The following is a 72089-nucleotide window of genomic DNA, read 5'->3' on the forward strand; positions in this document are numbered from 1 at the left end:
GACTCAGCAGTGAGAATGTGGGTGAGGACCCCTGGATAATAGAGCTTATATTCCAGGATATGCTTGTAAAAGACTGGATTGCAGTGGATTTTTAGTAAATGTCCACTCCATTCCTAATCCCCATTGATTGTGTATATATCTTTATACTAATATATGAACAATTTTTTATTGCAATTTAAGTCTCTGTAGTATTTAAAGTATGTAGCTATAACAAAAATACGTGAAATAAAATTATCTGACTTTTATTTTCTTTTCAATAAGCAAAACAAAATAAAATAGAAAAGAAAAGAAAAAGTTTTGAAGGAGTAGAAATAATTTTATTTCCGTGGAATCAACTCCCTATGTTAGGTTTTTCGGTTGTGTTCTTAAACAGCATATAAAATTGACAGGTTTTGTGTTCAGTGTTGATAGCTGGGTGAGTATAGTTTCTTTTTGTGGTTGTCTTTGATGAATTATTTGCACTAGATCATAAGTAATGTGCATGTTACATATTGGAAACGAGGAAACAGTGGAGACATACTACCTCCAATGCAGTCATTTTGTTACCGAGTCCAAACTCATTCTGCTCACCAAATGACAGGCCAATAAACCGGGAGATGAGGTGTTGGAGCAAGGAATAGTGACTTTATTTGCAAAGCTGGCAGTTCCAGAAGATGGCAGACTGATGTCCTGGAGAATCATCATCCACAAGTCAGAATTGAGTCTTCTTTTATACTAAAAAGGGGCGGGGTTTTGATTGGTTGTTGGAAACTTCTTGCTGTATGAATTGCTTGTCCTTTGAATCCGCTGTTCTTGCAGCTGTCCATGCGGATCAAATCATGTTGCCCCTGTGAAAACTCCAAAAAAAAATAACAAAGGTTATTCTCTATTTTGCAACTTGCCATCTCTACATAAGTGCAGATGAATTAGCATCCTTCAAGATCACGGCCAGGAGAAGAGGCTGTCCTGGATATTTCAGTCTAAAGGCAACTTTCTTTTACAAATGGTGCAGAGCTAGGAAGTCTGAGCCTAGAAAACAGGGCACAGGGTTAAAGCCAAAGGAACAGACCTAACATGGGGTCAAAATTGTTCTTTTCTATTACAATTCCCTTTTCTGTTTCATAGATAATTTTAGTAAGAAACATGAGCAATTTTGTATTTTTGCTTCTTAATAACCGATAAGTGGGCCAACTATATTTTTGTGAGCAGAGATGCTGTGCGGGCATAGGGGTCACAGCACACTCTTGTTGGGGGTGGCCGACCCTGAAACATGTCTGATGCCACGTGAGTGTTGGTGAGGGTCCCCCTAGCCAGCGGCACTCTTCAGGAAGTAGCATATGTGCTTTGACTTCTTGAGACCTCATTTTCGGCTGCAGGAAATTTTTTCAGATACTGCGAATGAAAAATCACTCCAGCTGGGGATAATTAGGGAAAAAAGGAAAAGGAAAAGGGTTTGGAGTAGAGTAGAAGAGAAGGACATAAGATCACGGAGCCTGAGTGCTTGGCAGCGGGGCCTCGGGAGAGAGGGGAGCAGAGGTGGGGAGGGGCCTGACCCCGGAACCAGCTCCTGCACCTGTCCCCGTGCCCAAGCCACGTAGCTTCCAATGGGCCTGGGACACCTCTCTGGGCTGGATGTCACCCTGTGCAGAACCTTGAAAATCGAATGTAAGGGGTGGGCAGCACTCACCCAGGGGGTCACTGTGGATTTCAGTCAAGTCCACAGTGCCTTTTCTGGTCATGTGCCTTCACTTGTCCTTTATCTCAGGATCTGAGGAGGAGGAGAAAGGAACTCAGGTAGAGATCCAGGAAGATATCCGACTGTGTTAAGAGAGGACAGACACAGTTACAAGGGGACCGAGGACACTTGCAGCAAAGTAAAATGACTTCACAACTATTGCTTCAGAGCTGCAGGTGTGAGAGAGCCTAAGCCTGTTTCAGAGTGCAGGGGACAAGCGGAAAGGAATGGCAAAATTTACACTGAAAATTGAAATTTTGTTAAATAGCCTGCTACTGTTGCTTGTATCACTTGAATGAATGCAGGCATATTTCTGTGGGCATTTATATGTTCACTCAACCCCACCAGCCACTCTTGCCCCCATCGGGGATGGGCTTTCTCAAGCACAGTTCACCTCCTGCTTCGGTGGGCCACGCTTCGGGTCCTCGCCTGGGGCCGGGCTGCTGCAGGGCACTGAGTCCCTGAGGCACGGCCTGTGATACACGACAGGAACATCTCTGCTATCGACTGAGGGCCTCCTTTTCCCCCTGCAGTGTAAGAATTCCGGTGACTGAGTTAGAAGCATGTTTCCAAGCTGTCCGTGTCCTCGGCATCCAGAAGCGGAGCCTGGAAGCTTCCGAATTTCTCCAGAATTCAGTCTACATTCACCTTCGGCAGGTGAGTGTATGTCCTTACACAAGTGGAGGAATTACTGCAGTTTTCCTGGAACTTACTCACCACTAGTCCATCTGATTTTTCTGTGCTAGGATTCAGTATGGCCTGCTAAAAAATCTGGAGTCAGATCTTGAAACCCTGATGAAGAGGATTATTTATTTTATTTCACTATATGATAATCTTTTACTTTCAAAATTCAGAATTTTTGGTTCTTTCAGGCATTTTTGCGGGGGTTGGCAAAACAAATTTGCTCTTACCGTCTTTGCGACCTGTTGCTTTGTGCCTCTCACCTGTCTTCTGTCACTTGTGAGGCAGTTCCATTTGTGACCCTGTCCGGGTTGTTCATGTTATACAACATAAAGTCGGTAAAAGTACAGTCCCTTTTACTCCGAAGACATTCCACAAATAACTCCTTAAATCTGGGTGTGGTTTTAAGAAGACAGAATCATTAGAACATGTACTTGCAGGTTGCTAGTGCAAAATCCCCAAATCAATAGTCTAGCTCAACATCTAAAATCTTTCTAATCTACCTTGGATTTGTATGGATAAGTGAAGCAATTTGCTAAGAATTGAACACCAGGGTTAGAATACAGGCTGGTGTAGCTCAGCAGGTCCTCCTGAGCCAGCGCTGTGCCAGAGGGCGGGGCCGAGGGAGAGGGCGGGGCTTAGGGAAAGAGGAGGGCCAAGGAGGAGGGGGGTCCTGCCCTCCCTGAGCTGACAGTTTCATGGCAAACACCTTCACCATGTGAAGAACTTGGAGTTTCTTCTAAGAACACTAGGTTTGAAAAGAGTCATAAAAGAACGGGAGTGACAAAATCCAATTTGTCTCAAGTAGGGGAGAGCAGCTGGAAGGCCACTTGGGAGACTCGTGAGTCCAGGTGGGCAGTGTTGGTGGCTTCTACCTGAGCGGTGGGACAGTCAGTGGGACAGTCACCGGGAAAAAACGAACAGATTTTAGGCATGTTTAGATGGTAAAAAGGAAAGGATGAATGATGTCTGTGAAGGTAGGATGGAGTAAGGCCCAGGTTTCTGGGTGGATTAATGAGGTAAATGATGGTCCTGCTGTGCTCTGAGGAGGGAAAGCTGCAGAGGGAGCTTTGGGGGAACCCTGATGAGTTCAGCTGTGGATAAAGTGAAAGGCTGTTAAATGTGTGGTCTGGGAGCTCAGGTGAGAGCCAGTAGCGAGTAGGGGGAGGGGAGAGAGACGTTCAAGTCATTTTGTCTTGTGAGCATACAAATACTTATGAGTAATGATACACTTACGCCTCTATATTCTGGATTTAACACCCATTAACATTTTGTTATATTGACTGCAGAAGTTCCTAATATTTTTTAATAGAAATAAAATAAATAGAAACAAAATAGTGGAGTTAATAAACATCTTAGAGTTGATGTGTGTCCTTCTATGTATTTTGATACCTCATCTGTTTATAACCATAATCTATAAAAAGTTAACTAGTTTAGCATAAGTGTTAAACAGAGGGACGTGACACACAGTTTTGGGGCTTGAAGCTGATCTTCTCGGGCAAATTATGTAGCCTCTCTGTACCTTTGTTCCATCTTCTGTGACTGCCCCCGGGCCCCTCATCAAAGATGATTTCCTAGACTAGATGATGGGAGGGAGGCTGCTGAAGGGAATAAGAAGTGGCAACTGCTAGGGACACAAGAGAGAGACAAAAAGAGATTAAAGTCAATAAACTCAGTACAAACAAATACTCTCAAAAGAGAAAGAATCCTGCAGTGTTTTGAGCCACTTAGCATAAGGGAAACAAAATTACGTGGACCCAAAGCTCTTGAGCATGTGAGTATTGTGGGTGGGAATGTGTCATCAGAAAAGGGTTGAGAAAAGGTCTTTTGGTTTCCCTTGACGTTTCCATTAAGGATGGGGAGCAGAAGTGAAAACCCTCAGCTTCAGTGGAAGCTGCTGTTTTGTGTGAAACTGACCAAACTTTGGAGACCAGTCATCAGCGGTGCTGGCAAATGAAGGGATTTCAGGATTGGGTGGGGCACTTGCTGTGACTTCCAGGTGACCTACTGGCTGGGGGCTGTGAGGCGGGCAGTAGGTTTGCAGGGAGACCCGGGCATAATCCCTGGCTCTGAGGCTGCTGGTCTGACTAGCAGACCTGGGCACAGGCAGTCCTAATGGGGCAGCTCAGGATGTGGCCTGGGACACCTGCCGTGCTGAGGGGGAGAAGAGCGCTTCCCTGAGGGGGTGTCCCTGCGGAGAGTGGAAACATCCTCCTGCAGGGGAGGAAGAGCCTCTGAGCAGGGTGCTGGTTGCACAGGCAAGACCACCCTGAGCACTGAGGGTTTGGGGAGCCGGAAGTCACACAGTGGCCCGAGCAGCCTTGTTCCTGAGAAACTAGAGGGAGAAGAGGCTGAAAAGTCAGGCTAGGGTCAGACACTGTGGTGGGTTATGAGTGACAGTAAAGGACTGGTCAGGCAGGCACGAGAGAACCCTGTGGGTGTCCCAGCTGGAGCGTCACACCAGAGGGTGGAGCTGAGTTATAGACTTTGCCACTTATTAGCTGTGTGACTTTGAGCAAGATCACCCCATCTCTCTATATATACCTTCATTTGTAAAATGACACAGTGACAAGCTCGTGTCATCAGAAGGCTTAGTTTAGCTCTGATCCTCTGTGTCCAGTCCTGTCAGTGCTGCCCTGCAAGTTTCTGCAGTGGCTGCTCTTACCCTGAGATGGGAGGGCATAGAGGGACTTTGTAGCGCCCGAGGGCAGGAAGGGGTTGCTTTAAAAACAGACATGTAGCCGCCTGCAGCTGCAGGCCTGCAGGCAGTTTGGTTGATGGTCCTGGAGAGGACTTTGGAGGCCTTAGCATCGTCATAAGACTTGTTTTCCCTTGGGGGCCAGAATTGCCTATGCAGATTAATGTGGAAAATTTGGGCTTCTGGCAAAGCTGTTTTCAGAGATGGTAATATACATAACATATCGTAGAAAATATAATGCTTTTATTTAATCTGTGGGACTTTGCAGCTGTTGGGAACACCTCTGTTGGCCTGGTCTCCACGGAGGACACTAGGGGTCGGCAGAGCGTGCGGGAGGGCAGGTAGCCTGCAGTGCTGCTGCGGGGGGTTCTCCCGAGTAGAGCACTCTGCTGAGTTGACTCTTCTCTGAGTTTGGTTGCCAGATGAGCAGACAGCAAATTAATGAGTTCTGGTGGGATTGTATAATGACAGAATGAAAGAGGGACCCGTAGTTTTTCTGGACTAGAACACGCTTTTGGTTCCTGATCCAGTGTGTTCCATTAGAGAATTGATGAGTTGTGTCTATTCTGGGACTTGTCGACTGAAAGAAATGTGTAGCCTGAAAGTTTAGAGTTACACTTTATTAGGCGGGAAGACTCGAGGCGGGATGACAGCCTTCAAATCTGTCTGAGGGACTGCTCCCAAGAAGTAGGGGAGGATCTAGGATTATATAGGAACTTTACAACAAAGACCAGGGAGTTGGAACAATAAAAGATTGCTTGTTATCTAAAGAAATCCAGGCATCTCAAGTTAAAGAATTTAGTGCCTTTGTATGTATCATTTGACCTCACTGGATTCATTCTTTAGACAAGCACCTAGCTATCTAGGGCAATTATCCTGTCTTCTTATTCTCAGTCTGTTCAGAGGGCAGCATTGTGAGTGGCTGTAGAGGCTGGGCTTCAGGTCTGTCCGCACTGGGGGGTGGCGGCAGCCTTGATGACTTGGTTTCAGCATTCTTTGTTTACTGACATGGTTGTAGTATTTTAATTCACATTGTAGTATTTTCATTCACAGACTGATTGTGGATAATCTGGAAACTTGCAAAGGAAACGAGATGGAATTACTGCAGGTACTTTCTACTTTAATAAGCCGTGTGCAAACATAAACATGGAGGAAGCATACATTTGAATTTGGTGGTGTAGGGAAGGGTTTCTGCACATTACAGGAGAACGCAAGGCAGAATATCTCTTCTTTGTTGGCAGGGATGTGGGTCAACCTGTCTTTTCTGTAGCGGTTTCTGAGAGCACTTTATGGTAATTAACAAACATTGACAAACGGTGGCACACTTTGCATTTAAGAGCTGACCTGTGCAAATGTGTATTGGACAGGTGGATTTCATAGGCAAGTGGTGAGGTGGATTGGAGAGAGGTGTAGCCCAGGCCTGGGCTCAGATTCAGGTTTAAATCGCCATTTCCTCACCAAAGGACCTTGGACTAGAGTGTAACCTCCATTAAACTGTTGGTGAATCTGTGAAATATGCATTATAATATTCGTTTCTTCCTGGGTTTGTTGTAAGTTTAAACAGTATTATAACACACATGAAACACTTAACAGGCACTTAGCAGTGTTCACTTTGTCCTTCCGCCCCGCTTAGCGTGTGTTACAGCCGTAAAGGTAGCATGTGCCTGTTGAGGACGTACTGGTAGCCCCTTGAATAGGTTGTGAATTTGGTGATTTCCTTTAATCCTTGAAACTCTACGTGCCATGGGCAGTTATTTTCATGAACAGATGAGGAATCTTAGGGTAAAGAAGACGGTGTAATTTGCCCAAAGTCAGACCATAATTTTGGGTGCAGGGGCCTCTGTTCAGCATGGGCCCCTGGGCTTTCTGCCCTCTCCGTTCAGCACCAGAGCCAGACGTGGAGTCGCCTGTCTCCCAGCCCAGAATATCCGGCAGGCAGCAACACAAACCTGGACCTGTTCTGCTTAAGCAAAAACTCCGGAGGGGAGGCAGGTACTAAAGGGATAAATGTAAAAACAGACGACTGTAAACTGTTATTAGCTCAGAGAAGGAAAGGAACACGCCTCGCCGTGCAGAGCTGGGAGCTTTCCCTTCGGGGCTGCTCTCAGGGTGTTCATTTCAGCTAAACAAACTCCGCTCCTGCACCAAGGCATGAAGGCAGGGTGCATGTAACCAGGCTGACTGTGCCTCGTTGATCATATTCATTCCTAATCCAGTGTCAGCTGTCACGGGCACTTACCTAGTAAACAGATGTCGGCCATAATCATCACGCACTTTGCTTGGTAGTTTTATTGGCCCCACTTTTGAGATGAGGTAATTGAAGCTGGGGAGTTTGCTGCATGCCCGTGATTACCTTGGAAATACCCCCACTGGTCTTTCAACCTAGACTGGTGTGGCTGTTACATCCCAGCCCTGTGAATGGCATCGTGTAGCTTCTACCAAGTGGCCCAAATGACTGACATTGATTTTCTTAATCCGTAGGAAATGGTATGTAACAATAAGAGAAAAGGTGGTAAGAAATTCTTTGGAAAACTAGAACAAAATCCAATACTTCCCCAGCTGGGGTAGCGTACCCAGTGTCACTCATCCCACTCACCGCCTGGCACCTCCTCCCTCCCGAATCCGTGTTCAGAAGCCACGCTGAGCCTTCGAAGAACATTTTGCCTCGTGACACTGTTGACTAAGACCTATGAACTCTCTGTCTCTGGTTAACTCTCTCTTCAAGGCCATTTAAATTTTATGCAGGCTCCTCCACTCCGATGTAAGAAAAGACTCTTTAAACTTCTTGATGAAGCTCCTAAATGAAGATCTTGTGAAGGAAACCTAGTCGAAACCTGGGAGGTTTGCACACAGTGACTACATGCAACCTCAGCACTTTGTGAAGTTCAGAATCAGAGGGGTGGGAGACTCAGGAAAGGCTTTTTAAGGTAGAAAGGGGAAAGTGAAAGGATGCAGGCTGTGTGAGACTGAAACATCTCGGTCCCAGCCAGCAAGGCACCTGCGTTCAGGATGGTGTATGGGGAGTACAGAGTTCTCACAAAGAAAGAAGTGGTGGGATGGGAGGAAGGACAGATAGATTCTTTACTAGGGAAGGAAAAAGTGGGCTGAAAATTTCCTGGTTGAATAAGAGGACTGTGAAATGATGTGCTTGCATTTTGGAGAGAAGGGTTTTGTGGGGACAGGCCTAGGAGAACGCTCTCTGGCTGGGGAGTCAGCACAACAGAGAACCACAGAGAACCGGGCTGACCTCAGGGCCCCTGCTGGGGGAGGGGCTGCCCGCCATTTTGGTCCTGGGGGCTACTTCTGTCCCTTAGCTGGGGCCTCAGAACTCCCTTCACATCCCAGTCCTGTTGATACAAGAAAACATAAGTGGGGCATGGGAAGGGCTGTGTCCCAGGCTTTGGTTGAGCCCCTGGAATGTGCCCCACCAGACGTGGGTCCTTGGCTTCATGCAGGAAAGGTTTCAAGAGCAAGCCACTGTTGAGTAAAGATAGATTTATTCACAGAGACACATTGAAAGGCAGGAGAAATGCCACGAGGTGTGGGGGTTGGGTGCTCAGATTAAAAGTAGGTACACACTCCACAGACAAAGTGTGGGCCTTCTCCGAAGAGGGAGAGAGAGTGATGACCGCAAGGTGGCGCTGTGTTGCTGGTTTTCATGGGCTTGGTTGTTTTATATGCTAATAATTAGAAGGAGCAGCCTAAGGGCAAGGGGCTGGGATTCCCAGGGAGTTGGCCATTTCCCACCGTTTGACCTTTTGTGGCTAGCCTTGGGATGGCCATGGTGCCTTGGGGCGTGTTATTCACCATGTTACTATTACAATGGGTGTATAATGAAGCTCAAGATCTGCTAGAAGTAAAATCTCTTCATCCTGAGCCTCAAGGCCTACTGGGGGTTGAATCCTTCACCATTTTGATGTTAATTGCTGTGGCCTTCATTGAATGGCTGTGCTCTGGCCCCTTCCATCCTGTCTCACTGTGTTGACACAGAGAGAGCAAAGGCCGGGCCCTGCCTGTGCTCCTGCATTTAACAGGGAGAGGGGTGGGGTGGGCTGAGGATGACTCTGAGTGGTGAGAAGGATGTTTCAGATTTTCCCACGTGGGACATGGGGACGTGCCAGCAGCCACCGCAGATTTATCTCACGGGCATTATCGCTTGTGTCACTCATCTTTTTCTATTTTTCTTTCTTTTTTTTTTCGAGTATTTAATCTAAATTTAACATCAGGTTTTCTTAGGAAAGAAATTTCTCTTTTTCTTTTCATTGGGGCTCTTTTGGGGTGGTAGGTAATTAGGTGTATTTATCTGTTAGAGGAGGCCCTGGCGGTTTAACCCGGGACCCCGTGCACGCTAAGAACACGCTCTACCACTGAGCTCTACCACCCGCCCCATCATCTTTTACTTTTTGCTTTAGCTGCCAAGAATCTTACGGCTGAATTTCTAGTCGGCCTTTAACACTTACCCTGACTTCATGGCATTCGTTTTTATGAGTTTACTTCCCCCTGGTTTCATTTAAGTATTGAATCTCCATTTTCTTTTCACTCTAACTTTTGTCTTTTTGTTGTTATGGTTGTTAAGCTGTGTTAAAAATTGTTTAATTTCTCTTTTAGCAGGAGGCTGAAAGTAAATAAATATGTAAACAAACTTATCACACTTAAATGTTTTATACATTCTAAGCTGTTTATTAGTTACTTAAAAACCGAATTGAATACTGAAGTGATAACATTTTAAAATTATTTTTTAACATTTTATAAAAGTATAGCTGATTTACAATATGATATAAGTTTCAGGTGTACAATAGTTGCACAATTTTTATTGTTATGCTCCATTTATAGTTATTGTAAAACATTGGCTATATTCCCTGTGTCATAAGATACATCCCTGTAGCGTGTTTATGTTACATGGAGCAGTTTGTATAAGAAAGTTGGGTAATACAAAGTCTGGGGCGTGGCTCTGTCTAACCCATGTTCCCGGTCACCCTTCCTGTCAGAGCCCAGGCCCTCACTCCTGTCTGCAGGGGAGCAACTGGAGGCAGCCCTCATCAGCGCTGGCACCACCCTCTGAGTGGCAGTGACAGCAGTGACTGTGTGTGGACGTGCAAAGTGTTGTTCCAGGAGCTTTACATGCATTTCTGCATTTAATAATTAAAGCCCTCCTGTGAGGAATCATTTTAGGTTTTTAATGAATAATACATTTTATTTTGATTTTGAGAGTTCAAATTTCCAGAAAATTTACTGGAATAGTACAATAAAGGCTTAGATACAGTTCACCTAAAAGGGCACTGTTTGCCCTTTTGTGTCTGGCTTATTTTAGTATAAACTTTCAAGGTTCATCCATGTTGTAGCCTCAGTCAGTACTTTATTCTTTTGGTTTTATAATATCCTTTTTCTTTTTTTTTTCGTTTTTTCTCTATTTAAAAATATTTTCATTGAATTCTAGTCAGTTTATAATGTTGCGTCAGTTTATAATTTTGCATCAGTTTCTTGTGTACAGCACAACACTTCATTTATATAGGAACATACATGTATTCATTTTCATATTCTTTTTCAACATAAGTTACTATAAGTTATTAAATATATTCTCCTGTGCTATACAGTATAAACTTGCTGTTTACTCTATACATACTCAGTATCTGCAAATCTTGAACTCCCAATTTATTTCTTCCCACACCCTCTCCCCTCTGGTAACCATAGTTTGGTTTCTATGTCTGTGTGTCTGTTTCTGTTCTGTAGATAAGTTTATCTTTTTGTTTGTTTGTTTTTTTAGATTCCACATGTGAGCGATCTCATATGGTATTTTTCTTTCTCTTTCTGGCTTACTTCACTTAGAATGACATTCTCCACGTCCATTCATGTTTCTACAAATGGCATTATTTTATTATTTTTTTATGGCTGAATTGTAGTCTATTGTACAAATATACTACAACCTCTTTATCCAGTCATCTGTCAGTGGACATTTAGGTTGTTTCCATGTCTTGCTATTGTAAATAGTGCTGCTCTGAATATTGGGGTGTAGGTATCATTTTGAATTATGGTTCCTTCTGGATATATGCCCAGGGGTGGGATTGCTGGGTCTTATGGGAGGTCAATGTTTTGTCTTTTGAGGAACCTCTGTACTGGTTTCCACAATGGCTCCACCAAACTGCAACCACAGTGTAGGAGGGTTCCCTATTCTCCACAGCCTCTCCAGCATTTATTGTTTGTGAACTTCTGAATGATGGCTATTCTGACTGGTGAGATGTGATATTTGATTGCAGTTTTGATTTGCATTTCTCTGATAATGATATTGAGCATTTTTTCATGTGCCTATTGGCCATTTGTATGTCTTCATTGGAGAAAAGCTTCTTTAGGCCTTCTGCCCATTTTTGAATTGAATTGTTTGTTTTTCTTTCTTATCAAGTGTAAAAGGTGTTATATATTCTGGGAATTAAGCCCTTGTCAGTCTCATTTATTGCAACTATTTTCTCCCATTCCATAGTTTGTCTTTTAGTTTTGCTTACTGTTTCCTTTGCTGTGCAAAACCTTGTAAGTTTAATTACATCCCACTTGTATATTTTTGCTTGTATTTCTATTGCTTCAGTAGACTGCTCTAGGAGAACATTGCTGAGATGTATGTCAGATATTTTGCCTATGTTTTCTTCTAAGAGGTTTATAGTGTCTTGTCTACATGTTTAAGTCTTTAAGCCATTTTGAATTTATTTTTGTGTATGCTGTGAGGGAGTAGTCTAACTTCATTCATTTACATGCAGCTGTCCAGTTATCCCTACACCATTTGCTGAAGAGGCTGTCTTTACTCCATTGTATGTTCTCACCTCCTTTGTCAAAGATTCAATGACCAAAAGTTTGTGGGCCTATTCTTGGTAATTTTGTTTATCCATTCATTGATGGATGGATATTGTTTGTAACCTTTGTCTACTTTGAATGATACTGCCATGAATATTGATGTGCAAGTTTTTGTGAGAATATGTTTTCATTCTGTTGGCTGTACAGTTGGCCCGCCATATCTGTAGTTTCCACTTCATGGATCCAGATGGCTGATTGTAAAGGGACTCAAACATCCTTTGATTATGGTATCCAGGGTGGGGGGTTCCTGAAACCAACCCCCCGAGGATACTGAGGGATGACTCTACATGTAGGAGTGGAATTGCTGAGCCATATAACTCTAACCTTTTGAGGAAACACCAGACTTCTCCAAAGAAGCTGCACCATTGTCCCTTTCCACTGGCCGCAAATGAGGTATCTCTGCCTCCTCAACGACAATTGTTATTGTCGATGTTTTGATTAAAACCGTCCTAGTGGGTGTAAAATGAGAACTCATTTTGATTTTGATTTGGCTAGTGATGCTGAGCTTCTTTTCATGTGCTTATCGGCCATTTGTGTATTTATTTAAATCCTTGGCAAATTTAAACATTGGGTCGATTTTCTTTGTATTGTTCAGTTGTAAGCATTTTTTATATACCCTGAATACTAGTCTCTTCTTAGATACATGCTTGGCAAAATTTTTCTCCTATTCTGCAGATTGTCCTTTCACTTTAGTTTTTTAAAGCATTAAAACAATTTCTTTACAGGGGAGGTAATTAGATGTATTGATTTATTTTATTTTTCTTGCTAAGCATGCACTCTGTCACTTGATATACCCACTTCCCCTGTCATTTCACTTTCTTGATGATGTAATTTGTAACAAAAAGGTTTTAAATTTGATGAAGTCCAGTTTATCTGCTTTTATCTTCTATCACTTGTGCTCTTCGTATTGTATCTAGGAAACCAAAGCCTATCCTAGGACCACAAAGATTTATACTGTGTCTTCTTTTAGAAAGTTTATAGGTTTAGTTATTACGTTTCTGTCTGTGATCAATTTTGAATTAATTTTTATTTATTTAAAATATGGGGGTCCAGATTCCAGATTCATTCTTTTGCCTGCAGATACTCAGCACTCCCTGCACCATTTGTTGAATAGACTATTCTTTCAATGGAGTGTTGTTGACACCCTTGTGGAAAACTGACTGTAAATGTAAGTTTTTCCCCCTGGGTTTTTATTATGTCTCATAGATTTATTTATCCAAACTTATGCCAGTACCATTCTGACTTAGTACTATAGCTTTTTAGTACCCTTTAAAGTGAGTCCTCCAACTTTGCTCTGCTTTTTCAAGATTGTTTTGGCTGACCTGGGCCCCTTGCACTTCCATATGAATTTTGGGATCACTTTTTCAATTTTTGCAAAGAAGTCAGCTGGAATATTGATAAGGATTCCACTGAATTTGTAACTCACTTTGGGGAGTCTTAACATTTTTAACAATATTGTCTACCATTCCATGAACATGGGATGTGTTCCATATATGTAGATATTTTAAGTATTATTTCGGTGATACATCAAAATATTCAATGTACAAATCTTGTAAATTTTTGTTAAATGTATCTCTCATTTTATTTTTAATGCTGTTGTAAATGGAAAGGTTGAGCTTCTTGAGGGTAAGACTATATATTAATTTGTTTATTTCTAGGATTTCTACACAGCAAATACTCTAGGTTTATATTTGCTACATAAATCTATCCACAACTCTTCCCACCCCCGTGTTATAAGAAACCAAGACCCAGGTTAAGCTACCTGAACACCTATGTGGAAGTGAGAAATGAGACCCTTGGGTGGGGCTTTGTGAAGATGATACTGAGAGCTTATTTAGGATGGCTTCATCTTAAATTCCTTTAAACAACACTTTTGGTGTAGTCAGATACATTAAGATCATGCCCTTTTGATGTGCAGAGGAGCTAAGACTATCATTTTCAAATAATTTCTAGTGAGAGTGTTGTACTTGAAATCAAATTTGCATCAATCTTTGAAGATACATGTTTCAGGAATTTTGACTAAAGAACACCTGTCTTTATTCATTAATGACAACTAAATTCTCAAGCAACATGTAAGAGTTTGAGCAAACTGCCCCAGCCCCGTAGTGCTGGTTGGCTGCAGCTGTAACTGGAGTCAGTGCTTACCTCTCCCATCACGCTTGGGCTGATCTGCTCAAAGGTGTTCGTCCAAATGTTTGTCTGTAGTCTGTTGGACAAAGCCATAAAACATTGAGTTAATGTTGCTGGAATGCGATATATTCCTATTAATATTAAGTAAGCACATATTGAGTGCTTACTGTATGTTGGGAATTGTCCCTCAGCCTCACATGTATATTATTTCACTTAAAACTTCATATATTTCCTTGTTATTCTCACTTTACAGATAAGGAGACTGAGAATTAGGTCTTCTGTATTTTGGATGGAGCTCATTATCAATGACAGGAAGTTGTAAGAAAAAAGATATTGATTCATCCTGAGAAAATATTTTTCTGACCGTCAGCAGTGAAGAGGGTGAACACTGAAGAAGGTGATCATTGTTTGAATGAGACGAGCCCCGGGTTGTACGGAGTCAGCATCCCTGTCCTGGACACGGCACGTGTAGATCTGTGTGGTGGGTGAGGCGGCGAGGCCGCGCAGGGAACGCGGATGCTGGGCCATTGGGCTGTGCTCAGGCCCGGTGGGGCTTTCTCCTAAGGGCAGTGGACCGTCATTGACAGATTTTTAGTAGGGGAGTGGGGTGCTCTCGTAGATCACTTTTGTCTTGTAGAATGCTTAGAAACATTTAGAAGGCTCTGCAGGAGGTGATGTGATGAGTCAGATTAGGGTGGCTGCCAGGTGTAGGAGTGTAGAATTTTCAAGTGGTTTTCAGTCCCAGTTTTGTGGCTGAGTAGCTGTGTCACTTTGGATGATGCACTCAAGGAAGTAAACAATTTATCTAATCAATTGAAGAAGTGATGTACCGACCTCCCAGGACTGCTGTGGCGATCCAGTGAGATAACGTGTGCACAGTGTGCAGCGTGGTCCCCAGCACACAGTCAGTGCTGAGTGAGTGCCAGTGAGTACCTGGTAGGTCAGGTGTGGGTGGTGGGACTCGGTGACTGAGGAAATCTGGGCCCTGAAGGTGGGGTCCAGTCACATCTGTGAGTGATGGGCCTGAGCTGGGGGAGGCAGTGAGACCTTGCCCCCCGACCAGGGGCCCTGGGTAGGACGGCTATTGGAGGAGGACCGTGAAGTCAGCTCTTTGCAGGTGGAGCTCGAGTTGCCTTTGAGACATCTAAGTGCATTGTCATGAGCTCAAAGAGGAGGTCTGGGCCCGGGCTGTGAATTTTCCTATAATCTTAATCCCTGAGGACGCCGAGGTATTGATCACTGAACGTGAAGACATACTTTACAGGACAAGTGAATAATAGTATCATCTCTGTCATCAAAGCTCACATCTCTTTATTCATCACAAGTTTGCTATTGGGTACTTACAGAGCTCACTTCACCGCCATCCCCTGGGCTCAGGCTCCACAGTAAAGAGCTGGTGAGCCTCCCTCTTTTCCAGAAGAAGACACATTTAGCTGGTAGAATTCTGTACCTCGCCAGACTTAGAATTTTAGTTTGTTGTTTTAATTCTATTTTCTGTTAGCCATCTCCTGACAGGAGAGACGTTTTACCTCATGGACATATTTCAATTAGCTGTTACTGAGAATTGCTGATCTGATCCATAGTGTAAGTATTATATTAACCTTGTAGAGTATTTATCATTTTTCTGTCTTTGCCCTTTAATTTTGTATGCCCCTTCAAGTCTCTATCCTATTTGGGGCCTTATTTTTTTTAATTAAAAAATGTCTATTTGCAGTTAAGAAAACAAAAGAAAAGAAAAAATACACATGATAGCTAAACTTAGAAAATATCTAGTGTGTTTTCTGTCTCGGCAACGGAGGGTTCTAGAAACTCGTGAAAACCTTCATTACACAAGTTTCTTAAAATGCTGATTAAGAAATAAAACCTTCCTTCTTCATCTTTCAAGCTGCACAGCTAATTGTGAAGAAAGTGAGGGGAAATCCTCAGAAGCCAAGACAAACCAGAAAGCAGGGATTCTGGGTGATACGCGAGCCTTAGAAGCCCTGGGGTGCCTGTTGGCTCCTGTACTGAGTTTCAGTTGCCTTGACTGGAGGGTAGGAGGTGAGCCCGAGTCCTCTCACACTGGGAGTTGGATGACTGATCATATGTAAAGCCAAGCCCATCCCGAGTAGCATGGTTTACTAAAGGGTTAACTATGAAAAAAAATTCCTCAAGGTAAGACATTAAGGAAAGTCAATTTTTTTGGAAGAGGGGAAAAATAACAAATCCAAAGTAAGGATATAGTTTAAAGCTCTTCTGGCATGAGAGTAACCACAAACTCCTGGCAGAGAATCACAGCTACTCCTGGAATGAGAAGCTGTGGTTTGAATGAATCAGTGAGCAGCCATTCCGAAAAAGGCCTCCAGAGTCTTGAGGATCAAGATACTTGACTGCAAACACCTGTCTTCCAAGGTCTCAATCAAATAACCAGAAAGGTTTTATAGGAAAGAAGCCATAATCATAGTTCTATTTCTTAACATTTCTTTATGCTAGGAATTCAGAGGTGACTATGGAGTTGTCTCCTCTTTTATGGACCTTACCTTCTCTTTGGGGAGACAAACTGACATAGTTGGGGAGCTTGGTGGAGGGAGGTGATAGTCTGTTGCAATTAGCCAGGAGAGGAGATTAAGAAAGCAGTGAAGGGTGGGTGAACTTTTTAGCTAAGGACATTCTTGTTCTGCTGGCTCTTAATTGCAGGCTCAATGAGCAGTCAATGGAGGGAATAGATCTTACGGAGGATGGACTTAGCTCAGGCCTCTTTAGAATGGACAAGTGAACCTGGAGAAAGACAGTCAAATCTGTGCAGACATTAAAGTTCACTTGAACGTGCTCCATCCCTGAGCCAAAGATAGGACAAATATGCAGCACTTCTTAAGGACAGAGGAGTGGTTTTTAAGGTTCTCCAAGAATGAAGCCCAGGGAACCGAGATGGCCAGTTGTCAAACTGTGACTTTGCTCTTTGGACGGTGTACCCACCAAGGGTATTGGCCTTTTATACATTTCCATTTCTCTTTAATACATGTCAGGTGATGAGGACGTGGGCACAAGTGTTTGACATCTTGTCGAGGCGACTTTGGGTACCTGCCTAGAAACGCGGGCACGGCTACAACTGCGTCACACATGTTGCCGCCCATCCCGCTCCCCGGCTCCGTGATCACGGCAGAGTGGTTCCTTGTTGACCTGTCCATCTCCTCTGTGACATCATAACCCATGAAAAGACCGGAGAGTATTAACTTGGCTTTTTTAAAGTCAAAGGAACAGATCTAATATGGAGTCAGATTTATTCTTTCCTATTTCAGTATTGCCATGGAGAAGACAGTTTGGGCAGCTTTTTGTAGGGTCCTCGAGGCTTTCTCTCTCAGCCTCTGGGGGCCTCTATTGAAAACCCTTCATAGCTGTCTGGCCTGCTGGAAAACCACTCCGACTGTTTTGCCCTGAAGATGTGTTCAGTTTATAACTCATCTCTACTCCTTGGAAAACAACTCAATAAAAACTCAGTTGGTTTTCCACCAGCCATGGGCAGGGGTGAGGGATACCTTGTTATTAATTCATAAAATAATAATAATAATAAAAATAGTAATAATAATAATAATAATAATAATAATAATAATAATAATAATAATAAAAAGAAGTCTTAAAACAGCACTGGGCACATAGGTGAGTCAATAAATGCTTCCTGGCTTAAATCAAAAGTGATGACTCAGTGATTCCATGGCTGCTGTATTTGCTGAGCTAGTTACTCCTTTGCTCCATTACACATTTTTTTAACTGAAAAATAAATACATGCAAATGGTTAAAAAAATTCAAACAGAGCACAAAAATACACAAGTGAAAGAAGTTTTCCCTCATCCTCTCTTCTTTCAGCCCTCCCTGGAGATGCCACTGTTTACTATCCTTTGGGTGCTTTTCCAGATATGCTATGCACATTCCCACCTATGTATGTAAATTCCTTTAAAGTTTTAGTTATTTTTAACTTAAAGGGATTTAAATCCTCAAGTGACTTCTGCCTGGGTAATAGAACAGAACAAATCTGACTCCATATTAGATCTTTTCTTTTGACTTTAACCCTATGCTCTGTCTCCTAGGCTTCATCTTGCTTGTAAAACAATGTTGCTTAGAGCCTGAAATATACAGGAGAACCTATTCTGAAGGCTCTGATCTTTAAGTATATTTAACACATTTTCATTCATAAAAAGATAAGAAATTGCAGAATAGAAAATAACTTTTGTTTTGTTAGAGGTTTACAGAGATTTGACCCAGGCAGATAGCTGCAAGAACAAAGGATTCTAACAAGAAGGAATTCCTACACCAAGAAGATTGCAACAACCAAGCACGTAGGAAAGGAGCCTGAATTCTGACTTGGGGAGATGGTTTTCCAGGACATTAGTTTGCCATCTAGGTCTACAGAAACTTGCTATTCCATGCCCCAACACCTGGTCTCCCAACTTATTGGCCTGTCCTGCACTGAGGAGAATGAATTTGGATTTGGTAGCACTCCTATATACCTAGCAAGCTGGGCACTGGAACTGAGTGTTATGGAAACAACAGGCCAGCCAAGGAACAATCACCACTCGGAGTGTTGGCGTACTCAGATTTATTATGCCGGCTGGCTCAGAGGGGCTTCTGCTCCGAAGTTCTGAGCACCCACCTCCAAGACATACACATGAAGTTTTAAAGGGTTAATTACAAGTAAGGGTGTATTAGCCAATAAGGCTCAAGCAACAAAAAGGAAGGAATCAGCACACTGGTGCTTGTCAACTTGTAATAGACACTTGTTGAGCTTCGATTTACGACTTAGCTTGTTAGCCCAGTAAACTGACACTAAACTTCAGATTTACGAGTTAGCCCAGCAGAATTTAGATCAGTAAACCGACACTTATCACACTTAGATTTGTGACTTAGCTTGTTAGCCCAGCTGGGCTTTTCCTTCACATGAGGACAGCTCTCCCACACCCAGGGAACTACTGTGAGCCCTTGATGGTTCCACTAGGGTGGAGTGTGGTTTACCCAGGACGGATGGGGACTATGCACCAACACTCAGGCAGTCTGCTCTGTCTGGGGCTCTGATCTTGAACCACCCCTCTCCCTGCCAGCCCAACACCTGGGACAGTGGAGCTAAGGCAAAGATCGTGCCTGCCTGTTTCCCAGCGTGTAAAAGGGGAATATGTACTCTTCCCAAGGTAGTTCTGAGCGACAACACCTGCGGGTGCTTGGTTCCCAGACCAACAGAAAACCCTGCTCCGCTTGGGGGCAACAGGTGTGATACCCGTAGGGGTTCTGCAGCAGCTTCGGATGGAGGGCTGGATCAGGGAGGTAAAACTTGAGCTGCGGGCCTTGAAGTGTTACAGAAGGGTACAGAGGCAGGACTGCCGCCTTCTTCAGGGTGCCACCAGAGGTAAAGCTTTTTCTCTCCATCCCCGCTAGGACCTTACCCTTTCCAGATCCCTCCCTTCTCTCTGCTCTTCCTGTCCATCTGTCTCCCTCCACTTTTTCCCTCCTCCCCTCCCCCTCCCATCTTTTCCCTCCCTCACTGCCCCACCTTCTCTCGCAGAACCCAGAGCGGATTGCTGGCCCTCCTGCGCATGGGCGGTCGGTGTCAGCTGGACCGCGGGTTGGAAGCTCCATCTCCGAGCCGGGGATTAGCCCCAAAGGCTTCTCAGCTCTGTCGCCCGGCAGGCCTTTAGCTCCTGCCCGGGGCCGGTGCCTCTGGCTGTGGAAGTGCAATGTGGGGTCTCCCGGGAAAGGGGTCAGGTGGCTGCGGGAGGGCGGTCCGCGTGTCACAGACCACGAGGGCGTGAGTCAGCCTGTGTTCAGCTGAATTGCTCGGGCCAGACCCCTCTGCCCGCGCCACCTGCCCCAGTGCCCCAGTGCCACAGCTTCCCGGGGCCAGGTGTGCACCTGCCGCCTCTCACCCAGCCGGGCTCCCCTCAGTCCGCTGCTGGCGTCCCCTTCCCCTCTCTCACCCGCGAGTCCTCTCCTCCCAGGCTTCCTCTCCTCGGCCACCGGCCCGTTCCCACAACTGGGCGGGCTGCGTCCCAGGCAGGCGGGGTCTGCGGACCCGGACGGGGCAGCTGGGGCTGGGGCTGGGGATGGCCTCCGAGCGGGGCTGCAGCCCGCGTTTCCACCCATTTCCCTGCCCCGCGACTCCGGGGCTGCCCTGGTCTTCCTTTCCCGCTCCCTGAGGAACAGCTCAGTGGCGTCTGCACTGCTCCCTGGGCTGAGAGCCTCCGGCTGTAAAGCCCAGCTACTGGTGGAGTCGGGAAAAGGGATCCTCAGTGCCAAGCGAGCTTCTGTCTCCTCCCTCAGTGTTTCTGCCCCAGGTAAGTACCTTGAACACTTTCAGGTGTTATGATGGCGGTGCTTGTTGGTGTCATGTGTTTTTATAGTGAGAGGGATTACAGTGTTGAAAGCAGGGCTTGGTTCAGTTAAAAATGAGCTGAAGGCATAAGGCTGTGTCATCCTCCTTCCTTCCCTCTCCCAGGGTGAAAAGTGTGACCATCGATTTTAAAAAGACAGTTACATTCCCTAACTAGCCCAGCCCAGCTTGGTGTGTTAACAGGAAGAGCACCACCAGAGGCGTTGGAGACCCAGGGACATTGCAGTCCTAAAGAGCTCCTGGCACAGTTTGGTTTGTTTTGGTTTTTTGTTTTTCTTAAATTGTGGGGCAGACTAAGTAGTATAGAGGGAAAAATAATTGTCAAGAAATATTTTTTCATATAACAGCTTTATTGTGATATTGTTCACACACCATGAAGTCCACCCATTTAAATGGTACAATTCAGCAGCTTTTAGCATATTTACAGTTGTGCAACAATTATTATTCCAGAACGTTTTCATCACATCAGAAAGACCAGTGGAAATGAATGACCAATCCACCCCTCCCCAGTGGTGGTTCTAAAGAAGTTTCTTGGCTATTCTTGACCATAAATTAACTTGTTACATTCCATGAAAAATCTGGTAGGAATTCTAATCAGAATTGCAATGAATCTGTCTATCAAAATAGGAAGAATTAATGTCTTTATGGCATAAACTTCTTCTACTCATGAATATAACTGGGACCCTATATTTTCATCTCTCCAGAGCCTGGCCCATGGGAAGTCCTCACTAATTGTTGGGCTTGTGAATGATGAGATTCTATACATCATTAGTTGCAACTGTAGCCTTTCACAGAAGAGAAAATTAACCTCAGTGAAGCCAAGTGACTCTCTGATGGTCAGAAAGAGTGACAGCCAGTGCTGGAGTGATCCAGTGGACTTGGTGCTTGCAACTAAAAATATTCAGCAGCTACAGCTAAGGGGATTAGAGTGTTCTTTTATTTTTCCTTAATGGCGTTGCTTTTATTTTTACTTATTTTTTTAAATTAATTTTTTTGAAGTGTAGTCAATTTACAATGTTAGTTTCAGGTGTACAGCAGAGATTCAGTTATGAACATATGCATATGTGTATAAATATGTTTTAGATTGTTTTTAGTACAACTCATTACAAGAAATTGAATATAGTTCCCTGTGCTATATAGTAGGTCCTTGTCATTTATTTTATATTTATTAACGTGTATCTGTTAATCCCCCCTTTCCTGCCTGCTAACCACAGTTGGCTTTCTATGTCCATGAGTCCATTTCTAGGAGCACCATTTTTCTTAGTAATATATGCTGGTTGGCTGCTTTCAGTTTCAGTAATTCCATCTGTGGGTGCTTTTCTTCTGGTGGCCTTTATGTGGTTTGTACACGTGGTAATAGAGGTCTGTATTTGGGAGAACTCCAGGCCTCGTGTAGTCCCTGGTACAGAGTTCCCACTGAGTTGATGCTTGAACTGGGAAAAAAACATAGTAAATGTTGGAATTTCCAATATGGTTGAGACTTCCAGGTTTCTATAACCTGCTTAGCCCACCTTAATATTGGCTGCACCCTTACTTGGTAATTTGGTGGAATTCCATGGTATGGTGGTGTAGAGACAGGGCCTTTTATGCTTATTCTCTTTCCTTTTTCTAACACTCATTCTCCTGGGTCTCCCAGATCCTCCCCCAGCAGTGCCCAGGGCTGGCTTGGTGCTGCACTGAGGATATATTTATTAATAAGGACCTTTCCTCATCTCTTCTGAGCCTCCATTTTTTTCTCTGCACAATGAGGGCTTAGACTAGATATGTGCTTTTCAGTTTCTTTTAAAGCCATGTTTCCTTTGAGAAACAGAAAATGCAAATCACTCCTCCCATCCCAACCCTTTAGATTTTGATACAGCCTCCAAGGAGTGACATAGCACTTTGTGGAAAATTGATGTGATTGTGATTCCAGGTGGCACAGAAAAGACTCTTCAGAGATTTATTGCAGGGAGAGGGCAGGAAAGGTGCAGTATGTCACACTTTCTAGTGTGAGCACTGGAGCAGTGGCTTGGATTTAAATACGGTGTCTGACGTGGCCTCTCTCTAATCATGTACAATGTGATAAACTTCTCTACCTCAGTTTTTCTTGATGTGTCAAGTTGGCGTGATAATATTTTAGGGCTTTTGTGAAACATTATACACATAATCCATTTGTGTTTCGGTAGAAATAAGACCTGCTAGGGATTCAGGGATTTGTTTTAAAAAAAAAAATCTTGTCCATAGCAATCTGTCGGTGTGTATTTTGAATTTCCTGGAGGGTGAGGGTTGAGTCTAAAGTCCATCATGGGACAGGTGGCCCATAGTTTTCTGTGCGCCTGATTGCCCCCTCCTCCCCAGTCCTCTTCCTCAGTCCAGGATTAAGTTCCCTAGTAGATTTACACAGAGGTCTTGTGGAAATGGATTTTCATTTTATTGTTTCACCAAGAAGGGCTGCCATCATGATCTCTGTGGTCAGGTTTTGAAGGGCTGCCATCATGATGTCTAGTCAGGTGAAGGCTATGCAATTGGGAGTTTCTATTTAATAAAAAGAAAAAAATTACAAATAGAAAATTAGAACAAGGGTGATGACAGGAGCTCTTGGAAGTGGGCACCATTAGTTTTGTTAGCTTCAGGTGCAGTGGCCTCTTGCCACGAGGACCCATCCTCTTGCTCTGAAGTTGGAGGGACCAATGGGTTGAGTGGGAATGTTAACTGAGTGTATCTCATGTGCTGGGCATTGTCCTATTTGTGCTTTGTGTTCCTTATTTGAGACAGTGAGCTCATTTAACCTCAATAGCCTCTTTAAAAAATTAGACTTTTTATTTTGAGATATAATGTAGATTCCCATGTAGTTGTAAGAGATAATATGGAGAGGGCCTATGGACCCTTTGTATAGTTTTCCTTAATGGTTCCAACTTGAAAGTTTGGGGTACAATTCATTACTGACTCACTAACAATTTGAGGTTTGTTTTATTGCCCTAATTTTATTCACGATTAAACTGGGGCTTAGAGAATCACACAGGCCTGACCAGGTCACCCACATGGTTAGTGTCGAGACGGGTGGAACGTGGGCTTGGGATTTCCAGGCAGTACCATTATGATGGTCTGTGGCAGGGAGCAGCATTCACTTTTGCTGGTTTATTCATTCATTCAACAAATATTATTGAGTAACCTCTGTGGGTCAGATGCTTTCATAGGGTTATCTGATTCTTCAGCAGTCCTGAGAATCAGGTAATGTTTATATTTTTTAATCTGAGAAAATTAGCTCTAAGAAGTTATAACCCCCCCAAAGGAAATATAGCTCATAAAGGAGCGATACTAAATTTTACAGTCACCCCTTTTTATGCAGGTGGTACCCTAGGCATTTTACATTTGCAAACTTCTGTAATCCAGATATTTTCATGTAAGACAAAGATTTTTTTTTTAATTGAAGTATAGTCAAGTTTACAATGTTGTGTCAATTGCAAGGTTTTTTTTTTGAATTTTGAATTAAAAAATATTTTTTCAGGAGGGTAATTAGGTTTATTTATTTGTTTCATTTTTTAAAATGAGGTACTGGTGTTTGAACCCAGGACCTCGTACATGCTAAGCACGTGCTCTACCACTGAACTGTACCCTTCTCCCCAAGGCAAGTTTTCTTATCCATTATTCTGAAACTTAGGAGTTCAAATAAATTGGATAGAAAACCAGATCTTTTGATCCCACTGTAGTCCTTTTCTTTATATTCTGCTGAAGGAGGTTGGGAAAAGCACTTCCTTTGTTCACTTCCTTATTCAGCATTTTTCAGCAGTGACTTTGCATCAGGGCCTTGGTAGGTGCTTGGAAACAGAAAACAAGAAATGACCCTTCTCTGCAGGGCAGGAAGCCTAGACCAAAAGCTGGGTAATGTGATCCGAGCTACGGTAGCCATTTGAAGACTCTGAGGACAAACTGTACCCCCGGATTTACTTGAGCTTCCCTTGCCTTCTGGTTGGTACACACCAGGTCATCGCAACCCAGATGGACCTGCAGCCCACAGTACAGTATGTACCTCGATCTCCTCTCCCCTCTCGTCAGGGCCTGCAGCATGAGCATCCCTGACTACGTGCAGTGTGCTGAGGACCACCAGACTTTCCCCGTGGTGGTCGAACACGTGGGGATCATCTCAGAGGAGAATTTCTTTTGCATCTATAAGTGAATCACCTTGGTGAGTCAGATCAGTCCGTGCAGCTCCCAGTGGGCAAACTGTATCCACTACAGGCACCACTATGCGCCCAAGAATGTGTGGAGCGACTTCCAGACCCACCGCAAGGTCTTGGGCCTTGTCATCATTACTGAATGCCTCTCGGCCAAGGCTTCGAAAAGCTCCACGTGCAGAGGAGCTGTATGGCACCACGCTCTATGACTCTCAGCTCTTTGACTTTCTGCTGCATGGGGAGGTGGCCGAGCAGCCGCGCACCGAAGTGGCCTTCAATTTACGAGGACTGCAGGGTGGTGGAGAAGAGGATCGACGACTTCACTGAGTCACTCTTCATCTTGCCCAAGTCCAAGTGGCTGGACGGTGCATCCGACAATTCTGGGGACAAGATCCTCCTTCTCTGCATCCCATTTGAGAAGGAGGACATCATGGGACTGGACACAGAAAGCAGGTAAGTTTACCTGGAGGCCAGTCCACCCTGGCTGTGTGCCGGGTTTCTTCCCTACATCCAGAAAGTGATCAGCAAGGAAGAGGACTCTCTTGTAGCCAAGGGTGGAGGGAGGTGCAGCCCGCCGCTTTACAGACATTTAAAAGTGAATCCGCCTTTGTTTCAGAGAGATCCTTTTAGGGTTATTGTGGACACTTACTGCAGCTTTTCAGCCAGGACCCTGGTGGGACCCCTGGAGTTGCTGACCAATAGATTAGCCACAGCCACTGATGCTAGGAGAGCTGGGGAGGAGGCTGCTCTGAGCTGAGATTTGCTGTAGGTCAAATGAACATCAGACGCTGAGACTTGTCTAGTAAAAAGAATGTAAACTATCTTATCACTTCCTATATTGATTACATGTCAAAATGATAGTATTTTACATACAGTAGGTTAAGATTTGTTCTTAAAATCATTTTCTAGTATTTGTTTTTTGTTTGTTGGTTTGTTTCTTTGTTTACCGTTTTAAATGTGGCAACTGGGAAACTTTCTTTACATGGCTCTCATTTCATTTATGTTGGGCAGCCTGTCTTTAGATAGTCTCATCCCTTTTCTTGTAGATGAGATGCTGAATCACGAGAGGCAGAACGAGGCGCTGGTTGAGCTGGGGCTGGAGCCGGTGTCTCCTGCCTCCCAGGCCCAGCACCTGTTCGGCTCAGGCCCTCTCTTCCTGCCCGACAGCCAGCATGCCATGTTATTACATCAGAATCACCGCCAGGGACCTCCGAATGAACTCCTTATGCAGGGAAAGGCGTATCACGGAGTATGGGAAAGAGCAGGGAAATGTTCATCCTCACTTTGTCCCTGTGATTAAGTCAACGGCCTCACTTTGTCTCGGAATTACAGACGAGCTCTTCTGGGCTGCCTAACCCCCCACCATCTGCTCTGTTTCCCCGTGTATCTATAGTGCTGTCCTTCGTGCAGAAGAGGGTGACATGCCTTTGCCGAGAGGTGGTCCCCCCTTTGCTGGGGAGAGTGGGGGAAGCTGTGTGCCCACGGCCTACGGCCTCAGGCCTTGAGTCTGGAGAGTACTCATGGCGGTCTGACAGGTGACGGTCGGAGGACCTGGCACGGCTGCCGGGCCCACTGTGGAGGCGGTGCTCTGTGATTCTTGAAATTAACTAAGATCAGATTCTACTTTCTGGTTATTGGTAAGTTGGAGGAGAAGATGCCAGAGAATTGATAAAAAGAATGTCCAGACCAGCCCTGTGAGTGATAGGCACAGGGGACCCGAGTCCCCCACGTGTGTGAGGTGCCTAGCGGGCTCTGGATGAATTTTCTGTTCCTCCCGGACATAACTCTATGGCTTAAGGAAGGGGCAAGTCATGTCATGGCCTGTACTTGTCCTCACAGGGCCCTGTGATCTTCATGCCCGCACTCCCCTTCTGCTCCTTGGAGATGAGGTGTCAGGTTTAGGAGCCTGGGCACTGCTGAGGGCATAGCTGCCAGCACTGTGCTACACCGAGGCTGGCTCCGTTCACCTCACATGTCACCACCTGCTGAGCCCCCAGGTGTCAGTCAAGGTAGGTGCATAGGTGCAACATACACAGAGACCACTTTCTCCCCCTGGACAGATTGATTGGTGAGCAGTGGAAGCCTAGAGCCCTGCCCCAGCCCCAGGCCAGTGTCTCCTCTTTTGTCATAGGAGGCACTGGTGACATTTTTGCTCAGCAACTGCTTGGCTCTGACTCTGCAGACCCACCAGAGAATGCCAACTTGTTTTTGCCATTTGAAGTCTGCCCTTGGGATTTGGCGGAGTAGCTGGATGTGTGCTTAGCCCATAGTGGTTGACACTGTCACCATTGTTTACCCAGAACCTCGTGTACCAGGCATGGCTCTCGGCATCAAAATACAGCAGTGCATTAAACCTCCCTCCTGGTGGGTCTGTCTGTTTTGCTACCATAAGGGCTCAGCCAGCATCTTAACGTCAGTGAGATAACGTGGCCAGTGAGCTCGGGTCAAGCACATTCTCCTCCAGTCACTTTTACTCAATTTTTTCTTTTACTATTCCACAGTCATTAATTTTTTAAACAAAGCTTTGGTACAGGAACAGCCTAATTCTCTCCTGCTACTCTTGGTGGAAGTGAGTAAAACTGTCCAGCCTGAAATGCGACCACAATTTGTAGCTCAAAAGCTGCCTAGACGCATATAGGTGGAGTTTTGGTTAGGGGCGCTGATCACGTTGGGGTCCTCCGGCAGCACCGCTCCCCTCAGGCCCCTGCCTTCCCTGGAGCAGGAGGTGAGTGTGGGTCTCACCGTCCCAGCATCCCTGGCCTCACACACTCACATAAATTCTTGTACATGCTGTCAAAATCATTTTTGTTCTTGTGTGTTTCTAATTTTCTCTTGTTCCTCTTTTCCTTTTTCTTTATTCTTTTTCTCTTGTACTGCCCAGTGAGCATGTTGTTGCGTCTGAAAATGTGGGCTGTGCACACCCTGCATTGGAAATATCCAGATTGCCCTCCGTACTGTCTCCATCGCTTTAAAGAGCAAAAACTTAACAGTTGCCTTGATCCATGTATTATCCTAGTCATTTTTTATTTTCTAAGTTTTTGGAATATTTGCTTTGTTAGCACATCACCCACTGGTGTTTGATACCTGTTAAAATCCTTGCTTTGAGGAACCTGTTTGGTCCTCCTTATATTTGGTGACAAATGCGCCCTTATTAAATTTGTTTGATTGTTTTGAAGAAGTGAGATGTGAATTGATTTAGGCGGCTGCTGAGGGATTCTTTTCATGGAGTATTTAAACTTGTAAAGTGAAATTCTGCAGCATCTTGCTCGATTCCTGCTTTTACACAAACGTGCTCTTCACGCGGTTCCTGGCTGTCACAGTGTGACGTGCGTGATGGCACTTCCTGGCCAGCGGTCACTGGTGAGAAAGTGGCAGGCTCATGGGTGTGCAGCTGCAGGGGACGCTGTTGGAGGAAGCAGTCACCGTTTACTTATTTAATTTTTTTTTTTTTTTGCATTCAACATCCCTGTGCCATTTACTTTACTTTGCCTTCATAAAGGGGCAGAAGTGGGTCTAAAATCCATGCCACTCTTGTGTTCCCTTTACGAGGCTGGTTTTTCTGAGTATCAGGAAAACATGGCCTTCTCCTAAGTAGCTGGCTCACCTGGATCTTGTTGACACAGCGACCGCTAAAGGGGACCGTAGCTTCCTCTCTTCTCCAGCCAGTGGGCATTCAGAGCCGGGTCTGTGCTTTGCCTCAGCAGCCGTGCAGGCCTCCCTGCCCCGGCCTTTACTTTTAACCCATGTTGGCATAAATATCTGACTCCGTGTCTGTTGCAGCTGATGTCCACCACTGACGGCCGTGTAGTTAGTTTGCGGTAGGGAGTCTGCAACACCCCAGCCAACCTTGAAGGAAGATGTTTTGGCCGACCTAGGACCTTGGATTCTCACCCCCATCATGCTTCATCTCACTCGGTGGAAGGGTTTGGCCACCACCATCATGCTGAACATGAGGCCTTGTTTCTCCTTTCATGCTCTGGTCCAAATGTGGGCACTTCATTTATCACTGAATTTGTATCGCTTGAGACAGGCCATAATATCTGAATGAGTCCATCACATTCTGGGTGGGGAACAGAACAGAAGTAAGTGTCACAATTAGATGGAGTCTAGGCTGTCCGTGTTGGCTAATGCTGGCTGGGATCTGTGATGGCCGGGCTGTGCCCTGGACACAGGCCTTTCCCGTGGCTCCCGAGAGCCCAGGGGTTGGAGTGAGAACAGCCTTGCCTGGGTTCCTCCATCCTCATCTGCTCACTGGCAAGTGTGTCTGCTAATTAGGAGCTCCCCCAGACCTCGGGCCCTTCAAAGCTCAGACCACGGGAGAACCTTGAGTCCCTTCTCCTGGGCCTCCTTTGTGAGAATCCAGTGCCTTCTGAGGTGACCAGCGGCAGGAGATGCCTCCCCCTCCAGGGAGCACCCTACGGAGGACTGTTAGTCAGTGTACCATGCTGTGAACTTGGGGGGTTACGGCCATGGTCCCTGTAGAACCACATTTGAGATGGGCTTAGTGACGGAAATAATAGGACTGATTCCAGGGCAGGGATTAGGGGAGGGAACATTGGAAATTGAATGTGACCTCAAACACATAGTTGGGTGCTGGGGCTGTTACTAAAATGGGGAGTCTGGGAGGTACCTGCCAGGAATCGAATTCCAGATTAAATGGTGAACATGAGGCATTTTTAAGATGCCATTTGTCATCCAAGTTAGGACTTCAAAGAGGCACTCGTGTCTATGAGATTGTGGCTCAGGTGAAGGAGCCGGACTATAGATACACGTTGGGAATCGTCATTCTTAGCTGGTGTCCATAGCCTTGCATGTGAATTACATCATCTCGAGAGCTGCAGACTGAGGCTGAGGCGGGGCAGGGCCCTGCCTGGGTTGGAGGAAAGCCCAGACCATGCAGCTTTGGTGTGTCAGTCAGCGGCATTTGCGATTTTCAGCCTAATGCCATTTATCTTTAAGGGGCTGGGGTGTGTGCAGGGCCAGCCAGGAAGAAATCTGAAGGGAGGGTCGTGGCCACGTGTGTGTCTTGGGAAGATGCAGAGTCTGCAGGGTCCTGGAGGGTAGACTTCTTAGAAGCTGGAGTTGGAGTGAGGAGTGGGCAGAAGGTAGTCACACTCACCTGTGAGGGAGGGTGGAGTCCTTGGGAGTCCACACCCTACCGGACTCGCTTTCCCATGAACAGAAGGCAATCATACAGAGTATCTGAAGTGAGAAAGGATGGGTGCTGGGAAGGGAGCCAACCTGGAGAATGGTGCTTGGAAAGGTCTGGAATAGTCTCCCTGGAAAATAGAGTTAAAAATACCCAGAATCTTAAGAACGTTGATAGTGACTGGGGAGGAAGCAGTTTTTCTGGCCTCCTAAGGGTAAGTCATGTATCCGGGGATACACAGAAAAATCGGGCATTCTGTTCCGTGGTTTTGATCCTTACCGGGGGAACAGTGCAAGTTTAAAGGGGGAGAAGGGCAGCGGAGGGAAACTAGCCAGGCCCCGTGTCAGGTACCAGTCGGCCACCCTACTTGCGTGTTGAATTCACATCCATGCTTCCCAGGTGGGCGGTGGCAGCCCCCTTTTGCAGATCGGGAAGCATTCTCAGAGGGTTAAGGAATTGGTCCGTTTAGTGGCTAGTAAATGCTGCAGCAGAATTCAAGCAAGGCCTTCTCAGACTTCAAGGGCATGTTTTCTCTACTAATTCCGGTACCTCCCTGTTGAACCTGGAATGGTGAATTGGGTCAGTTTTGGAGCCTTTCAGAAAAAGTACGATTTAAGTGCCTCAGGACTGTTTCACAAAGCTCAGCGTTCTTTGATTTTTCTGAAGCACCGCAGTGCTTTTCGCCCCACAGTTGTTAGGTTTTCTCCATTCTCGATGACGTGGTTGCAAATCACGTACAGGTGCAAAACCAGACTTAGCAGCTTCTGAAGGGAAACTCTCCAGTTCTCCCTTGATCGGCTTTCTTCCACGGGATGTAACTATGCTGCAGCGTAGGCCTGAGTTTTACTTATGGAGTGAGGGTTTAATATCCAAAGTTAGCATAAAATGGTCAGATGAAGAAAATCGACTTTGACAATTTATTTTTGGGTTTCATTAGACAATATATACTATCAATTAATGACCCATATAGCAAATGAAATTGACTACAGAACATTGCATTTCTTACTTTCTATTTAGAGCTCTCTTACAGAATAAGGTTGCCTGCTTTGGAACATCATCTCCACCACCACGGCACCTATCAGTGTGTTGGTGTGATTGCATTTATGCAGTGAATGTAATCTGGTCTTCCTCAGCCCCAAACACTTCAGTGAAGAATCACGGGCTGTAGCCATCTCTTGGTCACGCAAATACTTCTAAAATTATATGATGCCAGAAAAGAAGGAAGAGAGAGAGAGAGATTGCCTTTATCAAAGTTCCTTTCAATTCTAACTGCAAACTGTTGTTGAGCAGCTCTGGTTTCCTTTGGATATGAATATATACATTTCTTTGCATGTAATCTTGGTTTTGGACTAGAACACCAAGTTCTTGCTGTCCACAAGCCACAAAAACAGTAGCCAAATTGCACACGTGTGAAATTGTTTATACTTTTTCCTGAGAAAGTATCCTTGAATTTGGGACTTGGGCTGTGATTTTTGCTTTTTGCTTCCCGCACCCCTCTTGTAATCTCTCACTCCTTCCCACGTGGCCCCCAAGAGTTCGTGGTCTCAAAGGAGCGGGCAAACACCCAGTTGGTCACCATGTACTGCTGCTATAGATGAAGCCCAACCAAGACCTAAAGGACATTATCAGAGAGGACTTCCTGGAAGAAATGGACTCTACATTCATTTGTGAGGACAGAGTGTCAGCCAGGAGAAGTAGTCAAGAATGTGGCTCAGGTGGCAGGTGCAGCCCGGGCAGATGCCTGGAGGCTTTTGGCGTGGGGAAACGGGGAGAGTGCCCTGTGTGGTCCAGGGTGGAAGGTGCCCCTGCTGGTGAGGACACTGGAGAGAGTCCGGGATGGAGGGCTTTGGAAGAGCTTGGGATTTACTAGAACTGACACAGTAGTCAGTGAAGGGTGTCATCAGAAAGTGACCCTCAGGAAAGGTAATTCTGGTTTTTCTTCTGATATTCTACAGACACAAGGGTCGGGACGGGTGAGAGTAGGTATGTCTGTCCCTTTGAGACCCACCCCGTCATTCATTTATTCATAACACGTGCACTTCTGTGTGTCTAGGGGAGAGGGTGGAGCCACATTAGTAAGCAAAATGTATTTGCTTCTTGTGAGCTTAGCATTGTCAGAAGTTGACTTAGCCTAGAATGTTCTAGGAATAGAGGAACAAATTGTGGTAGTTGGAAGGAGGGAAGGCTTCCTTGGGAAACAGTCAAAATGAGCCTGGAGACAAGTGGGAAGTAGGAGCAAGTCAGGGGGCCCCTGAGGTCACTGGGGACCTGTGTACTGAGGTGAGGCTGGGCAAGCAGTGTCTGGGGTGGGGCTAGAATTCCACCAGGGAGCCTCTGAAGGGTTTGAAGTGGGGGTGATGTAATCAAATTTGTGATTTGGGAAGACTGCTGTGGCTCTGTGTGTGTGTGTGTGTGTAGCAGGGAAGAGGGGAAAGGTGCCACCAACGGGGGGGGTCATTAGAAGAACATTCACAGGCTGGGAGAGAGGCGTCGGGACTGCTTGGGGACGGCAGGGGCAGTGTGGATGCCGGATTTCCTTATGGGGAGGGCTTGTTAGCAGGGCGACCCTAGAGGCGACTTTTGGCTGGAAGAAAACAGATGGAGGCTGCCAGGTGGACTTTCGTCTTCTCTCCTTCCCTGCCTTGTGTGATGATCTTAGCTCAGCCAGCTTTTGGAAAAGAAGAGCTAAGTTCCAGGGTAGCCCAGGACTTTGTTGAGCTCGTTCGAGTGAGATCTGATAGGATTTAGGTTTGTGTTCAGATCTGCATGTTCACTTAGCTAGAAACGTCCCGTCATTTCGATTTCTATAGGGGTTTTTATTCTTGATAAAGATTGCTTTCTTGGTGAGAGGAAATTTAATACAGCTGTTGGCTTTCTCAAAAAAAATCATATCTTTTAAGAACTTTAATATTCAAAACAATAGGAATATATTAAAATTTTAAAGTAAGTCTTTGGTGCAGTTTCTTTGCTTTCTGAGCTAGTGTGGAGTTAGAGCCTTTGCATTACTTAAGAGCACATACTTGTCAGTATTTAAAGAGCTGTTAGTGAGCGCCCCAGGCCCCACCTCTCAAAACATCATTAAAGTTTGCTCTGAAATAGTGAGGCCATAAAGGTCTTATTTGCAGAAACCAAACAGTTGGTTTATAATATGCAGCATAGCTCCCTTTATAAAATAATAATAGGTTCAAAATTAAGAAAGTGGAGGATAATTGATTTTTTTAAAGCTGAAACATAAACTTTCTTGTGCTAATGTTGCAACTGGAAATTTTGAAAAGAAAAATCCTACTGTAATATCATCTACGTGGAATACATATATGACTTTCACTTTTGAAAAGTGCGCGGTGGTTTTTGAAGTCAGGAGAATTCCAGCTCAGATACTGGCAGTGATGGTTGCTGGTTTTTAATGGAAGGGCCTAAATTTGCCTTCTTAGCATTTTTTTTTTTTTTTTGGAGTGAAAAGTTTGAGTAGTGCTTTGCCAGCATGATTTTGGGGCAATTTGAGGGCAGATGTCGTGTACCAGCAATGAGATATTTCCATGCATTTTATTTTCCGGACATCACCAGGGCACATGTGGGGTTTGTGCCTGCAGGCTGGAATGCTGCTGGACTCCCTGATCCATCACCGTTATGTCCTGGAGCTGCTCCGGACAGTGAATGATTTTCTGTGGCTTCTAGGTAATGTGGTCTGAGGCAGATGATCAGATGTGCAGTTAAAGTACTATTACTTGAAATAAGAGTACCCTAGAAACATGGCTCTAACAATACAGGGTGAGGGAGAATTGGCTGAGCTGCTTGCAGTGGGGAGTCTTCTCAGGTGACTCCCTCACCGTGATTCTTGCCAGTATCCGCCCCAGCCCTGCACGGTAGTCCTGCCGAAGCAAGCATGTTCTTTGCTCAGAAACGCACTGAATTTCCTTGTGCCTCTGTTTGTTGGCTTGTTTTTTGAAAGCACGTCTTGCCCTTTGCTTAAATGCCATCCATGGTAGTCACTTCTTACACTCATTCTACTGGACTTCGTCCATAAATAGCTGCTGAATGGAAGAACAGAATGTAGTATCTCCATGTAGTGGAACATTATTCACATGTAAGAGTGAATAAAAAAGAAAAAACAAATAAAGAGGAAAATGAAAAAGGCCACCTGTTCTGGGAACTCCTCCCTGACTGTTCAACCCGCACTTTTCCCTTTGAAACCCAATCACTTATGCTCCACCGTACTCTGTTTGATAGTACTTACTACCTTCTAATAAACTTTAACGTTTTCAAAAAAAAAAAAAAAGAGAGAGAGAGAGATGCTGATACCACTTCAAAATGGACAAGCCTTGAAAACAGCATTTTAAGTGAAAGGAAGCAGACACAAACGGCCACATATTGTTGATTTCAGTGATCTGAAATGCCCAGAAAAGGCACATGCAGAGGCAGAGAGCAGGTGATGGTTGAAAGGGGCTGGGTGGAGGGGGATTAGGGAGTGACTGTTAGTGACAGGAGGTTTCTTCTGGGGTGATGAAGTGTTCAGGAAATAGATGGTGGTGAGGGCTGCACAACTGTGAGTGTGCAGAAGACTGCTGAGCTCTGTCTCTGGGAGTGCCTGTTGTTGGGGCGGCTTTACTTTGTTCTCATCGTGCAATGAGAAGACTCATCTGCTGCTGTGGCCGTTCTACTCCCGTGAGTGGTGAGGGTCAGAGACTTTGTAGAGTCATGTTTCTTTTTTTTTTTGCCCCTTGCTGAGTGTAGGCAAAAAAGGTTTAAGCCTGAGAAAGTGCTCCATCTGCAGAAATGTCTTTTAGTTTTGCATGGTGTAAAAATCTTGAGAGCTTTTTAATCGTTGAGGACAGCCTGTGGGGGGAAACAGCCCGTGAATCCTGGGTGAGTCCCGGAAGAGCTGCGCGTCCCTCCCTGACACGGGTGGGGATTTCACCCCCGTTCAGGCAGTGAAGGGCCCAGACCCGAGAGCGGAGTTGACAGTCGTGAATATTTACATGAATCCGCTGCTTCATCTTGGATATTAATTTCAAGCTGAGTCAGTTTGTGGCGGCAGCCTCATCCTACATCAGGAATTTATAGTATCTGCTCTTTGAGGTGAAGACCTGACAGACTTGACTATTTAACAGTCTCCCTTGAATTGATATCTCAGATTACTTTGTCAAAAGCAAAACAGCAGAAATACAGACGTCCTTTAATGCCAATGTGACCTGGAAAGGTTTAGTCTCTGTGCCTCAGTGGCCTTATCTGCGGGTGGGGATGATGATAACAGTGCTTCCCTCAGAGGGGCTGGTGAGGGGAGAGTTAGAAGCACACATGGAGGACTTACACGAGATGCTCATGAATGACCGAATTTAGTGCTCTCAGCCTGGTCAGGCCTCAGGAGCAGAGATGTCAGAACAGAGCAGTCCTAGCGGGAGCTCGATCCGTGTTGGCAGGTGTTACGATCAGTATCACCTCTGTGGGTTATCAGGTAGTTTTAAGACTTGGTAATATGAATTCATGAATAATGTTAGAAGACTAGACATCTCAGATCCTGTTTACATAGTTCTCAAGATTTCCTCTGAGAAATGGATGTTTTCTCCCCATCTTAAATCTGAGATGAGTCTCTAAAAAATTCTGTATTCCTCCATCTTTTTGCTTTAATTCTCCATTTCTTAAAAAAGAAAGTTTTTAAATGGAGTTACTGGGGACTGAAGTGAGGGCCTCATGCATGCTAAGCACATACTCTCCCAAATGAGGTATAATCTCCCAAATGATTTTTTTTTTAATTTACTTTCTTAGTATTCAGAAGTTAGAGGCCTCTAATTCTTTTTCTGGAGACTTGTCCATGAACCTGTAAATCTATAATTAATGGACAAAACTTGGTTTATTAAAAACATCAATAGAACTTTCTGCAATCCATCCAAAAGGAAATGCTGATTGAATTAAAATGTTTCTCCTTTAAGGTGATTTCTCCTTTTTGGTCTAGCTTAATTTATTAACAGCCATCCTCATCATCATAATGACCAAACTCGCTCTGAGTGGACACCTACCTAACACTAAAATGCTTTCCTCATGTTTTACTTCATAGCAGGTGTTTGAGGGTAGGTATCAGTGTCTCCTTTTTTGCAGCTGAGGGATTGAGAGATGGAGCAGCTTGTCCTAAATCACACCCAGCTGGCGGTGGCTAGCTCGGTGCTGGAACCCAGGCTGCACAGGATGCATTCTTAATTGCTCCTCTAATCAGCCTCCCATTGAGTGGTTACCCGAACTGCTGTGACTCCATAAATGGCCGATTTTTGTGATCTCAGCCTTATGAGGCCTTCAAAGGAGAGACACCAGTGAGAATGTGAGACAGAGTGTCATAAATTAAAATTGTACACTTTCACAAATGTTTAATTCTCAGGTAATTACTTAAAAAGTTAATTTTTTTAATTTAGTGGTCTGTTAGCACAAAAAAAAAAACATTAAAAACAATTATAGTGCCAAAGAGAAGTGGGCTTTGAAAGTCCAACCACTGTTAATGATGTTACTTGTTTTTCTCTAGTGGCCCTTATTGACAGAAATACTTACAAAGACTGAATTGGTTTTATGTAGTCTTAATATGGAAGAAAAGATTGTCAGTGAATATTATAAGTAAAATCTTTACTCTTTTCTTTCTTGATGGTGAATATGTAAGTTGTTTTCATGGCTTAAGTACATTTCCTTATTTGTGAAATTTGAGTAATATCATTTAACTTGTCTGACTGTGAGAGTTAGACGCCTTGTATAAAAAGAACCCAAGAGGTGCTTAATAAAAATGTGCTGTCAGAATGACAGATATTTTAGAAGGATCAACTCTGAATACTAAAGAGTGTCGCTTATTTCTGATGCATATTCAATATTTATAATATTCATATATATGATATATTTGAATATGGTTTAAAGTAACAAGGATTCATTTTTTTTTTTAGTGTAGTATGAAGTTTTAATGAAATCTGTATCATACTAGTGAGACAGGGACTAGTTAAATTGCCTTAATCAGACGACCTTGAATATTATTTACAGAGAATATGTATTGTTACAACTCAGAATTCATGTTGCCGTGTAACCATCCACACAGACATTTAAATTCGTGGGATTCTGACCAGATTCATTAAGTTTAGTAAAATCCACATTGATCATTTTCAGGGAATAAGCTTCTCTCTTTTGTGATTAAGCAAAATTTTGATTTTTTTTCCTGCACTCTTAACAGGTTTAAAATATCAAAACATTGATTTAACAAGTCACTTTTTTAATAGAATAAAGCTCATGCTGTTTTATTATGTAAATAAATGTTTTTGTATTTCATCAATCTTGTATGATATCCTGGCTCTTTGAGAATTATTTTGCAAGATACTTAGATAACCTAATGTTGGAAAAATACAAACGTGACTTTTATGAATATAGGCCTAGTACAGATCTGTTGGTTTATGCTACAGTGCAAGACATGAGGCCTGGGAGAGCTTTGCTGCCGATTGCAGGACAGAACCCATGTCTCAGTTTCCCCTCCTGTAAAATGAAGTGGCTGGACTGGATTCTTTCCTCTTCTAAGATGAGTTTCCATGAACCTATGTCTTTTGTTTATATTCAGGAGTATTAGCAATATCAGATTAAATACTAAATACCCTTCCCTTCCCCTGAAGCAAAGTGCAGTATGTGCTACATAAGCTTTTAGTTATCTGATTCTCTTTTCTGATCCTACAGGCAATTTTTGTGTTGCATCTTTCCCGGCAACCTGGAAGGTCATTTTAGCCATAGGTGGCGCTGTTGCACCTTCTAACAGTCTTAATATTCCTTTTGCAAAAGAAGGCTTAACAAATGTTATTTTGTTTTGATTCCGTTGCTTAGTGCTTCAGAATAGCACAATGTCCATTATGTCTGTCTACCTGGAAAAATTATTCTGCTTATGTCTTAGACTTATTCTGTCATCTCGCTGTGAACATTTCAGACTTGCTGTGCAAACAATGGCAAAATGGGTCTTTTCTTCCAGTGTTAGCAACCAGTGAGCCGGAATTTTATAAAGCAGCTAAGAGCGGCCTCTGGAGCACCTTAAAGCTGAAAAGTGTACTGAGTTCCCTGAGTATTGACCCAGCAGCTGTGTATCATTTGTTGGGAGGTGATTTTGTACATATAAGAAGGGGTGTAGTTTTTTGTCTTGGGTTTGCGTGCACGTGCTGCCACTGAGCCACGTGAGCCTAAGTCAGTTTGCTCTGAGTTTTTCCCTCGTCTGTGAGATGGGGACGCTCGTATCTGCTTTGCAGAATTGTGAGAATTAGAAATTATGTAAAGTGTTTACCACAGTGGGTATGTCAAGAGGGCTCATAAACTTTAGCTGCTTTTTTGTGTGAAGCCATCATTTGAGAGTCTTTGGCAATTACTAAGAAACAGGAATATAAGAAAAGCTGGTTTTATGCTGAGAGATATTTGAGGAGGTTCCTTAGTTCCTATACCCATAATTAAGCATCAGCAGAGTCAGAACTGTTACACAGTCGCCCTGAACCAACGTTAAGCCACAGAATTCTTTGTTACTTCATATATTTTGGGGCTTAAAGGGATCCAATACTTATACACATGTTGTCTCCAGCAGCCAACTGAGAGATGACACATAAGAGTAGGCAGGCGATAAATGTCTTATTTGTTACTGATGAAGCCACGTTCTCCATGAACTTCAGGGCTGTGGGAAAATGCGTGTCATGATACTGTGTCCCAGAATTAGAGACTCACCCTGTCCCATGTAGCTCTGTGACACAGCGAACCTTCCCTTGAGAGGACCTGCCCATTCATGCACAAGGCTGTCCTGCCATGGAGCCGAGCATCCCAAGTGCTTCCCAATGGTGATCAACACTGGAGGGAAAGGAAGGGTTTCAAATGCCCTGCTTGTCTTCCCGGACTCACACCTCACTCTGTTAGTGTGACGAGGGCTATCTGTTGGCCAGGGGCCAGGGGTGTGAATGGAGAAGCACTCTCCATGGCCCAGAGGAGTGGTTAGGAGGCATTCCCTCCCTCGGTTTAAACAGGTGGTGGGATGGAAGAGAAGGGTCCTCCCCAAGAGTTTATAAAAGGAGAAATAAGGATTTTCTTTGGGACTTAGACTAGCCAGGAAACACATAAGATGATTAGAAGGGAGACTTGTAAATCACTTTGATATTAAGTTGACATTTGTTGAACACCCAAAATGTGCTACATTCTTTTCTGAGAGTTTTACAGAAATGAATCCTTCAATCTTCTCAACAAGCGAGTAAGGAAGGTTTGATTGTTATCCCAGTTTTACAGTGTGGAAATTGAGGCACACAGAGGGTAAGTTGGCCAAAATCACAGAAATAGTAAGTGGCAGAGCTGGTATTTAAACCCTGGCTTACTGGTTTGAGGCTCCCAGAGATGGGCTTTGGGTGTTTAGAGTTATCTGCATCCCTGAATCTTTGTACCTCTGTGCATATGTTAGCCCAGAAAGGACAGGGAAAGGAGAGTTACACAGATGCTCATAGTCATGTCTTGGCCTCTGTCCACAGAGAGTGCATCGTGATTGGCTTTATTTGTTTTCCAGGCAGTAGATCAGTTCTTATAACAGAAATTTAGTCCATTGAGTTAATCTAGAAACCCTTCCTGCTCTGTTTCTGTCCATGCTTGCCATGTGACTGCCTCCCCGTGATTAGGCCATTGAGAAAATGTACTCATGGTTGAACTCTGATATTTCAGTCTGGTTCATAGTTTCACGTCTTCTGTTACATTAATAAGTTAAGTTTCTGGTTTTCTTTCATCAGTGTGTCATGAGTTTGGTTAATGTGAAACAAGTCCATGGGAGCTCAGGGGTGATGACGGTATAATTTCTGAGCACGTTGTGGCACTTCTACCCTTGCAGACCTGGCGGGAGTATGTCCGCCTTCCTCACTGATTTCCCCCAACAGCAGGGTCCTCTCCCACCCCCGCATGTGAGGCTGGGAGCTCTCTGAGTAGGCCAGTCAGAGGCCAAGTCCACCAATCAGAAAATGATGAAGTACCTGGAAGTGGTTTTAATAGAAGAAAAGGGTTTCCAGGTAGTCCAATGGGCTGTTCGAGTCCGTTTGGTGAAAAGCTGTCCAGTGTCTGTGGTTGAGGTGCTTCTTTGCTGTTGAAAAGCCTGGATTAGATGAAGGGATTTTAAAAAGCAGAAAGGAGTGATTTCAGGTGGTACGTCCACACCGGTGAGAAGTGATGGATGACCACCTGTGTGAGGCATAGACAGGGTCTTACAAACTTCTTAAAATAACTTTAAAAGCTCTTCCATATGAGTGCATTTCATATGGGGTCCAGTTCATCACTGGTCACCCTGAGAGGGCAAATAATTGATGATGGCAGAAAGGACACGGAGGCATCAAAAAGGTCTCAGTCATTTTCCCTTTTTAAAGGATGTGGCAAAGTGTAATATATTTGAGCTGGTTTTTCACTGAACAATTTTTAGTGTTTTCTGCGACTCCCCAATGCCCCAAGGTTCCATGCAGCTGGGTGTCCCCTCAGAGCAGGTCTGTCAGAGCTTGCCCTGGGTAGACGCGGTGTCACGGGGAGCAGGAAGGTCAGGGTCCGCAGCTCCTCCGAGCTCCGTCTCCTCATCCGCAGTGCCGGGATTCTCATCCATGTCTACTTAGTAGTGTTGCTGAGAATCACACGTGATGGTTATCAGGTGTGATTTGTGATTTTCTCTGTGATTGGCATATAGTCAATATTTGAAAGAAACACTTTTTTTTTTTACTATAATTGTAGCACATAGATTGCAGTGCTTTTTAGTCTGCTTTTTTTTTATATAACTTTATTCTTATTTTTAAATATGCACTTATTTTTATTTTTTTTTTTTTGGAGGTACTGGGGACTGAATCCAGGACATTGTTCATGCTAAGCAGGTGCTCTACAACTGAGTAATACACACCCTCCTTGTCTGCACTTGAAAATAAATATTTCAATACACAAAATAGCTCTTAAACACCATCATGGGACCTAGTCACTGTATAGAGAGTTGAACACGTATGCTTTTTCAATAAGAATAAATGTTGTTGAGACATACATTTCTGAATCTGTTAATGTGCTTAAAAACGATCATAGGTAGTGATAAACACGAATCTTTGATCCAGTACTTCTTAGGGTCTGTTTTGCCATCAAGTGAAATTACATTCTACAGAGAAAGCTAATTGGATCTCTTTGATATTTGGCTGGTTTAGCAGATGATCAAGGCTTTCAAAAACTGACAGATTTGTATTTTAAACTAACTACAAAGTTATCTTCTAGAAGTTGGAATTCCTAAACTTGTGAAGTGCCCAGTAATCCAGGGGGTATGTGTCTGTGTCTGTGTGAACGTTTGTGTGTGTGACTTCAGGAATCTAGAAATAAGTTTCATATGGACTTCTGATACCTTTCTCCTACAGTTCAAGGTATAGGCATATATTTACACAAATAAATTGATATTCTTTTGTCATTTGGCATATTGGTGGGAATAAGAGTTTCTCATACTTGTTTCAGAAGGGTTGGGGAGCATGAGCTCAGAAAACGGGAGGAGAAAGAGGCAGGGAGACACTTCACACTTTGTGCAGGATATGAGAAACAGTTGCTTTTTTTTCTCTTTTCTTCTAAAGCAAACTGGCACTGAATTGTAACCTACTATTACCCAGAATTGCTTTTCTGATCAGATACAAGTGCCTCAGATTTTTCAAGGCAACATGAATGATGAAATGTGTTTTAGCAGTTATCATTAAAAGTAGTTTTATTTTTCAAGTAAAAGGCTATAGCCTGTTCTTCCAGCGGTACATGAAGTCCTCATTGATCTATGTACATGATCTATGTGCTTAGTTTCTTTGTTTTTTTTTTTTTTTTTTTGCTTGTTTCATTGTGGTGTGAATGAATGTTTAAAATTTCTGGATTTTGATCTTTAGAACATGCTGATTTATCAGAGCTGTTAAAAACCTGATTGTTCTTTGGTCCTTGTTTGTTGGGGCACCCTATTGATTTCTGTTGTCTGTTAAAGCGGGAAATGCTTCCTCTAGCCTGCAGATCATTAAGTGAATGGTTTGCAGTGTGCCTTTAAAATTATTTGAATGCATTGAGCATGTTTGTCCAGTGAATTCTGAATTAACTCATTCTATTGACTTTGCTTTGGTTCTGTGGCTTTTGCTCCTCTCCACAAGAATTTGAATTCTCTGTTGCATTTGGTATACGTGTTCTTAACAGGGGAAGAAATTTTGCATTTTTTACAGAGGTGGCTTTTCCTATCCCCTCTGAATGCCTTCTATAATTGATACAATAGTAATCTGTTATTGCAGTGCATAATTCTTTCATAAACTATTTTTTGGCATAATCAGAAACAATGACAAAGTATGATAATAAAAAATATGAAAACCTTCCTTCCTTTGAAGAATAGAAATCAGGTGGTCAGGCTCACGCATGCTTTGTGCCTGACACACTTACTCTCATGTCATTGTGTATCATGATTCGGAGATGGAGTTGCTCCAGGTTTATAGATTTTTGTTTTAACATTTGTGTTGAATTCTTTCTCCAGGCTGATGTTTCCTGTTGCTTTTGTGGAAAGAGTAGAAGGGAAACAAATCCTTTGTTTTGTTTTCAGGAGGCCTGAGTTGATGAGAAAAGGGTTGAGGGTGGGCTGAGGAAAAGAGTGACACTCCCTCTCCTCCCGGCTGAAATTGATAAACAAAGAAATCAATTAAGTGTATCGGTATTTGACCAATAGAAGTTAGAGAGCCCAAAATGGCTAGATATGCCCAATGGAAATTACTGAATTCACCTGCAGAATTATGTGCTTTACCAAGTAGAAGCAACTTAGAGCAATCAGAAAAATCAGTAATATGATGAGATATAAAAGGAATATTATATCTTTTATTTCTGAAACTTTTCTACGGTAAGTTGTGTAGAGCTAAAATTAAGTTTCAAGCACCAGGAGTTAAGAGTGTGGGTAGTTCTGTAGGATCGTTATTCACGGATGTGCCTAGACCCTGCTAGAGTGGCTGAAGATGGCAGGAAAAGACCCAGAGGCAGGATTTGTCATCCTAGGGTGTCCTCCATAATGGTTCCATGTGGGACCCCATGATTGGTTTAACAAATTGTAACACACTCCAGCCTCCTGTGAACTTTAAGAAGAAAAATATATGCTTAAAAACTGCTTGGCAAGCAAGTGCCTGTACATCCTCACTCCAGTCTCCTTGCCTTAAAAAGCAGAGACAATGCTTTGCTTGCATAGTTGAGCTTTTAGATAGCACTCTGCTGGTTGCAAAGCAAGGACCGAGGCCCTCAGCTATAAACGCTGAGCTTGTGTGCTGTTAGATAGTCTATGATCCACAGAACAAGGACCTGGCTGGTCTGGTGGTCTGCTCTGTAATTCACATGTCTAAAAATGTATCTTGCTCCCCTCACCCCATGACTTCCCTAAAGATACACTAATCCTTTGTACTCATTGTGTATTCTACAATCTCTGCTTCATACTGTCTTTCCCGAAGTTCCTATTACTATCACACAACTGTTAATGAATTTTTCCTTTGATTATACACAATAAATAAGGGTGCAATTGAGAGGCTCGTGGAGTTGGCTCCCTACTCCCTCTCGATTTATTGACTTTTTCCACAGAGACTTGAATAATCATTCCATGTCGGTAAGAATTCTGCCAGCCAACCCACAGTTCCAGGTGAGAAGGATGCAGGTTTATCTCTCCTACCCGATGGAGAGAGAGGAGAGAATTGAGATATGCTCCCCCATGGTCCCTTCCTGTCCCACGGCCACTGCAGTTCACCTGCAGCCTTCTGGCCTCTGCTCAGAGGGCCTCTGTCCCAGGACTGACTGCAGCTTTTTCTTCCCTTGTCAACATTTCCTGTGCCTTTCAGAAGTTGGTCTCTTCTCTGCAATTCAACCCTGGTAGATGTGATGGTGGTCAGCGTGCTGGTGGGCAGTCCTTTGGGGACTCCCAGGAGACATGCTGATTCTCCTGAGTCTCTCAATCGGGGTTACAGAACAGTCGAGCACCGAAGGAAGCCCATTCACGTGAGGTCAACAGAGCATTTTATCACTTTCATTTTATTTTTAAATTTTCAGTGGAGAAATTATTTGTAGCAAACTGTTCCAGATATTCGGCCGCCTGCTTTCCTCACCACCATTTCCTTGTTGGCTCTGGTGCTTGTTTTAAGAACCAGGTTTCTTCTCTGGTCATTTGTAGCAGCTGGGCTTGCCGAATCCTTGATCTGCATTTGAAGCAGAATGCTTCTTCCTGATGTGAAACAGATTTTCTTATTTCTGAATATTTCGTGTACACTCAGCAACTGTTTCAAGTGAAATGCTCTTGTCCAATTTCGGTTAACTCACATTTGCTTATCTCCTACTTTCATGCTGAGGGCAGTTTCTTCTTCCTCTAATAAAAGTTAGCAATTTGCATTTACTAGGGAAGGTACTGGCCCGAGGTGCTTTTTTTCTTACCAGTTTTAATACAATTCAACCATTTAAATATACAGTCGTTTTTACTCTATGCCCAGAATTGTGCATCCCATTTAATCTTAGAATATTTTCATTCCCCCAACAGGAAGCCCCGTATGCATAAGCAGTCATTCCCATCTTCCCCATCCTCCCCCAGCCCCAAGGAGCCACTCTTCTCTCTCTGTGGATTTGCCTGTGCTGGACATTTCATTTAAATCGAGTCACTTCATGTAAGTTTAACCGTCTATTGTGACTGACTTATTTCACACTGAGTAACGTTATCAAAGTTTGTCCACGTTGTGGCCTGGGTCAGTACTCTATGCTTTGCTATTGCTGAATAATATTCCACTGTATGGCTGGGCCCCACTGTTTACCCATTCATCAGGTGATAGGCAATTGGGTTGTTTCTGCTTTTTGGCTGTGATGAGTAATGTCGCCATGAATATTCCTGTAGGAGTTTTTATGTGGATATTTGTTTTCAGTTCTCTTACGTCTGTGCCCAGACAGCAGAGTTGCTGGGTCATTCAGAAACCAAATGTTCAACTCTCTGAGGACCTGCCAGGCTGTTTTCCAAAGTGGCCACGCTGTGTTACGTCCTCACCAGAAAGGGCTGTGCGCTCCGCTTCCTCTGTGTCATTATTAGTGCTTGTTACACTTTTTTTTTTTATTATAAGCTATTGTGAGTGTGAAGCGGTTTCTCCTAGTGATTTTGACTTGATTTCCCTTACAGCTAAAGATATTGAACATCGTTTCTTTGTGCTTATTGGCCATTTGTATATTTTCCTTGAAAAATACCATTTCAGATCCTTTATTCACCTTTTAATTGAGTTGCCTTTTTATTGTTGAGTTGTAGGAGGTACTTTTTTTTTTATAGATACAAATTCCTTATCAGATAAATGATTTGAAAAAAATTTCTCCTGTGTGTTGTTTTTTCACTTTCTGGATGGTGCCCTTTGAAGCAAAGTTTTAAATTTTGATGAACTCCAATTTATCTCTGTTTTCTTTGTTCCTTGTGCTTTTGGGGTATTATTTAAAATCTGAGGTATTTTATTTAAAATTTTATATATAAAATAACTTAATTCGTAGGACCGTTCTAGGAGATGGGTGCGGTTGTTGTCCCCAGTGTATGGATAGAAGACTGAGATGCAGAAAATTTCTCTGAAATATCAGTTTCACAGCTACCCAGTGCTGTGGGAGTTCAGGCACTCATGTTCGTCCCAAACATCTGTGATCCTCACCACTATGCTCCACTACTGCCTGGAATCGTTAATGAAAACGTCTTTCCTTTTTTGATTCCTTGTTAGTTTGTTTTCTCATTGGGGACCTCATCTCCTCATTTTCCTTTCGGATATCAGTGTAGATTTATTTTAGGTTTCATGTAGTCAGAAGTATTTCTATCAGTTAACTTCTTTATTACTCACTCTCCAGTGATGATTGTTGCTAGTTGACCTAATCAAGTCATGCTTAAGTCTTTCCTTCTCATGACACTAAAAACAGTCATGACTTACAGAATGCTAAAAGCAGAAAGTACTTGATTGATTTTATTTTGCTACCCAATCAAACCAATCAAATAAAAACCCGCTGTTGACACAGATTATAAGCCCTCCAGGATAGGGTCACTGTCTTCCTTGTGTTTCATTTATTTGGTCACAGTGTCTGGATAGTGCCTTGCTGTTCAGCAGTTTTGTTAGGAAACGGTGCTCGTGAATCATTGTAAGGACAGAATTTTGACAACAGACTGTGTTGTTCATTTCACAAGGGAAAAGATAATATAGAAATACTGCTCAGATCTATTTTAATATTAAGCTTGGAATTTTGAGAACAATTCAAGAAACCATACAAAGATTTTTCACTAATTTTAGATCTATCTTAAACACATTATGGTTGCATAGCAGAGTAACTTATCAAGTAGATTTGACAAGAGGAGTGTATTATTGATTTTTTGTTTTATTTGAAATATTCTATCTGTGATAAAGTAATCAGTGCCTATAAATGAACAAATATGTTTGTATTTCTATGCAACATGGGAGCAGACTTCATATGTTTCTATATAATATATATGACTGTGTGTTTTAATCTGTCTGTCAGTGTTTTTATAGTTTTTCAGCAATGTTGTAACATTAGAATTCTAAGAAATTCACTCTCGATACTACTGCAGTTTGTACTGTGTATCCTGTCTTATGTATGGGATTCCACTGTCCCCTAAGTGAGGAATTTCCTCTCCTATTGAGTTAGAAGCAGATTTAAAGGAACTGTGATTTCTAGGCATTTGCTCTCCATGTGTTTGCACTTGGGTGTCAATCACAATTTTCCCTTTCTTGAGTTTTCATTGTTCAATTAGAATTTTTGAAAATAACTATTAATATGTTTCACTAGTCTCCCTAGTAACTTGATGTTTTTGTGCTTTTCAGTTTTCAAATTATGAAAATTGTAAATGCACACTTGTTTTTAAGTAGTCCTTTTTCACTAGATATTTGTTTACCTCTTTATAGTTAAAATAATTTTTTTCCCAATGAATGAATCACTGTGCATATTTTACAAGATACCTTTCTTTTTATTTTTCTTATTCTAACAGGTATATTCATTGTAGAGAATTTTGAAAATAAGGATAAACCCAGTAATAACTTAAAAATGGCCTCTAATCTCACCTGGAGATACAGTTGTAAGGTTTGAAATTGAGAATTACAAGTCCTCTCATTTTTTTCTTTTTTTCAAGTACGTTTTGGTTACTGAGTCCCTCGAATTCCCATATGAATAGTAGCAGCAGCTAGTCAGTTACTGCAGAGGAGCCCGCTGGGATTGTGATCGAGACCACGTTGAGTATACAGATCGCTCTGGGGAGCACTGCCATCCCAAGAGCGCTGTCATCTGATCCAGGAATGTGCGTGGTGTGTCTGTCCAGGTATTTAGGTCTTCTTTAATTTTTTTCAACAATGCGTAGAGTTTACATAGTATTATTTTACCTTATTTTTTTGCCTTTATACTGAGTACAATTGTGCAAGGTACCAGGATCAGAATTGTATTATAGCCCCGCCACTTGCTGCCACCATGTACGCTGCACTTTTGCTTTGCCCTGTGTAAAATCTTGCACAAAATAGGACCTAAGTAACTCTCTCTTGAATGAATGATTATATGATAGCTGGATGATGCTGGAGAGTCCTTGTGATGATGTCTTTTTCCCAGACTTTCCCCTCTTCTTAAATATGCCTTTTCTCTTCCTTTCCTCCAGCCTCGGTTTCAGCCTGCCTGTGGCATTGATTTTCCCTGAGTGTGGACTCTTCCTTTAACTAGTTCACGATAATGTTTCATGCGGGCTATGAAAACTTGCTAGATGTCAAGAAATAGCAAATTCACTGCATGCTAGTATTTTTAGTCTGTGGTATTATATTATCCATTGAAATTAAATCAGGCTGACACCCTGAGCTCTTTTCTCCTTCCTACGGGTGATACTTCTCTGGTTGCTGTCTGTGCCCTTCCCCCAGACATGGTTTTGGAGTTGAGTAAGTCACCATCAGTGGAGCTCTCTCTTTAAAGATGAAGAGAACATTTGCTCCTTCTCCCTGGTTGGGGACTGGATGAGATGAGGTAACAGATAAAGAATGGAGCCCCATCTCATTCTGACCCCCGCTCTTTCCGTTCCTTTCTCCAGGGGAAAAGAGTACAATTCAAAAATATAAAGATTGTGAGCTAATGAGATAGACAAGACAACTGAACATTTGTTAAATATCCTTTCATGCCGGAAACAAATGTATTATACACACAAAAAGCACACAAATCACGGTAGTACTGCGGTTACAAACGTGGGTCCGAGTTCGAGTCCTGCTCTGGAGTGACCAGTCCTGTGAGATGGAGAACTGGTAGGTCGGCTTAGCCTCTCCCGGACTTGTTTTCTGTCCTGCAGAGATGGGGCTCGCTAGGCGTCCCTCTCCCGTAGAGGTGCTGTGGGGTGTAAATGGCGCGCGTGGGCAGCCCGAGCACAGCTGCTCATTCCTCGTAAGGGCAGGATAGCATCGCTTTTGCGATGACAGCTTTATGACCATCCCGTGTAGACTCTTAGTGCTCCGAAGGGATGCCTTGTGGTTTGGAGATGGGATTCTCACTTCTGTAAATACCCAAGGATTGTGTTATTGGGCCGTGCTGATTTGAATCTATTCTTTAGAAAGTACATATTGTAGATATATTTTTCAAGCATGCATGCTTTTTTCTTTTATTATTTATAGTTCTACCCTCTCATCTCTTGGTGTGACTTTTCATGGAATCCAGGAAACAGTCCTAAGCCACCTGCCTCTTCACACTTCTCCGTGGTGGTTTTCTTCCCTGACTAGAAGAGGGTTCTGCATAGGAAATTTTCTTTGTTCCCCTTTTCTTGGAGTCACTCTGTCTCCCCAACTCTCACCTGTCCATCTGTCCATTTCTCTACCCACTCATTCTTCTGACTTGTTCCAAAAAGCATTTCAGGCAGCTTACAGAAGAACAGATACCAAATAAACAGGTGAGAAAATGGGGCCAAGTTCAGACAGTGAGGCTAGGAGGCGAGCCTGTGTGAGAGTTGCAGGCGTGAGACACACGCCTCAGGCCTGTGACTTATAAGATCGACAGCAACAGTGTGCCTGAGTCTCCCAGCAGACACAGGGAAACAGGGTTTGTGGGAGATGCTCACTGGCTGTGAAATAAATAAGTGGCTTAAGAGATGCCCAGCCTTTCCAGCTACTAAGGCTTAGGAGAATATTTTGAGTTTCTTCCAAAATCAGAGTATTGCATCTTTTCTTTTTTCAGAGTTCTATGTATAGTTGGTTACATTCTATACCTGGAAATTTCTCCAAAACTGCTTCCCACGTGAGTCCCATGGCTCGGGAATGGGGTGGTTCTGCTCATTGACGGGTGTAGGCCAGAAACAGAAAATGACAGCCTCAAAGGAGCCTGGGATTTGTCAGTTATGTTTTGTCAGTGCTGTAGATTTCAGAAAACGCTTTCACCGTTTCTCTCCATCTGAGGTGGCAGCGTGCTCTCTTAGCAGCATAAGGAGCTCAGGGCCACGGGATGGTGGGGGCTGACTGCACTGCTATCAAGACAGATGTGCCAGTCACTGCAGGCGTGGTGATTTTACATAGTGCATTTCATGTTCTTTAATAGGTTTCAACAGGTAGTTAATTAACTGAGTTAATTAACATTTAAGAAATATGATGCTTTGTTGAAAAGACAGTTATAGGCAGAATATAAGTTGTGAACCCTTTAAAAACGGTTTCATTACTGAAATTTTAATAGGGAAGATTTAGTTTATCTTATTTACACCTCTCTTCAAAAGTAACAAAGAAACAAGACAGAAAAAGCAGAGGATGATTTCTGTTCTTCCTCTCGGCTTGCAGGTGCCCTCACCTCCAGTGGCATCCATCCAGACACCAGCACTGACACTGGCCGTGCTCACAACTGCCTTAGCCCTGAAGACACAACTGACAAATAGAAGGGGGCTACGCCCTAAGACAGCAGGTGCTCTTACTTTGTGGGTCCTTATGTAACTGCGCGGTGTTATTCAGGATCGCCCGTTCTACACTTTGTGACGCTGCTGCCGTGTCTCCTAGTTATTTCTGTAAGTACTAGTGTAATTTTTTCAATGTGTGGTACTAGACATCTAAAAATGCTTTTTTCAGATGAAAAATAATGTGTATTTAATATAATAAGTCTGAAAAAAGGGACAAAAGTGTCTATCCTGGTCCCACTACTCAGAGATAATAATTAACACTTTTACATCTATTTTCTGTTCTTTTCATCAGTGTGTATTACATCTGTCATAAAAACCAGCGAGCACTCTGTGCCTGTTTACTGTGTGGAGACATCCATTTTCCATTCGGCTTATTACACGTTTTTCTACAGTATTCTCTCTCCCCTGGCATGATTTTTAATGACCAGTATAGCATTCTGTCTTGTGGAGGCATCGTCCATTTTACTTCGGACTTAAATAAACTTTTAAATTCCAAGTATATTTAACTGAAATACTGAAAAGAGAACTGTGGTGGTACCGAAAGGCCCCTACATCCCTTCCCCTTTTTTTCCTGAGAGTAAAAACTGCTGACAATGTGGTGTATATATTTCATGACCTTTATGCCTGTCATATATATATACACATACATGTATATGAGAAATCTATGTATATGTGTGTGTATATATGCTGTATTGAAAAATAAGGCCACACTATATGTTTTGTGCAGCTCGGTTTATTCACTGAGGTGTATATCATAGACGTCCTCCCACTCCAGACTCACCCGGTCCTTTCAGATAGAGTAGAGGGGTCTCCTGATGTGCAGTACATTTGGTCTCTTGTGTAAGGACACCTTTGGTGGGAGAGTACTGTGGACAAGGCCTTGGACCACGCCAAAACACCTGCCCTTTAGTGCCCACAGCTCGCCTTGATTTACCGCATCATTGTCTTGATGGTGGATACTTAAGTTTTCTCCATTTTCCACTGTCAGAAAGGGTGTTTGACTGGCGTCCTTCTTGTACAAACATTCCTGTGATCTTGTATGAGTATTCCTTTAGTTAAGGTTTCTGGAAATTTAGTCCCTGGATGTGACAATTACATACATCACAGGCTCCTTTCAAGTGACTCTAGAAATTCCTTCTCCTGCGGGGAATGAAAAGATGTAGAATAACTTATGTAACCAATTCTCTATCGCTGGATATGATTTCACTTCAGCTTTTCTTCCCACCATTGTAAAAAGTGCTGTGTAAATGCTCTGATGAGTAAATCTTTTTGAACTGATTTTTTTCTAAACGAAACGATTCCTAGAAGGGGAGTTGAATCTGTGTGTACACACGTTTATCAGAGTTTACATATCCATTGACATGTCGTCCTCCAAAAACGTTGCTCACAGTTTGTTCTCTCACAGATGAACACTAGCTAGAACAACTTTTAAAAATATTTGCCAATATGATGAGCAAAAGTGCTTTTTCATTGTTTTAGTTTGCATTTGATGACCAATGAGGTATTCAGCATTTTTCACTTATTAGCCATCTGACTTTTAAAACGTGAATGATCCCTTTTGTCCTTCGCACACAGTTAAGTGAGGGAGCTTCTTGTTGCTTTGTGACAGCTCTTTGTATGTTATGAACATTAACCCCTTGACTTCATCAATATGTATCACGCAGTTTTTACTTGTCATTTCTTGCCTTTCATTTTATTCAGTAGGTTTACTTTTGTTGTGGCCCAAAATATACTTAAGATAGTAAATGTCTTCTTTTTGGGTTTTATTTTTGGTATTATTTTAGAAATACTTTCTTATAATGGTACAAATCTCTTCTGTAGGTTTTTTAATCTCTAAGATGGAGATGATAATAGTACTTGTTATAGTGAGGAGAAGTTGAATTAATATGAGCAAAGAGTTGTATTTGCTGTTATTAGTACTTTTTAATATTTACATCACTATCTGTAATTTTTCTTGTGGTCATTATGACAGGAATAGAATTTGTTCTTTCCAGGTGATTCTCTGATTTTCCCAGGACAATTATTGAATTCATACTTTGCTCTTTGATTTGAAATCCCACATGCACAAAATACTTATGTACACTAAAGTCTCTTTTTGAGCTCATGGTTTATTTCTGTCAATCTTACTTTATTACTCCAGCACCATAACTTACATATTGTAAAAATTTATTTAATATCTGACAGTGTGATTTTTTTTTTGATTCTTTTCTTCCATCCCAATTTTTCTTGGCTAGTATTATGACTTTATTATTCCTGAAGAATTCTAAAATACTTTGTTCAAGTTAAAGAATAAAAACAGATAAGGGTTTTCATAGGATTTTTTAGTAAGTTTTGAATTATCTTTAACAGAGCATTCATTTTACAAAGCTGCTTTCCTCCATGCAATATGTTGATGTCTCTACATTCACATCTCTTACTTTACCCCTCAGTATAGTCCTGTATTTTTCTCCATGTACAACATGGGCATTATTTTTGAGTTTAGCCCAGATTATTGTTTATGTTTTACTTAATTTTGTAAGTGAGAATTTTTTGCAATTATATTTTTTAACTCTTCAAACTGACACCTAGGAAGGCAGATTCGGATTGTCAATACTCACTTTGTAACTTGTCATTTAAAATTGTAAGTATTAAATACTTGTTCCAGAATCCTTTCTTTTCTGTTTTTCAAAATTTGTTTCCAAGATTATCAAAGTGGTCGTAGCTAAGTAGTATATTTGGGGAGACTGATGGAGAGAGGTAGTGTGGCTCATGTACAAACTGTGAGCATTTTCATGGCTGCCTTTAGGCTGGAGAGGCCTCCGAAGAGCCCAGGTTAGACCAGGGATGGCTTTTTATGCACTTGAAAGCCAGCATTCCTGCCTTTGTGGAGAAGCCTGTTGGGCGTGACAGGTAGATGATCAAGGTCCGATGGAGACCATTGGCTGCACAGAGCGCTGTGACTGTGAGAACTGGCGACCATTAACATGGGAAATGCTTGGCGCCAGGAACACTGCAGGGGAGCTGGGGAGCCTGTGTGTTAAGGATTTTCCAGTCCTGGGAGTGAGAAGAGCAGACTCTGTATTCAGATCTGAGTTTGAATTCATCCTCTCTTGTTTAATGGTCCTCTGACTTTTGTCAAGTTATATATCCGCTTTGAACTCCTGTTTTCTTGTGTCTCAAAATAGGAGAATTACGGCCTGCTGCTAGAGTGTTTGATCAGGGTAAATGATTTGTGTCTATAAGATGCCACGTACTGTCACAAGTTCAGTGAGAAATGGGCTGTTGCCTCTTCTGCAACTCAGTGTTCGACAACACACCTGGGGAAAGCCAGTCCCTAATTTGTGTGTGATGCAAGTAGGAACAAAATTAATGTCTTGCCTTTCGCTAGCAGTATTCTTACTCCTTTGCTTCATTTACTTCTTTCCTCCTTTCATTTCCCCTTTCCCCTCCTCCACCAAAAGAACCTGAGAATATCTCAGAACACTAGATTCAAATTACTTTAAAGGTTGTCTCATCCTCATGAAATGACAGTAACATAAAAAAATCTGTACACATCCCAGAATTCATTGTATTTGATTTACGCACACACGCGCGCGCACACACACACACACACAATCAGGCTACCTCCCACTTACAGAGGAAGAAGAACCACTTATTCTGAGTTTTCATTCACTGTCCGTGAGAGCAAAGTGTCTTATGCAGACTTTCACCTGGCTTCATGCATGGTGTTTTTAGTTGGATTTCTGCTTTGTGGCCATAGAATTATTCTCCTAACAGAAGAGAGGAAGTGGAGACATAGACATTCTGCTCAGATATTGGTGTCATCATATTTGAGTTGGGAAGGACTTAAGACAGCATAGAGTCGTATCTGTTTATGGGTGAGAATCCATGATAGTGTAACTTGGACAAGAACCTGGATCTTCTGCCATCGTGCCCACGAGGGTGAAGAGGCAACTTGGTGGGGGATGGCAGTGATCCTTCTTGCTTGAGTTCCAGGGTCTTGCTAGTTTTCATTGCTCACCTGCCTTTAGTTAAGGTCCATGTGGCCTCTCATCGGAAGGTCACGCTGTTCTGATAAAGTTACTAATCAGCAAAAAGCTCTGGACCCACTCATATTTCCCAGAGTTTTTTCTGCTGACCTGCTGACACTTTATATAAATGAGACCTAAGAAACTACTGGATATAAAATCCTTTGTGTTATCCTCGAGTTCCATAGGAATGGGGTGCTGTCTCAGGCTGTCTAAGGCTAGATCTGAATAAAGATAGGGTGATAGGCTTTGCTGCTGGACCCTCCACAATCAAATGTGTTTTCCACCTTAGTGTTTAGAATCAGGCAGATGAGCTCAAATCTTGCCTTTACCAGTTATTAGCTTAGTGACCTTGGGGAAGAAACTGTACTTAATTGTGTTCAATTTTCTTTGTTTGTAAATAAGTTAAGTATTTATTTTAAGGTTTTTGATTTAGAGTTGAATGAGTTAATTTCCTCATTTATACCTAAAATTCATATCGCGTGGCTCTATGATGGTGCCTTGGTTGTTGATTACTAAGGCACTCGGCAGGGAGAAAGGGGGTGGGGGACCCCTGGATTCTAGAGCTTATTATATTCCAGGATATGCTTGTAAAAGACTGGATGTGCAGTGGATTTTTAGTAAATATCCATTCCTTTCCTAATCCGCATTGATTGTGTATATATCTTTATATTAATATATGAACAAATTTATAATGCAATTTAAATCTTTCTGTAGAATTTAAAATATGTAGTTGTAACAAAAATACGTGAAATAAAATGATTTCACTTTTATTTTCTTTTCAATAAGCAAAACAAAATAAAATAGAAAAGAAAAAAAAAGGTTTGAAAGAGTAGAAATAACTTTCTTTCCATAGAATCAATTCCCTAACAAAGGTTTTTTGGTTGTGTTGTTAAACAGCATATAAAATTGATAGGTTGTGACATATTGGAAATGAGGAAACAGTGGAGACATACTACCTCCAATGAAGTCATTTAGTTACCACGTCAAAACTAGTTCTGCTTCCTGAATGACAGGCCAGTAAATCGGGAGATGAGGTGTTAGAGCAAGGAATAGTGACTTTATTTGAAAAGCTGGCAGACCCAGAAGATGGCATACTGATATCCTGGAGAACCCTCTTCCCCAAGTCAGAATTCAGTCTCCTTTTTTACTAAAAAGGGGCGGGGGTGTGGTTGGTTGTTGCAAACTTCTTGCTGTACGAATTGATTTCCTTGGAATCCTTTGTTCTTGCAGCTGTCCATGTGGGTCAAATCATGGCACCCCTGTAAAACCTCAAAAAAACAAAGTTTATTCTTTATTTTGCAACTTGCCATCTCTACATAAGTGTAGAAGAGCTAACATCCTTAAAGATCAGAGCCCGCAGAATAGGCCCTCCTGGATATTTCAGGCTAAAGGCAACTTTCTTTTACAAAAGGTGCAGAGATAACAAGTCTTAGCCTAGAAAACAGGGTACAGGTTTAAAGACAAACGAACACATCTAACATGGAGTCAAATTTGTTCTTTTCTATTACAATTTCTTTTTCCACCTCATAGATAATTTTAGTAAGAAACATGAGCAATTTTTTTACTTTTGCTTCTTAATAACGGATAAGTGGCCCAACTACAGTTTTGTGAACAGGGATGCTGTGCGGGCATAGGGGTCACAGCAAATTCTTGTTGGGGGTGGTCGACCCTGCAACATGTCTGATGCCCTGTGAGTGTTGGTGAGAGTCCCCCTAACCAGGGGCTCTCTTCAGGAACCACCATGTGGGCATTGACCTCTGGAGACTTCTTTTTCAGCTGTAGGAAATTTTTTTTAGATGCTGTGATGAAAAAATCACTCCAGCTGGGGATAATCAGGGAATAAAGGAAGGGGAAAAGGGCTTGGAGTAGTGTAGAAGAGAAGGACAGAAGATCAGGGAGCCTGGGGGCTTGGGGGCAGGGCCTTGGGAGAGAGAGTAGCAGAGGTGGGGAGGGGCCCGGCTCCAGAACCAGCTCCTGCACCTTTCCCTGCACCCAAGCCTCACAGCTTTTAATTGGGCCCAAGACTCTTTCCTGCCTGGATGTCACCCTGGGCAGAACGTTGAGAATCGAAGGTAAGGTGTGGGCAGCACTCACCTAGGGGGTCACTGAGGACTTGGTCAAGTCCACAGTGCCTTTTCTAGTCATGTGTCTTCACCTGTTCTTTATCTCAGGATCTGAGAAGCAGGAGCAAGGAACTCAGGGAGAGATCCAGGAAGACATCTGACTCTGTTAAGAGACGACAGTCACAGCGACACGGGGAGCGAGGACACTTGCAGCAAAGTAAAATGACTTCACAACTATTGCATCAGAGCTGCAGGTGTGAGAGAGCCTAAGCCTGTCTCAGAGTGCAGGGGACAAGAGGAAAGGAATGGTAAAATTAACACTGACAATTGAAATTTTGTTAAATAGCCTGCTAATATTAATTGTATCAAATGAATGTATGCAGGTGTATTACTATGATCATTTATAGGTACACACAACCCCATCAGCCCCTCTTTCTCCCATCGGGGATGGGCTTTCTCAAGCACAGTGCCCCTCCTGGTTGAGTGGGCCACGCTGCGGGTCCTCGTCTGGGGCCAGGCTGCTGCAGGACACTGAGTCCCCGAGGCACGGCCTGGGAGACATGACAGGAACATCTCTGCTCATAACTGAGAGCCTCCGTTTCCCCCTGCAGTGTAAGAATGCCGGTGACTCAGTTAGAAGCATGCATCCAACCCGTCCTTCCGTGTCATCACCATCTAGAATCGGTGCCTGAATCTTCTGAATTTCTCCAGAATGTGGTTTAAAATCACCTTCGACAATTGAGTGTGTGTCCTCTTACAAGTGGAGGAATTGCTGCCGTTTCCCTGGAACTTACTCACCACTAGTCCATCTGATTTTTCTGTGCTAGGATTCAGTATGGCATGCTAAAAATTCTGCAGTCAGATCTTGAAACACTGATGAAGAGGATTATTTATTTTATTTCTTTATATGATAGTGTTTTACTTTCAAAATTCAGAGTTTTCGGTTCTTTCAAAAAATTTTTTGGGGGTTGGAGAAACAACTTTGCTCTTACCATCTCTGTGACCTGTTGCTTTGTGCCTCTCACCTGTCTTCTGTCACTTGTGAGGTGGTTCCATTTGTGACCCTGTCAGGGTTGTTCATGTTATAAAACATATAGTCTGTTAAAGTACAGTCCCTTTTACTCCGAAGACATTCCACAAATACTCCTTAAATCTGGGTGTGGTTTTAAGAAGACAGAATCATTAGAACATGTACTTGCAGGTTGCTAGTGCAAAATCCCCAAATCAATAGTCTAGCTCAACATCTAAAATCTTTCTAATCTACCTTGGGTTTGTATGGATAAGTGAAGCAGTTTGCTAAGAACTCAAGACCAGGGTTAGAATACAGGCTGGTGTAGCTCAGCAGGTCCTCCCAACCTGATGCTCTGCCAGAGGGAGGGGCCGAGGGGAGAGGGCTTGTCCTGCCCTCCCTGAGCTGACAATTTGATGGCAAAGATCTTTATCAGGTGAAGAACTGGGAGTTTCTTCTAAGAAGAGTGGGTTTGAAAAGAGTCCTAAAACCGCGGGAGTGACACAATCCCTTTTGTCTCAAGTACGTGAGAGCGGCTGTGGGGACACTTGGGAGACTCGTGAGTCCAGGTGTGCAGTGTTGGTGGCTTCCACTTGAGCGGTGGGACGGTCAGTGTGTAAAAGCGAACAGATTGAAGGCATGTTTAGATGGTAAAAATGAAAGGATGAATGCTGTCTGTGAAGGTAGGATGGAGGAAGGCCCAGGTTTCTGGGTGGATTAATGAGGTAAGTGATGGTCCTGCTGTGCTCTGAGGAGGGAAAGCTGCAGAGGGAGCTCTGGGGGAAAACTGATGAGTTCAGCTGTGGGTGAAGTGAAAGGCTGTTAGATGTGTGGACTGGGAGATCTGGTGAGAGCAGGTACTGAGTAGGAGGAGGGGAGAGAGACCTTCAAATCATTTTGTCTTGTGAACATACAAATAAGTATGAGTAATGACACACAACACCTCTATATTCTGGATTAAAACCCAGTAACATTTTTCTATATTGACTGCAGAGGTTCTTAATTATTTTTTAATAGAAATAAAAAAATAGAAACAAAATAGTGAAGTTAATGAACATCTTAGAGTTGATGTGTGTCCTTGTATGTATTTTGATACCTCATCTGTTTATAACCATAATCTACAAAAAGTTAGCTTGTTTAGCATAAGAGTTAAACAGAGGGACGTGAAACACACTGTTGGGGGTTGAGGCTGATCACCTTGGGCAAACTATGTCGCCTCTCTGTCCCTTAGTTACTTCTTCTGTGACTGCCTCCAGGCCCCTCATCACAGCTGATTTCCTAGACTAGATGTTGGGAGGGAGGCTGCTGAAGGGGCTAAGAAGTGGTAACTGCTTGGGATACTGAAGAGAGAGACGAAAACCGATTAAAGCCGAGAAACTGAGTACAAATACCCTCAAAAAAGGAAAAAAAAATCACAAAGTGTTTTGAGCCACTTAGCGTAAGGGAAACAAAATCACGTGGACCCAATTTTCTTGAGCATATGAGTATAGTGGGTGGAAGGGTGTCATCAGAAAAGTGTTGAGAAAAGGCCTTTTGGTTTCCCTTGACATTTGCAGTAAGGATGGGAGCAGAAGCGAAAACCCCCTGTTCACTGTGGAAGGTGCTTTTTTTTGCAAAACTGACCAAAGGTTGGAGACAAGTCATCAGCGGTGCTGGCAAATGAAGAGACTTCTGGATTGGGTGGGGCACTTGCTGTGACTTCCAGGTGGCCTGCTGGCTGGGGGCTGTGAGGCGGGCAGTAGGTTTGCAGGGTGACCCGGGCATAATTCCTGGCTCTGAGGCTGCTGGTCTGACTAGCAGACCTGAGCACCCGCAGACCTAATGGGGCAGCTCGGGATGTGGCCTGGGACACCTGCCTTTCTGAGGGCAAGAAGAGGGCTCCCCTGAGGGGGTGTCCCTGTGGAGAGTGGAAAAGTCCTCCTGCAGGGGAAGAAGTGCCTCTGAGCAGGGGGAAGGATGCACAGGCAAGACCAGCCTGAGCATGGAGGTTTTGGGAAGCCAGAAGTCATAAAGTGGCCCAAGCAGCCTTGTTCCTGCGAGATTGGAAGGAAAAGATGCTGAAAAAGCAGGCTAGGGTCAGACCGTGTTGTGGGTTATGAGTGACAGTAAAGGACTGGTCAGGCAGGCACGAGAGAACCCTGTGGGCGTCCCAGCTGGGGCATCACGCCAGAGGGAGGAGCAGATGTATGGACTTTGCCACTTATTAGCTGTGTGACTTTGAGCAATATCACCCCAACCCTCTCTATATATATCTTCATCTGTAAAGTGACACAGCTCGTGTCATCAGAAGGCTTAGTTTAGCTCTGATCCTTTAGTCCAGTCCTGTCAGTGCTGCCCTGCAAGGTTCTGCAGCAGCTGCTCTTACCCTGAGAAGGGAGGGCGTAGAGGGACATTGTAGTGCCCGAGGGCAGGAAGGGGTTGCTTTAAAAGCAGACATGTAGCCGCCTGCAGCTGCAGGCCTGCAGGCAGTTTGGTTGATGGTCCTGGAGAGGACTTTGGAGGCCATAGCATCATCTTAAAACTTGTTTTCCCTTGGGGACCGGATTTGCCTTTGCAGATTAATGTTGAAGATTTGGGCTTCTGGCAAAGCTGTTTTCAGAGATGAGTATATACATAACATATAGTATAAAATAAAATGCTTTTATTTAATCTGTGGGACTTTGTAGCTGTTTGGAGCAGTTCTGTTGGCCTGGTCTCCACGGAGGACACTAGGGGTCAGCAGAGCGTGCGGGAGGGCAGGCCAACCGCTGTGCTTCTGCGGGGGGTTCTCCCCAGCATGGAGCTCTGTTAAGTTGAATCTTCTCTGAGTTTGGTTGCCAAGCGTGCAGACAGCAAATTAATGAGTTCTGGTGGGATTGTATAATGACAGGAAGAAAGAGGAAACCGTAGTTTTTCGGGACTAGAACATGCTTTTGGTTCCTGACTCAGTGTGTTCCATTACAGAATTGATGAGTTGTGTCTATTCTGGGACTTCATTGAAATAATCGTTCAGCCTAAAATTTAAGAGTTATGTTTTATTTGGCGGGAGGCCTCGAGCCTGGATGACAGCCTCTCAGATCTCTGAGGGACTGCTCCCAAGAGGTAGGGGAGGAGCTTGGATAAATAGGAGCTTTACAACAAAGACCAGGTACTTGGAACAATAAAAGATTGCTTGTTATCTAAAGAAAGCCAGATATCTCAAGTTCAAGTATTTAGTGCTTTTCTATGTATGGGATGAAGCAAACATATGGGTTATTGAATTCATTCCTTTGGCAAGCACCTAGCTATCTAGGGACAGTATCCTGTCCTTTCTTATTCTGAGTCTGCTCAGAGGGCACCACTGTGAGTGGCTGAAAGGCTGGGTTTCAGGCATATCCTCGCTGGGGTGTGGCAGCAGCTGCTGAGGGCTTGGTCTCAGCATTCTTTGTTTACTGACATGGTTGCAGTATTTTCACTCACATTGTAGTATTTTCATTCACAGTGCTCCCCCTTGGTCCTAAATTCGACCTATATTTTGAGAGACATTTCATGACCAATTTTGTCCCACGGTGCTAGGATGGCTCATTCCTATTTCAGGTGAAGAATTTTCTGAGCTGCCATTCAAGGTGTTAGGTTTTTTTATCAGGGCCTGTTGATACTAAAAGTTTTCTGGATCACCTGTCTTACTAGTCTATTATGATCCAGGAAATGTTTGCCCTTCGTTGCTCATTCCCATACCTAGAATCACACTATTACATTTATTTTATGCAGGGTTAAAAATTTTATCTATTTCTTCAGGATGTTTAGCCATCATCAATCTTGTAGGCCTAGTTACACGTTGGGAAATGTAACAGACAACAATTTAATAAAATAGAGATCATATAACTAATATAGCTAGTAACGTTTTTAAGTAACGAGTAAGAATTTAATAGTAGAGAAGTTGTATATTTGGGTTAAAATTTTGCTTGTATTTCTGATTGAGTTTGAGTGATCTTATGAGAAAGTTCATATTTATGGTCAGGCTCCGAGCAGGTATTAATTGGCCAGGTGAGTTCTCCCACGTTGTAAGATCAACAGTGGCCTAAACAGAACTATAAATTATTTTTAGAATAACGTTTCTGAGGGCTATCTAGTTAGAGCCTTGGAGTAGGGAAACCCACCAAGGTAACACAGAAGTACTAGACATAGGTAATTTACCATAAACTTAACAATTGGAGTAGTTCATAATCAAAGGTAGGAGAAATTGTCAAAGTAATTGGTATACAAGCCTGGTCCGTTGTCTTGGGTCAGGTGTCGAGCTCAGATGTCGTCTTCTTCTCATCCTGGCCTGGTAGCTTTTTCACCATTTTGGCATTGTTTTCAGGTGAGCAAGTGCTCTATAGGCCAGTGCATTGCAGTGGCTGTTTCTGATAGGAAATGAATCCGAAATTCCGTTTCCTTCAGCTTTTGTGTGTATGGTCTAGTTAAGAGTACTTGATAAAAGGTCTTTCCATTCAGGTTGGAGACAGTTCTTTAAGTCATGCATGTTCCAGTATGTATAATCCCCTGGCTTAGGTCATGGAGCATTGGAAATTTACACAAGGATAGATTACTGAGCTTCGGAAACAAACCTAGAGTATCCTTTTCATAATTAAATTAAACTGTACAGCAATATGACATAAAAGCAAGGAATGATCTGGGAAGTGTCTTAGTAAATATAGACTTCAATTAACAAAACTAGAACTTAATATCCAGTAAAATATAAGATTTTTTCTCTCTAAAATTACCCTCATTTTTCTCAAAGCCAAATCAAGATTAATTTCTTTACAAGTCAAGTCTGATTATTTGATCATATAGGCTTTTTTAAATTGGCTGTGTTGGAACTTTTAATAAGGAGTCTCAGGGTAGAATGTTAATAAGATTTGCTAAGGCCTGGAAAGCCCGTCAACGGCTTGTCATGGATTTCTGCCTTACAAATTTAGGTAAATTCTTTTCTCTTTAAAATCCTTAAAATACATTGAGATTCCTATATCTGTTAGGAGATGATCTTCCTCATTTGTCTGATAGAGCCACTGGGGACCTAAGAGTTTTTAGTCTATTGAGGGATCAGATAGAGAGAAAAGATAACTGTTCCAAGTCTGATTACATAGGTATAATTTATCAAATTGCTGTGAATCATAGCTAGCTTAAAGAGAAGAGATTCTTTATGTCTGGGAAACAGGTTAAAAGCCAGTAGTATTTTAAACAAAATCAAAATTTATAAACATATTCACCAGTTTACTCAGTCCCATGTAACTAATTCTTTTAATCACAGTTTTCATTGGAAATTTAAAATTTCTTACCCAGTTTAGTTCACTGCTATAGTTTGAAATTTATTAGAAATCAGTAAATCTCCTTGAAGAGCAAGCATTTTGCAAAACCATCAGAAGACAACCATTAACTGTCTATAAATGACAAAAGATTTAAAATCATGGTTAAACACCGTTACACTATAATCGATAAAGAAACCTGGTCACTATACCCAGAATTATCACTGGTAACATTTCAGATATACCAGAATTTTAGGGAGTCCATATAATTTCTACAATATCTATATTAATAATATTTTCTCATACAATATAACCTTAGAAGATTTATTATTCATTTGACAATATCATGTTATTTAACACGCCAATTGAAACTTACTCTTTTAAAATCTCTCTTTGGGATGTTTCAGGGGCCATCTGTAACTTCCCAAACTTAACTGGAGATTAAAAGAACTTTAATTAGAAATTGATATCTGGGGATCTTTTTAAAAGATTTCAGAACACTTGGTCAGATAAACATATAGGTCACTGTAAAGCAGTACTTATTCATTAACAAGAAAATACGTCAAAGGTAAAGGCAGAACAGATCAGTTAAGTGGTATAAGAAGGTTTACAATCTGTTGCTGAAGGTGGATTAACATTTCAAAAAACATGTTTCCTCTTAACAGCGAGAAAACCAAATCTAGTCTTGTACCAACTTACTTCTAAGATTCATTTACTTTGCCCAAGTTGATTCTAAATTTAGCCAATTCCGACAACGTACGAAACTCTTTCCTTAGGGTACCTCTTCCACAAGCCTTCCACAGCTTTCTATTCTCATATTAGTGTATCCCTTATTTTCTCTTCCATTCAGAAATAACCAGCTTCAGGACAAAGTCACTATTTTTCATTAACAAAATATAATTCCATTCTTATATCTTCCTTTACACATTTATCTTACTTTCCTAGGATACTGAGATCATTCCCTTAAAAATAGAGTCTATTTCAGGGTGGCACCAACCATTTATTAATATATCTAAACACCTTTAGTTTCTCTGTAAGAGTAAGTTAAATGTTAAGTAATTCATATTTCAATCTTATTTTATCTGAAAATGGCATAGCTATTAAATAAAATCCTATCATTTAACTTAATTTAGCACAACTCTAGAATTTAAAGATACCAAACATTTAGAGATTATGTTAAGCATACATTTTAAAAATATATTTTAAAAATTTACCCAAAGCTCTCATCTCATTTGCATTTAATTTACTTAAAATTTTACCACACCACATTACTGTTATTTTTTTCTTGACAAATCTTCACCAGATATAACAGAATCTTATTTGACTTTCATTAAACCTAGGTACAGTAAAGGTATTATACTTAATATTGATGACTTTAAAGATGTCTATATTAATTAGAACAAACTTAAACTAAACAATATCAAATATTATCTTAATATTGAATTTTTCCAGTTCACGTGATGCTGAAAGTCAATTTGTTCAGTTTTTATTTTAAAAATACTTAATTTGTAAGCTCTTATTTTTTACGTCAATTAAGCAGAGATCTTTGACTTTGATTTTTTTTTTTAGCTGTATAAATATCTCACATCTGTAATGTGTACGCAGGTTTATAAACAGACAAAAGCTAGAGATCTCATAGCTTCACTTTAAAAGTTAATTATAATATAGGTATAATAATAGTTCTAGTAGGCTGAATTTGCTTGCTCAAATCACTAAGGCTTACTATTTATGAAACAGATATTTAAGATTTCTTGACAAAGTCTGAAGGACCCGTCAGAGTTCTGAGTTCTAAAATGCCAAAAATTTCTTGGCCCTAAGTTTTATCTCATTGAGCTAACTAGGCTCAGTCCTAGGTCACTGTTTCTGTATTTACATTTCTGGTCTGCAAGACAAAGACACACGCTTCCAGTTCCCCAGAGAACTGCTCTGTCACCCAGAACCAATTGTATCTCCTTAATTGGCATTTTTTTATCAATCAGGAGAGCTGTAAACAAAGAATTCAATGTTTTAAAACTTTAAGGTTTACTTTATCATGTCTTCCAAAGCTTGCATAAGGTATTTAGTGATGTCTCTTTTCCTTGAGTTATAAGTTAAACCCAGGGTAAACCTCTTATTATATTTTTTTTATTAGCCACTGTATATTAGTTTTTAGTTCTACGTTATATTGGATGGCTCATGTAACTCTATTGGTTTCCTTTACTTTGTTCAATTAATATTTTCTGAGGGACAGATATGTGCCCAGCCTTATAATACCAAGAAGGGGAAGCGTTTTTCCATTGAAACAGATCTATCCCACAACATAATTAAGCAAAAGGTTTATATAAAGACCATTTAAATATACCAATTTTATAAATATTTATCTCAAATTTTTTAAATCTTATACCTTTAATTTTTATATTTATTAGGTTTAATCAATAATTTTTATTTCTAGAAGGATTGCCAGAAACTTTTTGTTGTTGTTGTTCATTGTATCTAATTTTATAGAAAAGTCTCTAGGATGCCCAAGTTTCAGCCAAAGTGCTTAGGTCCTACTCAATTTTTAATTTGATTAATTGGTCTGTTGTCCCAATCATTAATCAAGTATATCAGTCTATATATACATATATTTTAAACTGTGGCAAATAAAATGGACTTGTTTGAACTTTAATGTTGGGGGACAGTAGGTGATCTCTTTGGCCCTTTTTTTTAACTTTACTAGTGTAGTATCAAAACCTTGTATCTATTCCAAAAATGTCCATTTTATTTATCTCATTCAAAATAACCATATAAAAATATTTATCCATTTGGGATAAGCCCTTATCTTTTTTTTTCTGACATTTTTACAATCCTTTTTCCAGTTATTCAATTTAATTACCAATAATTATTCTAAGTTTTTATTAACATCTCTAGAACCATTTATTGGAAAGGAAAAACACAAATGTAGCTTTTCAAAACAGTTTTTTTTTTTAACTAAGTTCTTAGGTTAACAATTAGATATATTTTTCTATCTTTAAACTTGATTTTAATAGGTACCAATTAAACAGCTGTTTATCATGAGATCTCTTTCAACTTTCACAAATTTAAAAGCTTTTCCAAATTAAAGGATCCATCATATGGCCATCAATTTATATATATATATATATAGTGATTTTAAATGAATAAGATGAAGAGGCTTTTCCACATGAGAGTGGGGGTGTTGCCTAAATAAAATTCAAAGCTTTACTCTCCAAAATCTAAAGGCCTTTGTGGTCCAGGCTGATGCAACAAAGTTTAAGATGGCAAAATATCTGAAAATTGGTACAAACAAAGAATTGCTTAGAATCCAATTTATTTACGTGGCCACCATATGTACGCAATACTTGTACCTTTTGTATGGCAGAGTCCAAGGTTTCCTTTAAAAAGAAAGTAAACATACATATACATACATAAACACACTTAAAAGACCCAGAGAAAGATAAAACGTTTACATTTCAAGGACACAGGAAGAGAAATTCAAGTTCCCCCTAAAGTGGATTTTGTTTTTATAAGTTCAGAATTCCAAAAAATGTTTCTATCAGGCCTGATTATTTACTTTCAGATTGAGATTTTCTTTTCTAATTCCCAATTAATGTTGTAAGTTTTGTATGTACATAAACCTGGCTGGGGTATTAATTGGAGGCTGGCAATCTGTCATTTCTTTTTCTTTTCTTTTCTTTTTTTTATTTTTTTTGAAAGTTCTATTCCCCATTGTAAGGTCGGGTACTCAGAATAAATTTGCTAGTAAGATTTCCCGCAGGGACAACTCTATGGCATGAAGTCTTTGTCTCTACCACTCCTGCAAGATTCTCTGTCACCCGAGAAAGCTGTTACCAGCCAGGAGGATGGTCCCATTTTTGGAGTTGAAAGGTTCCTCGTAAGAGTTTTACTTTTATCCTGAAAAATTCAATGGATGTAACCAAATTGAGGAAAACATTAGACCAGCCTCTTACCTAACCACTCAGTCCTGAACCCAGTGTTTTCAACTTGGACCCACTCAGGACGTCTCCACTGGGTGAGTATTTTCCTAATAGGTTTCCACCAGCCCACTTCTGACGTCTCTTCAATGTGGGTATTTCCCGTTACTTTCAACGAGGTCCCACCCAGTATGTCTCCACTGGGTGGGTAATTCCCCCCAGTCTCCTTCAACTGGAGGGCCAGGTACCTGGAAACACCGCCAAATAAAACTCAGGATTATCAACCAATATATGAGATCCGAGAAACAGGAGAGACTCACCCAAATTCATCTGGACTCCCCGAGGAGGCGGATGGTCACAAAGGGCCACTGCTGGTACAAAGGCCCCAGTTACTCGGAGAGTTCAGGTGGAGAAATTCTGCTCTGGGTCCCTTCATGGTGTCCAAAACAGTTGACTGAAATACATGTGCCACCTAAAATTTAAGAGTTATGTTTTATTTGCGGGAGGACTCGAGCCGGGATGACAGCCTCTCAGATCTCTCTGAGGGACTGCTCCCAAGAGGTTTGGGATGAGCTAGGATATATAGGAGCTTTACAACAAAGACAAGGTTGTTGGAACAATAAAAGATTGCTTGTTATCTAAAGAAAGCCAGGTATCTCAAGTTCAATAATTTAGTGCTTTTCTATATATGGGAGGAAGAAAATATTTTGGACTCACTGAATTCATTCTTTAGACAAGCACCTAGCTATCTAGGGCCAGTATCCTGTCCTTTCTTATTCTGAGTCTGCTCAGAGGGCACCATTGTGAGTTGCTGCAGCGGCTGGGCTGCAGGCCTTTCCTCGCTGGGGGGTGGCAGCAGCCGCTAATGACTTGGTTTCAGCATTCTTTGCTTACTGACATGGTTGCAGTATTTTCATTCACATTGTAGTATTTTCATTCACGGAATGATTATGGATAATCTGCAACCTTGGAAAGCAGCCGAGATGGAATTACTGCAGGTACCTTCTACTTTAATAAGCCGTGTGCAAACATAAACATGGAGGAAGCATACGTTTGGATTTGGTGGTGTAGGGAAGGGTTTCTGCACATTACAGGAGAACGCAATGCAGAATTCCTTAAGTCCACCTTTCTTTTCTGTAGTGGTTTCTGAGAACAGTTTATGGTAATTAACCAACATTGACAAACGGTGGCACACATTGCATTTAAGAGCTGGCCGACTGCACACTTAGGTATTGGACAGGTGGAATTCATAGGCAAGTGATCAGGTGGCTGGGAGAGAGTTGGAGACAAGGCCTGGGCCCAGAATCCGGTTTAAATCGCCATTTCCTCACCATAGGGCCTTGGACTAGAATGTAACCTCTCTTAACCTGTTGGTGAATCTGTGAAATGGGCATGATATTATTCGTTTCTTCCTGGGATTGTTGTAAGTTCTGAAGAGTATTGTAGCACACATGAAGCACTTAACACACTGGCATTTAGCAGTGTTCACTGTGTGCGGCCGCCCCACTTCGCGTGTGTCAGAGCCGTAAAGGCAGCATTTGTCTGTTGAGGACGCACTGGTAGCCCCTTGGCTAGGTTATGAATTTGGTGATTTCCTTTAATCCTTGTAACTCTGTGTGCCATGGGCATTTATTTTCATGGACAGATGAGGAATCTCAGGGTAAAGAAGACTGTAATTTGCCCAAAGTCAGATCATAATTTTGGGTGCAGTGGCCTCGGTTCAGCATGTGCCCCAGGGCCTTCGCCCTCTCCGTTCAGCAATAGAGCCAGATGTGGGGTCAGCTGTTTCCCAGCCCAGAATATCTGGCAGGCCGCAAGACACACTGGCCCTGCGCTGCTTGAGCAAAAACTCCGGGGGGAGGCAGTTATAAAAGGGATAAACATAAAAACAGGTGACAGCAAACTGTGATCAGCACTGAGAAGGAAAGGAACACACCTCGCAGTGCAGAGCTGCGAGCTTTCCCATCAGTGCTGCTCTGGGGGCGTTCATATCGGCTAAACAAACTCTGCTGCTGCACCAAGGCAGGAAGGCAGGGAGCGTGTGGCCAGGTAGACAGGGCCTTGTTATCATACTCATTACCCATTAAGCTGCAGCTGTCACGGGCAATTACCTAGTAAACAGTTGTCGGCAATAATCATCACGCACTTTTCTTGGTAGTTTTATTGGCCCCACCTTTGAGATGAGGTCATTGAAGCTGGGGAGTTTGCTGCATGCCTGTGATCACCTTGGAAATACCCCCACTGGTCTATCAACCTAGACTGGTGTGGCTGTCATGTCCCAGCCCTGTGAATGGCATCGTGTTGCTTCTCCCAAGTGGCCCAAATGACTGACATTGATATTCTTAATTCGTAGGAAATGGTATGTGACAATAGGTGAAAAAGGTAGTAAGAAATTGTTTGGAAAACTAGAACAAAATCCAATTCTTCCCCAGCTGGGGAAGCGCACCCAGTGTCACCCACCCTACTCACTGCCTGTCACCTCCTCCTTGCTGACTCCACGTTCAGAAGCCACTCTGAGCCTTTGAAGAACATTTTGCCTCATGACACTGTTGAATAGGACCTGCGAACCCTCTGTCCCTGGTTAACCCTCTCTTCAAAGCCATTTAAATTTTTTGCAAGCTCCTCAGCTCAGATGTAAGAAAAGACTCTTTAAACTTCTTGATGCAGCTCCTTAATGAAGATCTTGTGAAGGAAACCTACTCAAAACCTGGGAGGTATGCACACAGTGACTGCAAACTCAGCACTTTGTGATGTTCAGTATCAGATTCGTGGGTGACTCAGGAAAGGCTTTTATAAGGTAACAAGGGGAAAGTGAATGGACGCAGGATGTGTGAGACTGAAACATCTCGGTCCCAGCCAGCAAGGCACCTGCGTTCAGGATGGTGGGTGGGGAGTGCAGAGTTGTCACAAAGAAAGAAGTGGTGGGATGGGAGGGAGGACAGTTAGGTACTTTACTGGGGAGGGAAACAGTGGGTTGAACATTTCCTGGTTGAACAAGAGGATTGTGACATGATGTGCTTGTATTTTGGAGAGAAGGGTTTTGTGGGGACAGGCCTAGGGAGAACGCTGTCAGGCTGGGGAGTCAGCACAACAGGGAAACACACAGAACTGGGCAGACCCCAGGGCCCCTGCTGGGGAAGAGGCTGCCCGCCAATTCGAGCCCTGGGGGCTGCTTCTGTCCCTTAGCTGGGGCCTCAGTGCTCCCTTCACAACCCAGTCCTGTTGATACAAGAAAAAAAAAACGTGACGCATGAGAAGGGCTGTGTCTCAGGCTTTGGATGAGCCCCTGGGATGTGCCCCACCAGATTTTGTTCCTTGGCTTCATGCAGTAAAGAATTCAAGAGCAAGCCAGTGTTGAGTAAAGGTATATTTATTCAGAGAGATACATTGAAAGGCAAGAGAAACTTCACGAGTTGTGGGGGTTTGATGCTCAGATTAAAAGTAGGTACACACTCCACATAGTGTGGGCCTTCTCTGAAGAGGGAGAGAGAGTGGTGACCCCGAGGTGGTGTTTTGTTGCTCTTTTTTCTTGGGCTTGGTGGTTTCATATGCTAATAAGTAGAAGGATCAGCCTTAGGGCAAGGGGCTTGTATTCCCAGAGAGTTGACCATTTCCCACCCTTTGACCTTTTGTGGCTAGCCTTGGGACTGCCATGGTGCCTGGGGCATGTTATTCACCATGTTACTATTACAGTGGGTGCATAATGAAGCTCAAGATCTGCTAGAATTTAAATCTCTTCATCCTGTGCCTCAAGGCCTATTGGGGGTTGAATCCTTCACCATTATGATGTTAATTGTTGTGGCCTTCCTTGAATGGATGTGCTCTGCCCCCTTCCATCCTATCTCACTGTGATGACACAGAGAGAACAAAGGCCGGGCCCTGCCTGTGCTCCTGCATTTAACAGCGGGAGGTGAGGTGTGGGCTTATGATGACTCTGAGTGGTGAGAAGGATGTTTCAGATTTTCCCACGTGAGACATGGGGACCTGCCAGCACCCACTGCAGAACTATCTCACGGGCATCGTCGCTTGTGTTGTTTTGGAAACAACAGGCCAGCCAAGAAACAAGCACCACACAGAGGGTTGGAGTACTGAGATTTATTACCCCGGCGGGCTCAGAGGGGCTTCTGTTCCGAAGCTCTGAGCACCTCCAAGACCTGCACGTGAGGTTTTATAGGTTTAATTACAAGTATGGGGCTATTAGCCAATAAGGCTCCAACAACAAAAAGCAAGGAATCAGTACACTGAAGCTTATCAATTTGGAACAGATCACATTACTGACAATTGTTGACATCGGATTTACGAGTTAGCCCAGCAAAACTTACATCAGTAAACGGACACTTATCACACTTAGATTTGTGACTTAGCTTGTTAGCCCAGCTGGGCTTTTCCTTCACAGTGTCACTCATCTTTTCTGTTTTTTTTTTTTTTTTAAGTATTTAATCCAAATTTAATATCAGGATTATTTGGGAAAGAAATTTGTCTTTTTCTTTTCTTTGGGGCTCTTTGGGGGGGTAGGTAATTAGGTGTATTTATCTGTTAGTGGAGGCCCTGGTGTTCGAACCCAGGACCCTGTGCACGCTAAGCACACGCTGTACCGCCCTCCCCATCATCTTTTTCTTTTTGCTTTATCTGTCAAGAATCTTACACCTGAATTTCTAGTCGGCCTTTAACACTTGCCCTGACTTCATGGAATCCATTTTTATGACTTTACCTCCCCCTGGTTTCATTTAAGTATTGAATCTCCATTTTCTCTTCACTCTCAGTTTTGCCTTTTTGTTGTTATGGTTGTTAAGCTGTGTTTGAAAAAATTGTTTAATTTCTCTTTTAGCAGGAGGCTAAAAGTAAATAAATATGTAAACAAACAGCACACTTAAATGCTTTTATACATTCTAAGCTGTTTAGTAGTTACTTAAAAACTGAATTGAATATTAAAGTGATAACATTTTTAAATTATTTTTTAATTTTTTACAAAGATATAGCTGATTTAAAATATGATATATTTCAGGTGTACAATAGATGCTCCATTTATAGTTACTGTAAAACATTGGCTGTATTCCCTGCGTTGTAAGATACATCCCTGTAGCGTGTTTACATTATATGTTGCAGTTTGTATAAGAAAGTTGGGTAACGCAGAGTCTGGGATGTGGCTGTGTCTGACCCAGGTTCACGCTCACACTGCCTGTTAGAGCTCAGGCCCTCACTCCTGTATGCAGGAGAGCGAGTGGAGGTAGCTCTCATCAGCGCTGGTACCAACCTCTGAGTGGCAGTGAAAGCAGTGACTGTGTGTGGACGTGCAGTGTTGTTTCAAGAGCTTTACATGCATTTTTGCATTTAATAATTAAAGCCCTCCTGTGAGGAAGCGTTTTATGATTTTAATGAATAAAACTTTTTTTTTGGTATTGATAGACTTCAAACCTCCGGAAAATTTACAGGAATAGTACAATAAACACTCAGATACAGTTCACCTTAAAGGGCACTATTTGGCCTTTTGTGTCTGGCTTATTTTAGCATAAAGTTTGAAGGTTCATCCATGTTGTAGCCTGAATCAGTACTTTATTCTTTTAGTTTGATAATATCCTTTTTCTTTTTTTTCGTTTTTGGTCTATTTAAAAACATTTTCATTGAAGTCTAGTCAGTTTATAATGTGTCAGTTTCTTTTGTACAGCACAACACTTCAGTTAAAGAAGAACATACCTGTATTCATTTTCATATTCTTTTTAAACATAAGTTACTATAAGATAATAAATATATTCTCCTGTGCTATACAGTATAAACTTGCTGTTTATTCTATACATACTCTGTATCTGCAAATCTTGAACTCCCAATATATTCCTTCCCACACCCTCTCCTCTCTGGTAACCATAGTTTGGTTTCTATGTCTCTGTGTCTGTTTCTGTTCTGTAGATAAGTTTATCTTTTTGTTTCTTTGCTTTATTTTTTGTTTTTTGTTTTTTGTTTGTTTGTTTGTTTTAGATTCCACATGTGAGCGATCTCATATGGTATTTTTCTTTCTCTTTCGGGCTTACTTCACTTAGAATGACATTCTCCAGGTCCATTCATGTTGCTGCAAATGGCATTATTTTATTATTTTTTTATGGGTGAATAGTAATCTATTGTACAAATACACTACAAACTCTTTATCCAGTCATCTGTCAGTGGACATTTAGGTTGTTTCCATGTCTTGCTATTGTAAATAGTGCTGCTCTGAAAGTTGGGGTGTAGGTGTCTTTTT

The 72089-nt window shown here is 42.5% G+C and overlaps 1 long non-coding RNA gene across 3 annotated transcripts; it reads left to right on the forward strand.

Annotated features, from left to right (window-relative positions):
* The first annotated feature begins 20133 nt into the window (after nucleotides 1–20133).
* On the forward strand, nucleotides 20134–56906 carry LOC135322427 (uncharacterized). Of its 3 annotated transcripts, none has more exons than XR_010383004.1 (7): nucleotides 20134–20362; nucleotides 24382–25025; nucleotides 46856–47041; nucleotides 47789–47996; nucleotides 48916–49726; nucleotides 55800–55999; nucleotides 56303–56906. It is a non-coding gene; the product is annotated as an uncharacterized LOC135322427 (long non-coding RNA). The 3 variants fall into 3 exon arrangements; XR_010383003.1 differs by lacking the exon at nucleotides 20134–20362 and having other exon boundaries at nucleotides 24067–25025; nucleotides 48916–48975; nucleotides 49506–49726; XR_010383002.1 differs by lacking the exon at nucleotides 20134–20362 and having other exon boundaries at nucleotides 24067–25025.
* The last annotated feature ends 15183 nt before the right edge of the window (nucleotides 56907–72089 follow it).

Source organism: Camelus dromedarius, chromosome 11, assembly GCF_036321535.1.
Source record: "Camelus dromedarius isolate mCamDro1 chromosome 11, mCamDro1.pat, whole genome shotgun sequence".
Lineage (NCBI taxonomy): Eukaryota > Metazoa > Chordata > Mammalia > Artiodactyla > Camelidae > Camelus > Camelus dromedarius.